Source organism: Nesoenas mayeri (genome assembly GCF_963082525.1).
Source record: "Nesoenas mayeri genome assembly, chromosome: 1".
In the NCBI taxonomy this organism is placed as follows: domain Eukaryota; kingdom Metazoa; phylum Chordata; class Aves; order Columbiformes; family Columbidae; genus Nesoenas; species Nesoenas mayeri.
The window spans coordinates 67,898,998-67,951,508 of NC_137541.1; the positions used below are offsets into that span (position 1 = coordinate 67,898,998).

The 52,511-nt window shown below is 41.1% G+C and overlaps 1 protein-coding gene across 1 annotated transcript; it reads right to left on the reverse strand.

Moving 5' to 3' along the window:
• Positions 1-3,851: 3,851 nt before the first annotated feature.
• Positions 3,852-27,390, reverse strand: FAM180A (family with sequence similarity 180 member A; the record flags this gene model as incomplete). The annotated part of the gene is made up of 3 exons (XM_080340870.1): positions 3,852-4,205; positions 5,217-5,317; positions 27,315-27,390. 3 exons carry the CDS (start codon positions 27,388-27,390, stop codon positions 3,852-3,854), a joined length of 531 nt encoding a protein of 176 aa, XP_080196996.1.
• Between the last annotated feature and the right edge of the window lie 25,121 nt (positions 27,391-52,511).

The following is a 52,511-nucleotide window of genomic DNA, read 5'->3' on the forward strand; positions in this document are numbered from 1 at the left end:
AAAAACATCTGCAGTTCCTCCAGATTTTGTCTCCTTGCTGTAACTTTGGCTTCTACTTTGTATTTACCTTTACCCTACTTTTGCACTGAGCTTGGAATTCACAGGGTGGCAATTCCAACACAGATTATGCTTGGGCTCAAGAGAAAAACTTGTTAAAAAGCTTCATGCAACTGTAATTCACCAATGAGAACTGTGAAAGGTAGTAGTTGCTCCACCCATTATGCAAAACCCAGTCAGAACGTTTGAGAAAATCATCAGCCTCCTCTTTCTGGCATGCACACAAAGGGATAAACAGACCTTTTTTACTTACTGAACAGTCTGACATTGTTTCAGGGTCCCAGTATTGGTGATAAATAATCATTGTCTTCTAAACAGTATCTTTCGTCTTTCATATTTCTTCCATCCTGACCCACAAACGTTACTTATTCATAAGGCATGGGCCAATCTCTATACTGAATTATGTGCCCTCAGTAACAAAAGGATTCAGCCTCAAACTGAGAATTCTTAGACTTACTATTCAAGTCTTCCAGGAGATAAACATTTCTACAACTCTGCCATTACTAATGCTCTTTGTGAGGCAAAAAGTACTAGAGATCTAGGACTGAATGCATTGGCTGGTTCCATGCAGAGCCTGTAGACAAACATTAATTTGCCCCATATCTTATAAGAAGATCTAGGGTCTTCCATGCTCCCAAACCTCGCTTGTCTATTGTCTCCCCACTCTCTGCTAGTCAGACCCAAACTGAGCGCCCCAGACTGAACAGGGATGCTTCTGGGACACTGAGTCCTGGAGAACTGGCAAAGACAGACCTGCAGAGGAGTTTGAGGAGTTTCTTTTAGTAATTAGTTCCAGAAGCAAAAATATAGTTAATGTGAAGATTTTGAGTTGGCCAATACAGCTGGGGAATTTATATCTGTTTTGTCCATTGTTTCAGAGACACTAACAGAATGTCTATAATATTTAAAAACAAAACAAAACAGAACAAAACAAAACAAAACAAAAAAACCCCACACAAAACAAAAAACCTAACAAACAAACAAACACTTATTTTAAATACAAAAAAATCTTTTATTTCACTTTTCTATGATCTGTAAGGCAAAGGGTGGATAAGAGGTGCAATTAGAAGCAATGGCTCCTTACCCTGTGAGAGGAGTGCTGCCTACAAACACGACTCAGTCTGAAGAGATGGGATACAAAATGAGCTAGGGAGAAGGCAACCAATGCCTGCATCTTAAGCAATACTGAAGGAGGGAAGCTACCATAAGCCCAAAGAGATGTCCTGAGGCAGAGTGCTCCTTCCCACTTGAACTCTGAAAAAAGGAGGCACTCTCATTCTTATTTATTACCTTCTCCTGCCAGTCAGAGGGAACAGGCTATTCCCTCTTCTTTCCTGTACCATTGCTCCCATGAAGAGTTTCACAGTGTAGAGATATCAAATTACTCAAGCTGCAAGTTGTAAATAGTAAATCTGCTGCTGAAATCAATGCAATGCAAAACCAATTAGTTTTATGTAGAATATTTTTATTATTACATCAACAGTCTCTGTTAAATTAACCTGGGCAGTCCAAGCGCATTCCCAAGGAAGAAATCTTTTTCCTACACTACACACAGTAATGGGAGGAGGCAAACAAACTGAGAAAAACATTATTTTTTTTCCTCTGTTGAGGAGATAAAGGTTTCAATTACCAATTTGTAAGATACGGTAAGGTATATACGGCATAAGGAATGATCAGATATTCAAAATTTTCTGTAATTCCTTTCTGTGGGATACTTACTGATGAGTAAACTCTGACTGCTGGACAGTCCTGTTGTGGGATGAGAAGAGTGGCTGGGAGGTATTTCTCTGGATGGTGGCTGTTAGCAATTAATACTTGCTGTGGTGCTGTTTCTTGTTGTCTTTGCAGACTTGGAGTCACAGACTATAAAGAACTCGTGAATTGCCTCGGTTCCAGGCTCTTCCAGCAAGTGGTGTTTCAGGGTGCCAGAAGCAGAGCTGGAAGGGCAGGAGTGTGCTTCATGACATTTCCCCTCTGTGTGTTTATTAAGCATGGTGTGGGAAGAAAACACAAACAGATGATCTGTGAAGGCTTAAAGGGCACGTGGTCTGTAGCGCAAGGATGCTTGATGGGTGCCGAGCTGTGTGTGCAAGTAGAGGAGATCGAGATACTTGTGGCTCATAGCTTTGTGGTTGAGGTTTTCAGTTTCCTTTGCCACATGCCAGCCAGGCTTTGAAGACAGCCTACAAAGACCTTCAGGTACAAAAGTCCACCTACACACATGTGCATCTAAATGCAAACATGCACACACATACATAAACTGCTGGGAGAAACAGAACTGTGTCTGTCTTTTATAAGCACTTTGTCCAGATGCTTATGCTGTTGCCAGCCTGCCCTTAAGGCTGCTGTGGTTACACATTCCTATGGGCGACTACCAAACCCAGTGTGCTCTGACTGCTTGCACTATTCCCTGTTTGCTGCAACAGGGTGGTGCTGGGTGGATTTTTTTTCAGCTCCAGTCCTTAGAGTATCCCTGTTAAGGGGCACAGAAGAGCTTATTCCTTTTGCTCAAGTTATACAAAAATAGTTAAACAGAATTCAGAACTGTAGTTGGATTTTTTTTAGAATAATTTGGATTTTTCATTGCTAGTCATCTGTCTGACATGTATCTCCTTTTTCTGTCCATATTTTTTTGCAGTTTGTAATTTATAATAATCAGTTGCACTACCTCTACAAATATATTTTGCTGTAAACAAGTACTACTTTTCTACTGGTCCCAAATGCATAATTCCCACCACTGGATTGGTGAATGGTCTTTTCTGCTAAATGTTTGGATGTAATTGTTCCCTGAACGAACAATTAGGATTCTTCCATATATTCAGCATTTATGTGCACACACATGCATGAACATACACACACATAGAGAGAAGTGAGTATATAAATATCATCAAAAATGAGCCACAATGCTAAATTCAGCACCAGGTATGTTTTAATGCACCTTCTTCCCTTGCCTCAGGAGGATTCTGAAGCACAGATTTAGACGACCTACGTTCAAGTGATAGAATCAGGAAAAATGTCTCCTCTTTATATTAAATAGGGCCTTTGTCTTGCCTTTGACTCTACTGAGGAGAAATCCTTGTTCCCTTCAGAAAACAAGGAGCAGAGGCAAAGTCATGTGCAAATGATGAAAGAATCATTGCAGACTGTTTGGGAACATGACTCTAGGAAGAGGGAAATATGTTCACAGGCATTGTTTGCTGCTGGTGTTCATAATGCCCTTTGTCTCCTGCAAATGTTATTGCAATTAAAAGCTGGCTCAGACAAATGAAGTGAATCAGACAGTGCTTATTTACAAGAATATTTGGCATGAATAATATTTGGCATAATTTCTGAAACTGACAGTTATGAAACCTCTTCCTTTTACAGGCCTTTGCATCTCTTTACAATATTCTTTTACTGTCCAGTCAAAATATGAACTTGTTTCCCCAGCTAGGAAAGCAGCATTCTCCAGCACATACACATATGTATGTGAGCATAAGTATAGTATATTATGTATCACTTATAGGAAATGCACAGGAGGAAACTAAAGCATGTCTGTCTGGGGTGTACACCAGATTGTCTCCTTTGCCTGTCACAGAATAGACCTCTAGGCCAGCACAAAAATCGAATTCCCAGGACCATAGGTAACTTTTTTTTTCCCATTTAACATGGACCTATAGCATGGATTCCACAAGAGGGAGCTAGAAAACAAATAATCTTTCATGAAGCAGGCTAGTAAACTCTATAAAATAAAGTGGAGGACATGCTATGTGTGTCCTTTACCAACCAGAGGAGGTGGCTGAGTTGCTGTTGCATCAAGTCTCCTGCTGTGATGGCTTTTTGCTGTATGGGAACATTAAGTCGTGCTTCAGGGCTTTATAAAGACTGACTAAGGATTCAGTCCAAATGTCTTTCTGGTGCCCCTGCGTCTGAGCAGCCCTGTAGGCTGTGTAGACCATGGTCAGCACTGTCCTTTCAAAGTCTTCTTTCTTGAGGACCCTTGGGTAGGAAGACAGCCTGCTACTCAGCCTGCGGATCTCTGTGATGCTCTTGGGGATAATCTCATTGCAGATGGTGTCAAACTCAGCAGCCTTCCTCAGTGAAGCGAGCTCCTCATCTTTGATGGAGATCCTCTGACCTTTGTCAATGTCAAGCTCAGCTAAAAGAAACTGGTAGAAAATCAGAACATAGAAAGCGATTTATCTTCTCCAACAGACTCTAGGTAGAGTAAATGTAAATTAACAACATGTCCTTAGGTCTTTACTTTAGGTCAAAAGGAGACAAAACTCTCATTGCACTGGCCAGAGGTGGGGTAGACCAAAGTCTCTATGTGATAGTTAGACTTCTGTTTTACCTACCTGGGAACACTAGACACAGGCTATGGGGAAAAGGGAGAGCAAAAGGAAAAATCAAATAGTTTTGTTGTCCAAAACAACCATGGGTTGCTGCTGGTGCCACATTGGGATTAGAGAGCTGGAGACAGGAGCACATCAGGGAAAGGCCATTTACTCTGCCAGGGACAGCAGGTGGCCCAGCTCTGTGTGAGAGAGCACATCAATGGCTTCCCAGCCCATCTCCCCTGTTTGGACATCTAATCCCAGTTTCTCAAGCTGTGGGATAGACAGATTTGACCCATTCACCTTCTTCAGGTGGGCCACTTTTCCTTAGCTAACCATATGACATTCTTCCAGAATGTGCATTACATCTGCAGTGTCCACTGCTGTGAAAGAGGGGACTGGATTCGTTTTGAAGTGAAATGGTCATGCCCTTATGATTACTTTGCAACGACTGATTCTCATGGCTTTAACGATTTGAATAAATAATTTTGGACTGAGACAAAAGAATTTAAATGCATTGTGTTTTTAATCCATAACTATTCTGGAAAATAGTTGCTTTCAGTGGAAAGTCATTGCCTCTGGTTTTCAATTCGCCTGTCAGTGAGCTAGAAGCCACATTTGAGGGACTGCAGGCAACTGCTGCCTGCTTAAGTGCTGAAAGAGATGAGTTTGTCATATATATCTGTTCCCTTCCCTTCTGGTGAGTTATTACGTAGCCAGAAATGGGTTTACTTCTGGAATGAGTAAAAGTGATTTGGAGACACATAATGGATAACCCCGCTATGGACAGTAACCCCAGTCTTGGTTAGGGCTTAAGGTACTATCTACTTCTGTATACTAAACCTCATAAAGCAGAACCACATCTTCCAGAGAGTTTTGTAGCACTGGGTTAAAGAAGGCAGCTGAGGACCTCTTGAATCGCTGAGCAGCTGGGAAAAGCATAGCTGGAAAATAACAATGGGAAAGAGAAGGGTCAAACACTGGAAAGAGGAAGCAATTTTCAATAGCAGATTCAACCAAAGAACTGTCTGTTGCAAAGACTCAATGTACAGTATGACTTCCCACTCAAAATAAAATGTATAGCATGGACTACTTTGACTATAATCCACTAGGGACAGAAATTAGCTGTCTATGCTCTATCTAACAGTATCTGAAACAGAGTGGTTTATAATCCAAGCCTGGGACCCTGAGGTGCAGCCACAGTGTAAGGAATAATAATGATAACTGCAACATCAACACTGCCTGAAATACATGTTCTTCTCCTGACTCTACAAGGGGAAATCAACATTGACCCTCAACACCACCTACTTTCTTCACACCATTCTCTTACTGACACACTTCTAAGACCCTACATTCTGCTGGTTTCAGCTGTCTAAAAGTTGAACTCTCCTTAGTTGATAGAGACAGCTTCTTCAGAGAGTAAATCACCTTGTTTGTCCTGGGCATATAAGAAGGAAGTCTGGAAGGAGTGACTCACCCTTTGGAGATCTATTTGGAGATCTATTCATTGAGCCTGTTACCAGCTTAGGCAAGACAGGTACATTCAATTACATGAAACCAAATTTATTACAGTTTTGGTACGTCATAGTGTTATAGCTAGAAACAACAAAGACTGCTACGGTCAGGTATCTATTCTCCACTGTGAGGGTGTGCTACAGATATTGTCTCAGATAAATGAGACAGAAAACCTGTCTATAGCCCCTGAAATCAGCACCCCAGTGAGGTAGAGCATTTGTAGAATCAATGACCTGTACAGCCTGGAGTACAGAAAACATCTGATGCTACATTACAGACCACCTAAAAGCTTTGAGTTACTAACTAGGTTACTAACCATGTAAATAGGTAGTATTAAAAGATGTCAGTTCCTTTCAGAGCAGAGGGGAAAAACACTGTTTTGTTTAATGTTATGTGTGTGTGATTTAGACATTGAAGTTCAGGTAACCATGGTTTGGATTTGTTAGATTTTTTTCTAATACTCAGGAAGTTTGTGTAATCAAAAAAAGCAACAAACAAACAAACAAATGGTTCTTATGTGACTGTTGTTGCATTTCCTCATAAACTTCACTTCTCGACTTTAACTGTTGTTTGCCAATAAATTTGGAAACTAGTTTAAAAAAGAGGGAAAAAAACCCAACCATCTTTTCAAAGGTGTAGACTCCATAGCCTAAATGCAGTCCTGTTTCCTAGGCTGTTGCCAACTGCTGAGTTCATTAACATTCAACTTGTTAATTATATTTAGGGTCAGGTAGTCCAAGGAGAAGGAAACCAGGCCCTTAGAGATTGTATCAATTAGGACCTTTACTATGTAGCATAAGGAAAATTAATTGGGGTAATACTAGTTATAAAGTAATCCATGCTTGACACAACAAAGCGTGTTTTGGCCTTGAATTATCTAAGGAACATAGTACAGGTTAAAGTTTGTTGAATTGCAATAGACATAGTGCAGATGGATACTACTAACTGTGAATGCATCCTGCAGGGATGGACTCCAGACATTTTGGTCAGACATCTGTAGAGCTAGGTGCTTCCTATTGGATCCGTGTGAGTTTATATTAAAACTTGTTTGAATAACCATGTAGTACTTGCAGGTTATGTAACTAAAAGCTTGAAGGAATGAAGGCATCACATGAAAGAACACAGGTGTTGAAAAGCACTTAGTCTCTGCAGCAGCTTTTCCCCATCATCATGTCTTTACCACCCAAGCATCTTGTCTGGCCCAGATGATGAGGTGGTGAGTTTGGGAAAGGTCACAAGCTGCTTGATGGTTCTGCTCTGCCAGAGTGTTGTCTGGCTGACCACTGGCAGCTGAGGCTATACCCATTTTCTGATGCTGCATCACTGGTGTTCACCCCTCTATCTCAGAGATTTGCTGAGACACACTGGAGATATTTTGTCTTCTGCTCTTGGCAATTCAAGAGTGCAATTGAGTGCATGTGAAGTACTTGAAACTTCAGGCACTAACTGCTGAGTAATTAAAAGTTTTATTACCAGGCAATTAAAACTCTAATTGCTAAGCAGCTGGCAGAAATCCAGTCCATAATTATGACAATTCATTTTTTATCTCTTTTAGATGTCATTTCAGTGCAAACAGCCTTAGAGTCAGTAGAAAGATTCCTATTGATTTATTGGTTTTACTTCTCTTACAAATGTGTCAAGACATCTCTGGTGTAGATGTGAGTGCTTCTATCCTAACGGCTGAACAGTCACATAACAAAAAGCTTATGATCCACATAGGCGAGGTAGGAAAAATAAGGTTTTAATTATCCTAATTGAAAAAAAATTCTCTTATGTATCTGTGTACTACCAGGCTCATCCTGTTCCAAATCCCTTCTTTAGAGGGGCCTTACAAGTGGTCCCAGATCTGACCTCCCTCACTGTCCACTGAGGCCTTGGGGCTGGAGGTGAATAGGAGCAATGTGCCTGATCGCAGCCGCCCACTCCCAGCCCACTTGCCTGACCCTGAGCAGCCTCATCTTGTGCCCTGGAGCTCACCACTGCTCGTGCCTGAAGATGGTGGGCAAGCAACAAGTCTAGACCTAAGGGTGGCTAAAAGTGCCCATCCAAATGTGGTGCAAGAGTCCCTGTTTTGTGCACTGCTTACTGCAGGGATCCATCCAGTCTCCTATTACATTGTTAACTCTATTTCTCCTTAAGGACTACCTGGGTTTTTAAACAAAAACTGCAGCTGTATTTGACAACCCATTGGCGGCCTTCTGCGTAGGTCATGACAGCTTAGAAATTTCTTAACAGATTAAATGTAACATCACACCTGAGGATGACAATAGTTTTATTATAAAAATGCTTCCATCTTTTCTAGGAACTGTGCCAGAATTTTCTGGACCTCATTAGCCATGTGATAGACATTTGTTATCCTCTTCCAGGTTTTCCATGCAGTTTCACTGGTGAGGATACAGATGTTTAGTTTTGCTTTCCAGTCCATACTCCTGCTCATGATTTCCCAATTTTTCCTGTGATATGTTTGCTCAGTAAATACAGAGAATAGCTGCAGGAGTGCTCAATTATTTGTGCATCATCAATTTTCTTCTCCTATGAAAAGATATAAAGCCAGGAGCATGAATCTGGCACTGTGCACACTATCACTCCAAAGCATATACAGCTGACTGGTGTTCTAGGACATGAGTACAGTTTAACTGGGGTTATGACTCAGTGGGAATTATTTTGATTGACTTCAGTGCCATGGAAAAGGGTTATCTCATTACTTCAGTGGGAGCCCTTTCATGAAGGACAGGAGGAGCAGAGGAACAGGAAGGACGTGTGGGCCAAAACTCCAGACTCCCTGGAAGCAAAGCAAAGGAGAGTTTCTTGTTGACGTAGAGAAAGGCAGTGGCCCAGCTGGAGTTGTCCTATAAGCCAAATTCAGTCAGCAGGTTGCCAGCAGTGCCCTCCTCTCTTAGATTACTAGAGCTTGACTCCAAAGAAACTCATTAAAACCATTTCTTTGGGCATCACCGGCTTCCTGAGATCAGCCCCTGTTTCTGGGAGTGCAAGGCAGAGACCAGCTGCACAGGCAGCAGCAGTTCCTGTTCAGTGATGAACCTAAAAAGGAAAAATGATCTCTGAAACTCCTTTATCTGTGTGCCAGCAGTTGTAACAAGGATTAATAGAGCTCTGCAAAACCATATCCTCTCAGACTACCACAACTGTCTTTTTACTGCAAGTTCTCAACCACCTCTTAGTAGGGAGAAACCACTATGAGCTCAGCAGTACATCCAGCTTCATTTCTTACAGCAAAATTTTCCTTTTCCTGCTCAAAACTTTTGAAGTCAGGACTCCCAGACCTCAACAGAAAGAAGTTAATACATCCCAAATTATAATTACAGCAATTTCTCCCTCTTTGACTTCACCTTATTGGTAAGCAGGGAATGAAAATGTTTATTACAAAATAGTTGCTCAGTATTGTGAGTGAATTAGTGCATGAAAACATATGCACACTGAAAATAAAGGTTAAAGTAAAACTTTATAGGTTATTCTTCATGAAGGCATGGTAAAGTATGTAAAACACATTTTTATAAATTTGTTGGATATTGTTGCTTCATTCTGTCCTATGACAAGCCTAGAGAATCATAACATTCCAGTGGTGTGATTTTTTTCCTAGCCTAAACATCACAAGGCTAGAAAAAGCAAATAAAAAATATCTCTGCCCTTTTTTTTTTTTAATGCCAACTTCTGCAAGACTCAAAACAGCCATCTCCTGGGTCAGATATATAATCCTTTTAAGCTTGCTGCTAGTCAGCCTGGAGCATATGCTGGTCCACTAGTGAGCTGGAAATTTTGCTTGTGTCACAACATTTTTCTCTAACCTGGCTGAAATTTGCACTAAATGGATCTCAGCATACCCACAGGCTGTCAAGAGAAGACATTTGTTGGTAACCTGATAACAGATTTTCTCAATAGCACTGACTTCTTTGAAAGATGAAGATGATTCTTCAAGATGAATTCTAGCATTTGACAAAGCAAATGAACTCAGCATTGTCTACAAGGCAGACAGAGCAGCCATTATAATGCCATGCAAAAACTATGAGTGATCTAGGCTGACTGAACCTATTTTGTTGCAGAGACTACTGGGCAGTTCCTAGAAGTCATTGTTGTTTTGGATCTTAGGGTAAAGGCCTGAAATGTACACATGAGGATTTTCTTTAACAGCATATAGGAAGAATTGTTTTGAACTCAGTATCTACATTTCTCCTTCACTGTGCACTGAAAAAGACCAGAGGATATGAATGTTAAAGTTTGTATCCCCTTGATAAAGGCTTTTTGTTTCATGTTCCTCTTTGATCATCTTGCTCATGAAGGTTTACAATCAGACCAAATGTATATTTTATACATAAAGAGTTTTATTTCTATCAGATGACTCTTTGCTCCTTAGGTTCACAATCCTAAATTTACTGCCTTAGGCTAACCATGAGACACCCATCCTTACCATCCTGCAGTCAAAGCCACTAAATATTTTACTGCCCTGAGCAACTACCTGCTTTGTGACTGCAGCAGATCTTGGTACCAGAAGCATTGCTTCTTCCAGCATGAAGTGGTGTTGACCTATGAGAGGTGTGTGTGGTGGACAGTGAAAATAGTAACATAAATCACAAAAAGTGCAGCATTAATAAGCAATGAACAAGTTTCATGCATAGTAATCCCATCCTTCTTTACTTCTTGTCCTGCACTTGCCTCATCCCCAGGAGGATGCATGTTTAACATCTGCAAGGTGTTTGTACTGCCTTGGGCCTGCAACCACTGCCAGGTCACAACCTGAGCTTTGCCTACCCAGCCATACAACGTAGCTCCTCTGTGCTTCCTGACTTTTTCTGTATTAAAACTGCTATATTAGAAATGATTGAACACTTTGCCATAGCACAGGAGAAGCTGAAAGAGCAGGAAGCTGGAAGAAGAATAAGAGGAATAAAATAAGTGAAATACACAGAGAAACCTAGAAAGACAAGGAAAAAACACTGCAGTACTATAGGCCAGCTTCTGAAACTTGTATCTGGAATTGCAGTTACATAAGTAGCTCCCATGACAACAAGCGTAATGCAGAAGCTTGTGTATTCCAACTTTAATACATTTAAATCTCCATTATTAGGGGATTAAAGCCCAATACCCCTCAGAAGAACATAGCAATGAGATGGAGAAGACATTTTAATAACAAATCAACATGAACTAACACATTTTTTTAAAGCGACTACCAAGAGAATTTGCCTCTTTTTACTTTCAGCTCCATATCCTTGCTATCTTAGCTCCTAAAACAAAAATTAATAGAAGCAGTAGTCTCTTTTTATTCCTGCCTGTTGGCTAGAAGTGAGAATAGACATTTGTTTCTTTTTTACTTATAAAAAGAATGGTTGAAAGAAAAAAGCTCCATCTTGAAAGTCTAAATTTTGTCAATAAAGATGTAGGAAGTAGATATCTCTATGAAAGTTGGCAACAGAGTTCTTAGAAAAAAAAAATCAGTTTAAAACACAATTAATAACAGATAGTATTAAATTCCTTAGTTCATCAAATAGTCATTTTTTTTCAAAGTTAAATTTTACTAATTGATCTCATTTTTAAGAAGCACACATATTCCAAAAGGGCGTCTCAGTTCCATAAAACAGAACATTGATGATCCAATCTACTTCCATTTCTCCCAGGAAGGAGCAGAAGAGGAAGGGAGTGAGAAAGATACTGTTGTTTCAGTACTGAGCCATGGGGAAAGACCCCAGGAGCAGACCAAAGCAGATGACGCAGGTTGAACAATGGAGTCAGAGCAATGGAAACCAGATCTCTGCTTTGCAGGAAGAGACAGAGCTGCCTGCAACAACTCCGAGAGCTCTATGCACCAATGCTATTGCATCTGAGTAAGGAAATCCTTTCAAACCCAAATCTTCTCCAGTTTTCTGCATTTTTAATCACAGAACCCAAAGGGGTGGGCTTGAGCGTTGCATCACCTCCCAGGTACATATCAGAGCCAATACACTGAGCACAGAGGAGAGGTGTCCAGTAGTTGAGAATGGCCTTTTTACATTTTTTTGTACTTCATTTTTTGGTCAGGCTTCCTTGGTTTCCTGGCAGGCAAAGCTGATTGAGTAGCTAGGGTTTTCCTGAGGCTGACCTAATTACAGCTGCAGCTGCAAGGGGTAGTCCAGCCTGCCTGACCCCCCAGTCAGGCTCTCCCTCCTTCCCTTTGTGCCAACACCACCTTGTGTGGCCTCACAGTAAGCCAAGACAAGGATTTGTCTGGTCATGAATGAAGGGAAAAAACAAACCCAACAAAGAGTGGTAGATTTTAGCTGCCTCACTCACCATCACAGCTGCTACACCAGCAGTGCTCCTACATCTGAAAAACTCTCAATGTAAGTGTGGTCCAACTGCTCTTAGGAAATCTGGTGATAATTCCAGTTCTCAGATGACATAAAGATGGACATCAGCCCTGCTTAGGAAAAGCAGAATCCCTTCCTCATGCCTACATACCCTTGATCTACCCACCAAGTTCATGGGCTCCTATCTATGAAGGCCACCTCAACTAGTGTACTCATGGCTCCTGCTAGAGGTGAGGATTGGCTGCAGGACAGCTAGCTGCCAAACACTTCTTTCTCTTCTGTGTTTACATCCTCTTGAACTTTTAACAGAATAAATTCAACTAGCACAAAGTATATCTAAAGTTTATTCTGAGACTGGTTGATGAGAAAGGAATCAAAGGTCCAGTTTGAATCACAGATTGAGCAGGTAGCAGAATGAATTTTATTTCATTATCACGAATGACAGCTCACATTCTTCAGTCCAAGTATTAATTGTTGTCATTGACTAGTTATATAAAATGTTTATTCAGAGAGTAGGAAAAATAACATGTGCTTTATGTAAACAACCAACACTATATAGATTCAGACTTTAAAATATATGGCCATATGATCTGCAGATTAGAAAAAATTATGACGGTTTCTTGTTATTGCTGATTGAATTGTCCTGTGCTGAATTATCCTATGGGAACTGTCCCATGGAGATCATGGATCTGTTAGCTGAGGTGAAAAAAAACAGAAGAAATAAGGAGGACCCTGTAATTATTCACTTAAGCTGTCTGTGAATAGTTTCAACTAGCATGGAAATTCAGGTGGCTGATGGTGGAACTAGGAATTGTTATTGAACTGATAACAAACTATTTATAATTTTATTTGTGTATGAACTGCTCACCCACATTTAGTAGCACACATGTGAAACAACAAGCTATTCCTCAAACTCATTAAGTATCAACATAGCAGCTCAAAACTGAGGAGGAATAAACATTATATTGACCATTTCTTCTCCTCCAGATTAGAAAGAACCAGAATTGTCTTCCTCTTTCCTTTAAATCTCCATCTTATTTGACATAAATTGTTAGAAGGATAATACATAAATCCCAGTTTTCTGCTTCCTCTGCTCTGGCATTTCAATAAACAAAAAGCAGGGGGATACTGCATCCTTTTTGTGAGGAAATGAGTTATTTCTGGAGACAATTCCTTTTCAAAACATTGTTGTTTTCTAGTAGTGATGATAAAGGCGTGAAGTCTGAGAAAGAAACTTAGATCTAAAGATGGATTCAGGTATGTTCCTGAACTTGACTGGTGAAGCTGTTTTACCCCCTGAGCAGAACACAAAGGGTGAAAAGCTGTGCTGTATCCCTGGGTAAGAGGCAGGAGAATGACCTGTCTCTCCTGGAGCAGTGAGGGAGGGTCACCATGGCAAGGCATCTATTCTGTTAAATTCACACCTGCATGAATGTCTGGGCCTCATTATATTAATTTCTGCATCTGCATGAAAGTAATATTAAAAAATTAATGGAACTCAAATATAATCATCCACAAAATCTAATTGATGGACTTTAATGTGTGCAGATGCAAAGGTGGGCCGAGACAATTTTTGTGATATTGCTGGAAACAGCAAAAAGTGTGATGGATGACTGCAAAATGGACTATTTTTATAGCTGCCTTCCACACTCCACACACATATGTGATTTCCATTTTACAAAGCTGTCAATTTTCCACTGTTTCTTGTTACTTCATGCTCTCCTAAAATCTGACTTTTCCTAGATCTTTAAGGTTTCACAGTCCGCTGAAATAAAGCTGAGACTGATGTACAACTGGATTCACCATTAAATACAGAAATCCTTGCCAGAAACTTGAGTATTGCAAATTGCTAAAGGCAGCTAGACACTGTGGACAAGGTCCTCAGATGACCTGAGCTGGCACCACCAGCCCCGTGATGCTGCTCTGTGGGCAGCCAGATCACAGAGAGCCCTGTGCTTTGAAAGGCATGCTTGGGATCAGAGGGAAGAAAAGAAGGTTAGATTCAGGCTTACAGAAATCTTACAGCCAACAAAATAACTCAAATATTTTGTTTTTTGAAGAGTGGGACTTGAAAGGAACAAAATGTTGACAGTTGCTCTTGGAATTGCAAGATCTTTTTCTGCTGCAGTTCCTGCTCCTATGGATACCATCTCTCAATGGCTCCCAGCCCAAGAGCACCCTGCCAATTTGTCCTGTATATTTGATTCGGTGCTATTCTTCCTTACCATGCGTTCTCTTCTCCTGGAGTCTTTTGAGCTGAATTTGTAAAATAGATTTTGGCTTACAGAATATATTCTAAGCAAGTGTTTAAGGAAAAAATGTTAATGATGTCATGCTCTAAACACAGGAAGAATAAATTTGGAGAAAGGGAGGAAGACTTGATTTCCAGTGAAAACCCTTAGGATGTTGCTAACTCAAACCAGATGGGAGTTTATTCTTTGATTTAACTCCCCTGTGTGTGGGGCCTGGTAAAGATTTTATTACTGTGGAGAAGCACTTTAGAAAAGCTACTGTGATATGTTGTAAATTTCAACCTGTCGTTTCCTGGATTTGGGCTTTCTTCTTACTAATTCAAACACTCTGAAGCTTGCATAATGAAATGCGCTTACTTAGAAAAGTTTTTGCTAGCATGTGTGCGCTCCATGGGTTGTCATTATAGACTACTAATGAAAAATGTTTTGGTCAGTCTGGCATCTATTCTCCTGTGCCTAGAGAAGCACTCCTTGCAAAACCTAGACTTCATTGTGTGATAATTCTGCATTATAACTCTTCCTCAGCTTGGTAGTGATTATGATCTCCCAGGTAAGCTTGTAGAGAACATTTTATATTTCCATATTTTTATATTTCCATATGATGTCTTCTTCATACGACTTCCTTTTGTTGTATGTGGCAGAATGCAAATCCCCCTCTCTCCTCCTCCCTTCCTTCAATATGGAAGGTGCCGACACATCTCCCCCTCCCTCTCCTGCTTGAGGTTAACAGCTTCTTTTGTTTGACCCCAGAGCCTGCTGGCCAGGGTTGTTAAGAGAGAGAAGAAGGGGACGCAGAGGCACCAAGGAGTCAGTGGGCGACACCCACACCCAGAGTAGGGGTGCAGAGAAACTTCTGGAATGCCTACAGTCAGATCTGATCAGGCTATATAAAACAGGATTCTTGTCAAGGCTCTGCCCCTTGCGTGGACCTCTTGGAACACGAGCCAGATGCTGCCACCAAGAGCCCTCTCGGGACAGGGACGCCATTTTGCCTCATCTCCATGTGTAGGTGAGTGCTTACTCCATGCTTCAATATAAGCACGTGTATTTTCTTTAATAACTCCTTGCCAGATTCAGGAAAGTGTATACTTTTCCCGATCTTGGGGACAGCTCTGGCATTGTTTTTGATGTGCCACATCTATGCACACTGTGGATTTCCAATGTTATTAGTTGCTACACATCAATAATTACCTCAACTGATACCTGAACCTGTATTTAAGTCACTTTGGAGAGCTAAAACCCCATTTTCCAACGGTTAACCTGCTGCACTTTCTTTACTGAATAAAAGTTAGTTTTGAACTCCATTGTCCGCCTAAACTAACTTTGGGGTGCCTCCGTGACATCGTATTAAGGGAATTTTTTTCTTGGTCTTTGGCTTATAGGTAAGAGGTAATCATTGACTGAGATACTAGAGCATACTCATACAACAAAATAATCATTTATAGAATTAAATTGACATTTAGCATGGCCACAAAAAAAGGCTGGACAACTTGTCCCCCTATTTATACTTCTAAATGTTAGCCCAGTAAACTTTAAGTTCTGTTTTGACCTCTGAGCAGTGCACAGATATTAAGGCTGAAGCAGAATGCAAAACTAACTTGTGGCTGAGCTCCTCAGACATGCTGGATTACTAGTTATTATCCGTTGCGTTGGGTTACAGAGAGAGGCTGGCCTGAGTGATCCAGTTTGTTGTGAAAAGGACACTCAGAAGGTGATTTCTGACATTATTTAAATAACGTACATTCTACTTTTTCAATAAAAGCACCCATTGCTGTGTTTTGTAAACAGAGAAGTAAACCACAATATGTTCAAGTAGCTGCTTCCAGCTGAATTGTGGTGAGGACTAACACTCTTTTCCACCTCATAGGCAGATGTTCAGGGGCTGCTGAGGTCCAACTTAATGGTCAGCAGCATTCATAAACAGAGGCATCAAGGAAGATACATTTGCTTCTTTGACAGTTTATGTCTTATTTGGCAGCATTAATTCAACCAAGAGTGAAAAGGTCCTAGGAGACATCATAAATGAGTCTGAAAAGCCAGCTGGACATAATACACTCTTCCATCTTTGATCATGTAAATGGAAAGGAGGTAGGGGTATAGAGTATTTGATGTGACAAGTTGGTTACATTTACCTCACTGACAAATTTTTCCAAGTAGAAACTGAGCTCTTTGCCTTGATGAGGGTATTTTGTTTAAGAGACCCCATATGTTCCCTTGGAGGATATATGTGCTCATGTTGCTCAGGTTTGGAGTTCACCTCAGCTGGACCACACTGGCTGTGAGCAGCATGCACAAAGATTAGGATTGACATAACCGGATGCGTGCTGGATTGATGGTCTGTGGCACATGCAGTTAGTCATTCAGGCTTTGAAGGGCATCCAGGAATTCCCAGTAAATATCCAGCAGCCTGCTCCCTAAATACAATTGCTGGCTAGAAAAGGAGTGTCTTTCTAGGGAAATACAATTTCTTATGGTATTCCTAACACTTAGCTATTTACCAGGCAGAATCTTTAAAGAAAAACTTCTTCATCAGCTGGAGCCTGCAGTATTTCCCTGCTGTGAACATGGGAAATTCAGCACTATGACAAGACAAGCCCCTAGTCTGTACAATTGCCAGCCTGTGACTGGCAGTCACATTTTGCTCAGTCCCATAGCTGAGCATCTAAACCCCCCTCTCAGCTCTCTGCATTCCTGGAGGATTCCCTCCATCCACAGCATGCAACATTGCCTGGACCTCATCCAAGTTGCTGCTGTCTTCCCTCTGTGCAGCAGGGCTGGTTTTAGGGAGAGATGGGGCATAGAGAGGGACAGGGCCCTCATACAGGAAGGCAGGTAGGTTAGACAACACAGATGAAAACCTCAAGTCTGGGCCAGAAAGCAGGTTTTGGCTGTTCTTGATTGTTAACAGAGGATACCTGTATCTGTAGTCTATTCATCAAAACAGGAAGCCCCTGAGCTGAGCTCAGACACTGTGCTGCCTGCTCATTTCACCCCGTCTTCTCTCAGGCATCCTGTGTAGAAGCAAGGCCACATCATTCTCCTGATGGAGACGGCAATCACACACTACCCTTTGCCACTTGAGCCTAACTGGGCCTGACTATTTTTATTGATTTTACCTGTTTATGGGACACCTCAGTGTGGAAAAATCTTTGGGTAGTTTTCTATCCTCATATCTTTGTGAAGACCCAACTGAGCTTTAGATTTGCTAAGTACAAGTCAAGATAAGTCAGCCCCTTTGAGCTCTGTTTATTAAAAACTCTTGTGGTAGAAATCAACAAAATAAGCACTATATACATTTTTATCTTTAGACTTATTACTTTCCAAAGCTTTCTGACAAATTGGCACGGCAATCCAGAAAACCAGAAGTTCCTTTGACTATGACAAATTAATGGTTTCACTTAACACATGCTTTACTATATTAGGATGTCTAAAAGTAATGTTTAACTGGAAATGGAGTTTGTTCAGTGCTAAGCCATGAACAGTTGCAGTAAATAAAAATTAGGCTTGTCTTAAATGTCTTTTATTTTAGGAGAGGGTTCAAGACATGAACAGTTCTCTCAGACATAAAATCTGCACTTAATAAGCAAATGTAATAAAAAATTACTTTGTGTCTTCAGAACTAGACATAATCAAAATGTAATGTAATGGCTGAGAGCATTATGAAAACCAGAGAGGAAACCTAGGGCTTGCAGAACATGATCCATTCCTCTGAGGACTGACATGGGAAAACAGGGACTTGTGCAGCTGTGGTGCTGTTACTGGTGTTAATTGGAAAGCTTGAGTGGTATTAATGGGAAAATGCTGTAGGCCCCATAGCTCTATAAAAGAGTAAGTTTCTTGCCCTTTCTAGGGAATAAAAGAGGCTGTTTTTTGAGTAGTGAGAGAGGTCTTTTTCATACCTACATAGTTTAGAAAGCTCAAAGGGAAGAAGAAGAAAAAAAAAAAAAGAGAGACCTCGACGTATTGCTGATTCAGTAGCAGTAACTTTAACTTTTATACTGTGACTGGTGGTGAATTGACCAGACTAGTGTATCCCAATATCCTGGTGTGCTGAGAGGCTGACGGGGACCAGAAGCAAACATGAGTCCTGCTTATGTGAGAAAAAGGCAGTGCCAGCTCCAGAGAAATGCAACCATCCCATGAGCCTGAGAAGCAGACAGATAAGATGAAGACCAGCTGTGACAGATGGATATCTTCTGAAAGGCAAGTTCAAATGGGGATATGGGGATACATACCATGCTGACAAGGGGATGAACACTACACTAATCTTAAACGTATGTGTGCTTTAATCTTTTCTATCCCCATTTTTCACATTTTTTCTCTCTCCACACTTTTCTCTTCCTCTTTTCCTCTCATTCATACTAGTTCCTTCCATTTGGCATTTTTCCCTCCAGATTTTTCTCTATTCTTTCTCAACGTCTCTGCCTTTTACCTTTGCCTCTCTTGTCTCCCTCTTTGTGGCTCAAATAAGCTCTGACAGACTGGGAAGTCTGTGCTCTTTCCAAGACAGAGAAGAAATTAGAAGTATCAGTTCCATTTGGGGCATGCCACCACCTGCCAAATAGATGGAGACAATTAAATCCTGATGTTATGGCTCACAGAAGATATCCACATCCAGTCAGGTGCGGTTTACTCTCTTCACAGTTAGGCAAAACCTAGCCAAATGTTCTGCTCTCCTAGTGCCTTGCCAGGTGATAGAGGATCACGCAGGCATTGCAGAAGACCTTGTGCATTTGGATCTCCAACACAATACTGCAGAGCAGCATTGCCTTTCCACTGTCCCATTTTGTCCCAAGTAACCTTTGCACTTTGAACAATTGATTTTTCCCTTTCTCAGTGATTTTTTTCAGCTGCCCACCTGGCTCCTCCTGAGCAGAGAGACATTCAGTGAGTTCAGAGCCTGGCCCCTGCCTGGTGACCTGTTTTCCTGTGGCTGAGGAGGAACTTCCAGAGGACAAGTGGTATGCATGCTGATCTCAGGGGAACTGGGCAGCTGCCAAACCTAACCAGCAAACTGGGCCAGGAAAGGCCCCACATACGCTTTCACCAGAGGAAAGGAATGTTTGCGGTAACTGGGAATAGTGGAGCTTATTTAACTCCACTCCTCTTCACATTATTCTTAGTCTCAAGCCCAGCACTGAGCTCGTCCTGCCACAAGCACTGGATAGTGAGACAGGGGGAGACTTGTTATTGCTGCAGCCTGAACCACCTCAGGAGGGATAAAAAGAGTTACTGGCTAAGGGTAGCCACTGAGTAGGCAGGGGAGCCCCTTAACTTGTGGTACAGACTCAGGCTAGTTTAATGTCTCCATATTAGCAAGCCTGCTGTGGGTGATATATCATAAAGCTGTCATAGCAATAGCCAAATAAAACAGGATTTTGTGGTAATGAGAGACATAGTGACAATATAGGTATACAGGATCCCTTCCTCTGCTTTCTTTCCTCCCAGTGGGAGAGAAAACCCCATAGATGACTGTTGCCTTGGGGACTTTTGTCTCCCAACAACTCTTATTTGCGGCTTATCCTCAAGTTGCCTTTTCTTTTTTATGACACTTTTTTACATTTCTTTCTCTGCTTTTTACCGTCAGTTATCCATGTAGTTGGCCTGCATGAGATTCACCCATGCCAGTGCCATGTTGCTGAAAAACACTCTAACCAACAAATACATCTGGGCTGGAAACTTTTAACAACTAAGGTTACTACAGGAAACCAAATTCCAGATAATGACTGAGATTGTGGTCTCACTTCTGAGAACGGCAAAACTCCCATCAATTTCGGTGGTGCTGGTTTGCACGTTTCAGCGCTTTTAAAGTTAAAGCAAGGAGTTAAAGCAAGGACTGGTTTGCTTACTTCAAACCAAGATGCTCACACAGCTCCCTGTTTTGCTACAGCCAGGTCCATATACCCAACTAGTTTCTCTGTGTCTTCCGCCCCTTGGAAGGACTCAGCTCCCTTCAGCACCAGGGTGTGTAGGGAGAGTACGTGGTTTGGCAGAGTTCCAGTTCAAGGTGAATGTAGGCTGTGCATGTGGGCAAGCACCAGTGTTTATTTCCAAGACTCAAAGCTGACCCTATGGATCCTGCCCTGCCTTGAGCCCAAGCACAGGCACTGCATGCAGAGTTAATTGCTCCACCACTCAGTTTTTTACCTCAGCAATTTACATCTTGCCTGACACTATATGAGTCATCAGAACCTCTGCAGCCTGATGATGTTCATTAAGACCTGCTGACTTTCAGTGACATTGTACTATTCAGTGCTTCTGCCAGGATTTCTTTCTGCCTGAGAAGTCTGGCATGATCTACCTCTTAAAAAAAAAAAAAAAAAAAAAAAAAAGGAAAAGCACTTTATGCATCAGAAACAGAATAAGAAAAAAAAAAAAAATCACCACTATTAAAAACATACAGGGCTAGACACATCCAGCCACCCTGAAGAGATCTAGGGCAAGTGATTTAATTACTCCGTGCCTTACAATGAAAAGGGATGCTAACGTTTCCTCCCCTTAATTTCACTAAAAGCTCTTTGGAGAAGGATTATTTTTTTTTTCCTCTGTCTGTTTTTATAATGCCAGGTACCAGTGGGGTCTCTGGGCCCAACAGTAGAGTCTAAGATAATCATGAGCAGACTTACGGAGTGCTCTACAGTCTCTGCATGTGCGCGTGAGTTATTTTATTTGCATCAGAGCTACTTTGCCTATGGTAGGGAACGTTGACTTAACAGCATGCTTCAGGAGCAGTGAGGTGGTTGTTAAAAGTAAGGTGAATGGAGCCATTTCCATGTGACAGTGTAAGGAGGGATTTGAATGGCAGGAGGTGCTTCTGAGAGCTGGACTTCATTCGGGACATTAGGACCCTTGTACAAACCAATCTGAATCTCATGACAGTTCTATCACCTGAGACTAAGGTAAATAGATGTGACACTACAGTATTCAGGAATGCTGAAAAAATTACCAAAGTGGCAGCAAATGCCTTACTGACTTTCCAGTCCTTGGTACTGGGATGGAATTGGGATCACTGAGAAGATTTTACTGGTAATACTTTCAGTTCATAGTTCTCAGTCTAACACATGTCAAGGAGAAAACAGCTTTACCTCATGTGTCTTCCTGTTGTTTCTTACTCAGATTTCCTCAAAATTGTCTTGCTCCTTTCTCTTTCCAACTTTTGATTCTATCAACCAGTTTATGATTGTATGAGCTGTAAGCTTTAGCTGTTTTTTGGCTATTTCCTGTGGTGAAAAGAACGTGGAGTCACTTAAATCCTTCATTGCTAACAATATGACTGCTTTTATAGAGTACAATATCCATCTGTGATCTAAACTGAATTGTGGAAGCTTCTATAATCTATCCTCCCTTTGATCTCATCACAGTTTAGCATCATTGTCCTAGAAGGGATTATAAACATCTATTTTTTTAAGTGTACTTTGTATGTGTTTCAGTTTCAGGTATCTACTGTGAATTCTGATTCAGCAATCATCTCTCTCCTAAACAAGCATTTGGGGAATCAGGACATGCTAGAAAGGATTTTTATTACAGTTTCAGCCCTGTCCTATTGGATATTTATCATATGCAGGTTAAATCTATTCAGAAACTGTTATATTCTTGCTGCTTTTCACAACACCAAGCAGCTTTCCCAAGTGCTAACAAGTAATCACTTTTCAGGCCCCTTTTAAGTCATCACTCTACTCTTCCTGCAATAGCACTTTGTTTAGTAGCTTCAGATTGCCACCACAGCTTATGTCCAAGGAATCTGCCACAAGGAACAGGAGGAACACATCTATGCACAACAGCAAAGCCCTGTCATAGCCAGAAACAGTATGACCATGTCAGTGTGGCACTGGGTCCAAGCAGGTGATCCCTGTTGAAAGGCAGAGCTCATGCCCTTGGGCTCATGCGATGAACATCACTGTCACCCTGCCAGGATATCAGCTAGAATCCCTGCACTGTCCTGTGATGTGCAAAGCAGGCAGCCTGCCTTGAACCTGGATCTCTGGTCTCTGTTCCACACACCATTGTGCCTGGTTGCCTCCTTAGTCCATTAGTTCTCAAATATTTTCCAGACATGCTTGAAAACATATTTTTTGTGTTTGCTTTCATCTAATCTCTTAAAGGGCAGAAAATATTCTTCTAGTGCCTCCTTCCTACTATTTACAGTGTAGTTTTTAAAATCTGTTTTTATGTCTATGATGTACATTTACACTCATCTCTTATCCAGCTCTTTGCAAAGGAATTACAGAAGTAAAAGCATAGGTATATAAATTCCCTTCTTCAGGTTATCCAGCTGAGAAGCTAATTCCTCTGAATTTCAGTCCCAGACTGTCCTTCAGGCAGTACCTCCCTCTTTTTGCAGGTACAGCTGCAATACTTGGTGCAGGAACAATTTGCATCAGTCAAATAAACCCCCAGACTAGGAGACTCCAGCCTACGGATATGCATTCCCAGTAACTGGTATAGACTTATGGAACAGACTTGGGGTAGGTGGAAAAAACATCTGCAGCAGATAGATCAAGCTTTTTGCAGCTCCAGTAAGGTCACTGGAATGGCTAAAACAAGCACAGAAATTGGGGCAGTTGAGGCAGTCTTACAAGCAATCATGTGTGAGCCAGAGCAAAGAGGAATAATGTATTTTCTCCATAAGAATAAACATTCTTTACATAGCCAGGCTTAGAGTTGGCTCTGTTTCATAACATTTCACTTCTTCCATTGTTTTAAATGCACTACATATTTTAAGAATTGGATAACAATGGCTTTATAGAAATTAAAGGAAGTTAGATAGATGTTGCATTTTAAAAAGTTCTTTTAGTGGGTCCAGCTGGTATCATTTCTTTTTACCCTTGAACCAGACCTTCAGAAACTTCAGCATGTCCTAAATAAGCCAAGACTATGACCTGATATACTCAATGCTTGCTGGGCATAAATGTGTATGTATTTGACCATTTATGTTGTAATTACATGCTGTGTTCAGGCCACAGTCCCTTTGCTTGTGCTGTCCTAGCCAAAAATGTTGAACAAGTGTTCCTGTCAGTGGTGGAATCCCAGAAGTTGTTTCAGAAGAGAGTGACTGGCTGTGAGGATGCAATAGGAGATGAGGGGCTGCCAGCCTGCTGTAGCTAAGCGCACAAGCAGAAGCACCCTGCAAAATTTGCTCATGTAGCAGCTGCTCCATCAAACTCACAAACATAGTTGCCACAATACTAAGAGCAAATACTAAAAGTTTACACTGTTGTGGGGAAATCAAGGAGAATTGGCATTCTGTTCTTCCAAGTAATTTCCTCTGCAGAAAGCCTCTAAAGAGAATAAACTGTTCCTCCAGTGTTGTAGAACAACCATTTGACTTTCGCCAAGCACTAGAGACTGACTACAAAATAATACATGTGGACCAGCTAGATCTGGATGTGACTGTAGTGCTGCTTCTGAGGTCTGGGAGGCACAGCACAACTGTGCCCCAAAAGCATGAAACCCCGGTGGTGCTGATATAGCTAATACATCCTTTTCTCAATGATGGGTGAAAAAAAAGTTTTACCTTCTTATTTTGGGTCTTTCAACATGTTTTCCTGCCTCCACTAAGGGGTGAACTTACTATTGCAGCTGCTTGGCCGCTGTCCAAGAAGCCACAACCACAAGAAATTGTACTCTTTACTCCCTGAGCAGCAAGCACGCTACTGTTTGTGTGCTGTTTATTCGAATCAGGAAGCCCTTAAAGAAAATAAACTTCAGCCAGCTGAGATGAAATGTGCAAACAAGGATTGCCTTAGGTTTCCTCCTCAGGGAACAGGCAATTCTCATCATGGAGATCTGAAGCTCATTTCGGCTCCCCAATGTACTAGTACTCATCAGAGCAGTTTGATGAAAGGAACTGGGTGGCAAGCAGTGACACTCTCTCTGGTTACCAAAGCTGCATGGGTTCTTTTGTTTACTTTTGTTGTCCAAGAATAGGATTTGTTTCTTAGTTTCTCCAGCAAAACCTTTTCTTAAGATCTGAAATTCTTATTTGGGATCTTCAGGAATTAATTATGACCTCACTTCTACCATCGCATAAGGAATATCAGTCAGTAGAGACTTAACATTGCCTTTTCTACCTAAACAGGTGCTTCACAAAATGTGAGAGGGTAATAATACCATACAACTAAGCCTGCAAGAGGCTTAGGGAAACCTGAGGTGATGACAAGAAAATTATTTCATTACCACTCAGGATATTTTCTTTATTATGCTGAACACATCCATTCTAGGGACCAAGGTTTTCCTGTGACTTCTGGACCAATGTCCACAGCTGGATCTAGACAGGCTGAAGAATGTGTGAGATTTTTAATGCAAATGGTTGAGGCAGTGGGGGGAAAAAAAAAAAAAAATGAAAATTAAAAATAATAATGATTTAAAAAAAAATAAAAGCTCTCAGTTTTCCTGCCAGAAGTGTTGGGGTTTTGGTTTTTGGTTTGGGTTTTTTTGTGTGTGTGTTTTTTGTTTGGTTTGGGGGGTTTTTGTATCATCTTGTTTTGTTTTTTGTTTTTTTGGTTGGTTGGTATTTGGTTTCAGTTTTGATTTTTGTTTTGTTTTGTTTTTTTTCCAATTAGTTGATGCTCATAAAACCAAAGGGAAGAGGGAGGTGGCAGTCTGGAGTTCCCACTCACCAGTCAGCACAAGTATGTTCATCTTTCATCGTGTCTGACTTTTTTCTTGAGCCAAAGCTTAAATACTTAGTTAGAAGGGCTGGGTATCCAATGTTGCCCTAGTTCCTCCTAGTGAAAAAACAGTAAAAGCTAGAACCTGTTTTATCCAATACTGACTGTTCATTTCTATTGCAAACAACAACTCTGGGTAATTAAAGCAGGATGCTTTGTCCTACTATTTTGTAAACAATATGGACTACTAGTCAACATGGAGATGATATGCAGATCTGTTTTTCATTTCCATCAGACCAGATGCTGATCTGTCTTTGCTTTTCCATTGCAAAACTCAAATCAGGAGCTGGATAAGACTTAAATGACTGAGGTTTAACCCAGACAAGAGTCAGTTGTCATTTGTGGAGGGAGGGAAGAGCTCTGAGTGTGCAGAAGGGTGTGTCTGCCTTGATACTCAAATTTCCTCTTAGATTTCTAAGGAATTAAAAAATTAGGACAGGACTGCAGACTAGGATGGGATTGGTTGGGCTGAGAGATAGTTTAGAGGAGTGTAGGTTCTCTGAAGCAATTATTGTAGAAGGAGTCATGCCTCTAAAACATATTTGAAGCTGAATAATCCTTCCAGCTGTGGAGAAGAAATCTGTTTTCCTCCTCAGCAGATGTCTGTATGCGATATTTTTGATAACTGAACTCCTTATCACAACAAGGAATGAACCTTCTCTTCTCTCTGAAGTCTCCAAAAACAAGCTCTAGCACTTCCATCTTGAAAACAATCTGCTTTCCCAAAAGCTACATAGAGTTCTGATGTTTTCATTTAAATATCAATGGTGATTAAAATTGGACTTTAGTAGTTGCATGGGTTCCTTTTAGGGTTGTATCATCGTTGTTTAATTAAAATAAGTGCGTTAGAAAAAGTGAAGAGTATCCTTGAGTTGCATATTGATCGTTCCATGGAAATGAACCCCCTTTGTTTGGCTTTTTTCCATTTCATATGTAAGGTGGCATCACTCTTCCAAAAAGTAGGGTAATTTTTTTCATATATGCAGATTTAGTTCTGATTTCGTCACCTTTTAATGTGCCATCCCTGGAAAGACAAGCTCCTATCTACGAAATTAAGGGATTTTATGATGACAATTGGTGTCATTAACTCTATGATACGGTAAGACAACAATTAACTCTATTTTACAGTAAGTACAGTACGTGCAGTAAAGATATCTAGTATCATCCAAAAGGCTGAAGGAAAAGCTGGGGAAAGAGGCTGTCACTCTCAGTCCAAGGTCAATACCCTGTCAGTGAACTTCCACTAACTCTAAAGAAAAGCGTAGCACTCATTCAGCCTTAGAAAAATTGCATAGCTCTTCTTTGCTTCATTCAGCCACTGCCTCCCCTACAAAATCAAAACCAAACCCAAATAGCAGACTAGAAAGGAACCGGCTATACAGAGGAAGTCATGGGAAATTGGGGAGGGGGGCATCTGAATGCTTGATTTTTTAACAGACTCTGATTCCTTTAAATATCTGTGAATTTCAATATCTGAACCAAAGAAATCTTTTGGGGGCTGTTTCCTTTCTCCACTTCCAGCAGCTACTGAACCAGTGCCAAATACCAGAGAAGAGAATAAAACAAAAAGGGGAAAGGACACCATCACTAGCCTCTAAGCAAGTATCTCCTATGCAATCCAATAGTCCCAAACCATTTCATATGTTGCTGTCACACACTTGAATACAAATAAGTCACAACTATATGTTGTCATATTGACAGCTGAAGCCTGATAACACCGCAGGCAGCTTTATCTATGGGGTCATAGGCATTTCCAGGCACCTTGCACAACCCAAGCATTGTTGCGTTTACTGTTACCAGGTATCTGCCTGGTGGAGCGGAATATTGTGCCACCTGTGACTGCAAAGGCTTTCGCTTTAAGGTTTCATGACCTATGATTTTTGCTAATGCAGTAGAAAAAGGGGAAGGAGAGAGAAAGGGAAAAGCAAGAAAATAATGTAGTTCTGATACTTGAGATATTTTATATTTATATATATATATGTATTATAACAGAATACCTACATAACTTTAGCCTTATGCACTTACTCATATGTGGTTTTATATTTGTCTGTATAATTGTTTAGCTGATCCATTTAATGGAAAAAAAAAATAATTCCAGAGTTGGGAGGGCCAAATTTTATATATATGTATAACGAAACACAATTTCAGACAAAATATACAAACTCAAAGTTTTCTCTTAAATAGTTTTTCATGTTTAAATCTTACCTCTGCTCCATCTGTGGGTCACAGTGGCATGAGCACTGTAATAGAACAGCAGCAGCAGCAAAGTCTTCCAAAGCATCCTTTTCTTTAAAATACCTATGTCTAGCTGAATAGTAGCTTTTTAATTTCCTCTCTCTTTTCTTTTCAGGAATAAATAAATGGCTTTTCCTCTTCCCCTCCCCCTTTGAAGGAGAACCTGTCTGTTCTTCTGAGTACAGCTGAATCAGTGTGCAGCTCCTCTCCCAAACCAAGTCTCCTCGGGATCAGGAAACTTACTTTCACAGACAGACTTTGTTTTTATCCACATCTGGAATGACTCATGGTGCATGTGAGTTTGCTGGCAGCTGTGTGAATAAATATCATTACATTTTTGTAGTTGAGTTTCATTTGTTATATGGGCCAGTTGGAATTTATTTTTGTTCAATAAACAGCCACAAGTAACTTCATTAAAGACATTCTTGAATCCTAGCTCTGAAGCTACACCTCTGTAACACAAGGGACTATAAGCTAACCCAGGTCTAAAACGAAAGCCTTCTCTGGAATGATACACAGCTGCCCTTGGATGCTTAAGTCAGGGAGTGGGGCATGTGCTCTGCAAGAACATTTTGCTACTGTGATTCATATAATCGCTTCTTTATTAAGAGCGTATAAGCCACAGTTAGACTTCAGTTCTGCAAGACAAGTCCTGGCCTTTTCCTCCATTTGGCTGGTGAAGAGAACAGGAATGTCCAAATCCTTAACTGGCTCTTTTCAACAATACTATGGGGAACACTAAACAGCCCTAAGGACAAACTACAATAGCCAGGCTGAATGTGGAGGGGTGATGCTGAACAAAAAGGCTACTGATAGACATCTCCTTGCTGACAGTGGCCTCAGGGAAGACAACACTGGAATCATTTATCCCAGAGCATCCCAGCATGGAGGAAGCTGCAGGTATGTACTGCCCCTGGCAAAGCTTTATCAGCAGCATCAAGGGGTGCTTCGTAGAAATACAGCCCTGGGATAATAGCAGGTTGCTGTGTGTTCGGACAGACTGATGAAAAATAGGAGGGACACAAGGAGTATTTAGAAGAATCAAGGGATAGGGGATGCTCCTTTTGGTGCCTAGAAGTGATGAGTAATTCTTTTATAGGCAAGTGTAAGCTAGGAGAAAATCCACAGACACCCATGAATTTACACTGATGTAAAGCTGGCACATAAAAAAAGGAGACTCTAGCTCACAAGGTATAAATAGAAGAAATAAGGGAAAGGATCAAGAGCTGGCATGATGGAGGTCACTGTGGCTCAGGATTACTGGGCATTGGCGGGGAGGTATGGAGAAAAGCTGTTCAGCTCCTGTCTGCCTCTTGCCAAAGTCTGGCCTTAGCCTCAGTCCCCTCATTCTTCCTCTGTCCCAGCTTCAAGTAACACCAGCTATGAAGGAAGGAGGAGGGTCAAATAAGGTTGCCCTGCTTAAAGCAACTCCACTTCTTTTCCTACATGTACAGATTTTCCTGTCCTCAGACTGGCTCAGGTTACTCCCACATGAACAGCACAGGAAGGAAATACAGTATTTTACGTGCCAAGGATATGACAAAAAGTATAATTCAAGAAGAGGATGGCTAACTAATTCTCTTGCTATATACTGCTCATATTAGGGATGGGTCTGAATGCAAGGGTAAAGTTCAGAGTGGACTCACTCAAATGTATCCATTTGGAAACTATGGAGCTGAAATAAACTGGTTTTGTGTTTCCAAGAGATGGGGAAAGAGAAAGAGACATGCCACAAAAGGATGATTGTTCCTACTCAGCTTACGTAAGTCACTTAGGATAGGATAAGTTTTTTTCTGGAGGAGGTAGATCCAGTCATCAGCATAACCAATTCTGAGATGATGTGCATTCAGATGATTTGCATCAAGAAGGTGCAAGTTGCACCATAGTAAGGGAATAATGATCTGTCAATGGCTGTGAAAAAAACCATTGTGGTGTAACTACTGCTGGAAAGACTTCAACCAGTTGGGAGGGCTTGAGGAAGTAGGCTTTAGTTAGTGAAAGCCCTCTAGCAAATGAACACAGTGGGTATAGGTGGCTTCATTAACTTAACTACATCAGCCTAGCTATCCTGGCATGGTAATCTTAATGGCAGCAGGGTCTGTTTCAAACTGAGGTAGACAAGGGAGAAGCAGCACTTAGGATGTGTACTGCAGGTTTGAAAAATGAAAGAAAGTTACAAGAAAACTTAAAATCCTGTGGAGTAACAAAGAAATACATTTTCAGTTGTCGAAGTTCTTCTGTGGTGCTGTATCATTTCATTATGTACATCTAAAGAAATAGCAGTTGCTAAGACAGGATGAAGGAGGCCACACAGGCTCCATCCACTGCTAAACTAGAATCTGAAGTATTTTGCAGGAAGATCCCTGCAGGATGGCTCTGCCTCCTGGCTGCTAGCAACAGGACACTTCCTCTGCTCCTTCACTGTCACTGCTTTATACATACATCCTAGAAAGGGAGAGGAGAAGAATCCCAGGAACTTCCTTCCCTAATCTTCCCCTCCACCTCCATCCTCTTGAGCAAGCACCTGAGGAGCAATAGAGGAGCAGCAGCTGAAAGAAACAGAAGAGATGAGTGATAAGACTGACATACAGCTCAAAGGGATATGAAGGCGTGAAATGATCTCTCCTCTTTCAGCCCCTGGAAATGTTGCTCTGAAGTTACACTATACGTGATTTTTTAATTATAATTTATTTCTCCTTAATCTGAGTTTGGCTGCAGAATCCTTTCTAGCAGTCTTCTTATTTGAGCTCTAATACAAACTTTCCTCATCTGTGTTTCAAGGCAACACAGTACAGTATTCAGATGTTCCAGCTCTGACTGCCTCTCTGTGTGTACCACAACTGTAGGGAGAATTTGACTTTAAGACTGTGAATGATGCATTCACATGTGTTTTCTTACAGGAAATGTAGCTATAAATATAACAGTTCCATGTAAAAGAAAGAATACTTTCCATGTGGCATCTCCTCAAGAAATACAAACGTCCCTTTCCCTGCTTAGAATTTGATATTTTTTTTCTCTCCCATATGGATGTATAACATAGAGAGTCATATGCTCCCTATTAAAAATCCCTGCCGATGAAGCTAGGAAATAAATATTTCAAGCATGCTCAGGGCGCTTCAACTATACGGCTTCTATTCGTCTCATGACTATATTTTATTATACATTTGCTCAGTTTCAGCTCAAAGCATTTTCTGCCTGTGCTGGAGCTTTAAATCACTACAACTCTAACGAATGCTGAAGCAGGGTGGAAATCCTCACTGTTTATAAATGTTAAACACTCCTAGATTGCTTTGAAAATATCAAGCAGAGGAGCTTTATGAAGAATTCATCCTGTAGGTGCATCTGATTGGAGAGGGTACCATGCTGCTGAAGCCAGGAGACTGAGAGCTGGTCTGCCAGGTGGTCAATATTCAGGTCTTAAATCATTGTAGTGCTGGACACTGTCACAACTGTGTCAAGGCGAATATTTATGTCTTGCCAATTCTCAAAAATTGAGATGTTGCAACCGCAAGTCCTCCAGTGCTCCCAGTATCTGTGAGACCTTTTCAGGCACAGGAAAGGTGTGACTGACTGCTGCTGCTGGCAGGCTGTTTGAGGTGAAAATGGACATTTATGTAGCTCCCAGATTAGACACCAGGACAGCAGCCTTTCCATTTGATTGCTCCATCCTGATGCTGTCAGTGAACGTCTGCACACACTGCTACTCCCACACAGTATTTTTAAGAAGCTGGAAATAGGACAGGGAAGAAAGAAGTGGGTGGAGACCGAAGAGGGAAGCTGCCAGCTGCCTTTTTGCAGCCCACGCACAGTGAAAGCAGAGAGCTGAGGTACTCCAAAGCTTTCCTTCTTCCCCATCACAGATGCTGTCATAGTGAAAGGACAACTTCAGCAGGCTGGAAGTATAGAAAACCTGCATTTCCCAGGGAATGTTCTAGAGCTATCAGTGCTTCAGGTGAGGTGCCCTTATGTGTCATCTGTAGTAGCTCATTGTGGGAAATAACTTATAATCTAAAAAGATAATAGAAAGGGAAAGAAGGCAATGAGTGATCCAAGATCAGCAGCCTGTGGGACTTTCAAGAAAAATATGAATGGAGAATATCAGCTCATGATGTCAGTTTAGCTTTGGTTTTGATGAGCTTCTGTCAAACCCAAGGTGGGGTTTCAGTCTGCCCTGACACCTCAGGCTCTGTGAGAGTCCCTTGCAAATCTTCTATCAAATAGACAGATACTTTTAAAATTTGCCATGTTTAAATTAGAAGACACAGTGTGTGCACAGAGGATGTTCCTCTGAACCAGAAACTCCACTCTGCAACCAGAGCCCTGCCCTGTTCCATCAGCCATCCAGCCTGCTAGCACATCAGCACAGTGGAACAATATTGATGCATGACACAGATATTGGTCTCCTTTCCACCACAGAGATGGGTACATGGAGACATACACACACATGTGACTCACATACTGAATGAACTGATGGCAGAGCTGGGGATAGAAACCAAGAGCTGATCCCATTCCTCTGCCCAAAACACAAGGCCTTGATCTGGCACTAAAGCAGCTCACACAGCATCAGTGTCATCTACCAAAAAGAGAAAGTGGCATCCACAGGAGGTTGAGGAATACCCTTATGACTAGGAGAAAAAAAAAGAGAGAGAGGAAAAAAATAGCTGTACAGATGCTCCCAGGAGAAGAAAATAAGTTCTTTCAAAACTGGACTACTGGTATTTGAACCTACTTGTCCATAATGACCCTTGCTGGACCCTCGGGTGAGGTTGCAGCTTCCTGCAGCAACAGTTTGGATGGTAGAATCTCACTGAACCTCAAAGCAACGGCAGCCAGAATGGACCTTACATAGCCTACAGTGCAATGGGGTTGTAAGATGGAAGGGACTCTGAGACATCTTTCAGTTGTCCTTCTGTCTCAGAGCTCCCTGCTGTCTTGATTTAGCTGCCTGAGCCCAAGCTCACATTCACAAGAGTACTTAGATACTGAGATGGTACTTTACAGATCTACATTTAAATAACAAAAATTTAAATTCTGCCCCTGCAGCTTTGGAGATATCTGAATTCCTTGTGTGACTAAGCGTCCCCTGCGAGGCTCCTTAAATGTTTGTGTCACTGAATCTACCTTGAAAACACTGACCCGCTCATATCCTATTTCATATTTCAAATAAAATATTGACAGGTGTTAATTTATAAAAAATGTATTATTTCAAATATCCCTTCTTAAGTCCAATGTTGCACTTTTTGGGTTTTCTCCACAGATGAGGCACATATTTTACTCTGTGACCTGATTGTTTGAGAAATTGCCTGCTTTACAAGGTGTCCTGGCTCAGATCCTTTCCCTGCCTGAGGAGATGTGAACACATACCATAAGAGATGACTGTAAGACTTGAATTACATGATCTTCTAGGATGGAGCTTTTCAAATTTGTTGCTGAATCTGTTACTATCTGCAGGAGGTAATTATACATTCCTTGTGGCAGAGAGAAGGAATGCAAGGGTGACTCTTTTGCCATGATCACTGCACTCACACATGAGATGCAGGATTTACTACCTGCACATCTATTTTTATTTGGAAAGAGGACATATTTCATTGACAATTCATTATTCACCAGGCTCAAATAAAATATAAGAGTTCATGTTGCCTCAGGAAGAAGGGGTATTTCAATCCCTGTTCTTGGATCCTAGTGCAGTACACTAACTAATTAACTAAGAAGATATCCCTTTCTTGTTTTAGATATAAAAAGTTGGGAGAAAATTCATGTTTACAATGAAAACCTGAGCAGAGACAAATAACTCCCACTAGCTTTAAGCTCCAAAGAGACACAAAATTTAATACATCTCTTTCTCCTTGGTATTTCCTCTTGACCAGCTTAGATAGTCTCTCTTTCAGCCTGGATTATGTGAATAATTCTCAGACATAAGGCTTTCTCGTCAGGCACTGTACAGATAGCCTAGAAACTGAAACTGGGGTTGTGAATACAACTCAGAGCAAAGCTAAGCATGTTTGCCGTTAAGCCCAGCAAAGCTAAGCCAGGGTGTCTCCTAAATCCTAGTAAGGCTGCATTGGTTAAATGTGTGTTGCACTACATAAAAGTTGCAAAAAAAATCAGAACAGTATGCAAGAGGTGTTTTTGTTCAGTTCCTCAAGCATCAGTCAAGGTGATGTTGCTCACAGCAACCCGCAGAAGAGGAAGAAGCCTGGAGGTAACAGTAGTCAGCAGAAGCTAGCATGAAAAGTCATTGATAGGAGTGTGACATCTTTCTCTTGCTGCAACTGACAAAATACTGACTGATAATTTCCTGGGGGCTTCTAGGGCAGTTGCTGATGTAAATCACTAGAGTTACACCTACCTCAGACAATACATGCGGATTTATACAGCTTATAAGTGTGTAGTCTTTGTTGGGTAATGCACCATAAGCCTTTTGGAAAATCAGACTTTTTAAAGATTCCATCAGTCCTGCGTCTTTTGCAACCTGTTGGCCACCAATGTAAACTCCAGTGGCACAAAGCCAATGCAAACACCAAGGCCATGACTTGCAGTTAAGCAACAGAAAATCCTATTAGCAGTGCTACTGTAGGACAAGGTCTGAAATGAAGCAGACAAGAATTCTCTGTCACAAATCACAGCTAATATAATAAAGGAAGGTCAGCTATGCAGAGAATTTCCTGTCTTTCAGCCTAGAAAGTCAATAAAGACAGCAGTGAACATTCACAGTGGGAGTTTTATGTTTAAGTCCTGAGAACAGCAGAAAAAAATAGTCTCTTCAGTAAATATAGCCATGAAATGTTAAATAAAATTTAAAAACCCAAGCAAATAAACAAACAAAAAAAAGCCTGAAAATAGGAAACCAAGAATAACTGAGACCGTCACTGTAGCAGAGAGAAACACCAAATGATAAACATAAGCTCACTATCACAAGTCATTACCAAGAACAGACAGACCAGAGCTTTCTACAGATTTTATGTTTTAGTTTAGATAATAATAATTCGTCAGTTTGCTGAAATTATGGATGGAAATTGTCCTTAGGTAAAGAGAAAGGTGAATACTATGGCTAATAGTTATGAAACTAAAATATTAGAGACACAATAAAGATGGATTATGTGGTGATAGTATTAGAGATGAGGTGTAATTTAGTGGCATTATGTAAAGAGTCAAATGGGAATAGGATTAAAAATGAGCTCCAGATGCAGATGAGGTTGTGGCATCAGCATACAGGTACAGGAACTGATAAGAGCTGGGCTCTTTCTTAGAAGACCTGTGATAAAACTTGAGTCAAGTACAACATGAGAGTTAGATCTCAGTTGTTCCTACTCTAGAAACTTCCACCTACTGCTTCTGCTGCTTAACACACTGATACTCCCACTTGTTTACTGCAGTGTAGCACTCGTGAGACTCTTCAGGGGAATGAGGGTGATTTAAAACAGGAGTGAGAGGACAACTCAACCCATTCCCTCCAAATGGAAGCAGAAAAATGGTCAAGCCCTTCCTTTCTCCTTGAGCAGCCATATGGGCAAAGCAATGAGATGCAACAGGTGACCTGAAAAGCGAAGTCTGAACCTTAAAATATCCTAGTCTGTAGACTGAACATTGTCCTCTGCAAAATGAGCATTCCCTACACCATCAAGCCTTTTTATGTTGAGAAATCAAAAAACAATTTCATTTCTGCTGCAAAACAAAATCTTGCTACTTTCTGGTTGCTTAATAAGCCCGTGTGCTGGTTTGACTGAAAATAAGTTAATTTTTTTCGTCAGTTAGAAACCTTTCTTCTTCATAGCTAGCACGGTCATGGTTTGGATTTAGTTTGAGAACAAGAAGATAAAACCCTGAGACAGAGTTAATGTTTTTAATTGCTGTTGTCTGGAAGTCAAGGCCTCTGAGCTCTGCCCAGAGGTGTGAGGCATCGAGGAAGAGGGGCAGAGATGGGGTAGAGCTTGACTGATCAATAAGAGTATTCCATCCCATTAACACCAGGCTTCATATTTAAGGTGAGTCAGATCTTCTGGCTAGGCTTGGAGTCTGCATGGAGTTGGGGTGGAGACCAGTTTGGGGGAGTTCTGTTTGGGACTTTCTTTAGTTTGGACTTTTGCCATCCTGCCATTTTGCAGAGGCCTCTGGACCTTTCTGCTTTTTTGTCTCTTTTCTCTCTCTGGGACCAGGTGCTGCTTCGTGGGACTGGCTGCTCAATGTGGACAGAGTTTGTGAAGAGTCGTATTGACATGTGCCTGATACCTCAAATCCACTGAGAATGTGCAGATCTTCACAGATGTGTTACTTTTCTATGCTACCAGTACGCTTGGTTGTCAGACCTCCATAGAAGCAATTAATCATTTTCTAAAGCAACAAAGTTTTCAAATATGAGAATAACTTTGTGGCAAAGGTCTTCAAGAGGAATTCAGGGACCCTTTTATTTCTTTCTCTGTGTGATGCAGGCTTCACATAAAAAGCAAACTTTGAGTAAACCATTGACTTCTCTCTGCCTTGATTCCCTGTGTAATGAAAGGGGAAGACAATGTTATCCTTGTTCCTCATCTGTAAGAGCGAGATAAGGACTCAGCAAAACAAGTCTATTCAATGTGAATCACGCTAAGCCATTTATTACAGAAATAAGTCTCCTTATATACGTAACTGTATTCTAATCACGCGTCCACATTCCAAGTATGGATTCGTTAAATGAGGATCGTGGGCTGTCCGTGCGCTGGAGTCTCACTGATGATACGTCTGATGATTCATGCCACGCCAGGACCCCGGTGATTGAGGAACACCCCTCTTTCTCACAGCAGACTCTGCCCTCAGCTCCCCGAAGCGGCCTTGAGGTTCCTTTGAGCCTGACTAATTCAGCAACAGATCTTTATCTATCAAAACCCCTCCACAGTCATCTGTTTATCTCTTTAGACTGTAAAATCTTTTGGCCAGAAACAGTGCCATACCAAGCACACATGAGCTTTCACCTCCACTGAAGTCCTGGGGTGCTTTAGGTGTCAAATCAGTCCACCATACTGTGCCTCTGGTTATAGTGAGCCACAAAGACGAAGGAAGAGAGAAAGGAATTTTCACTTTATTTTATTCAAACAGGTCACATTTTGATTCATTCCTGAATGACCAAACCAATGTAAATATTTAGCACACAGATTTGTTTAGCGGCCTTAATGGGCAAAAAATTACCAGCTCTTCCAAGTTAAAAATCAAGACACCTATTTCAGTGGTGGGAGGGTGTGAGGATACACATGAGCAGTGGCAGCTACTAGCTTCTCACTTCTCCAGGCCTTCTCTTACTCCCCTTTTGTGAAACAGCACCTTGATTGTAATGATAAAAGCTGAGACACCCAGTTTTACTGATAGCACAGAAAATAACACACTGGTTGGAGCAGAAAAAGAGGTCAGAACCAATTAAATCTCCTAGGCTGCACAGACTAAAGTAACAATACCCTGAACACATGAAGTATTGGATGATTGTTCAAGACACGCTTTTCCCACTTGTGAACTAGGACTTTTCTTGATAAACAGTTGTAAAGTGAATAGCATCTTAAACCCCCAGATTGTATCTTAGGCTTCAGGAGAAGAGACAGTTCATTGATTTAACAACTCATGCTTATAGCTAAAATCTGTCCAGGATGTCAGATGTATTTCAGGATAAAGGTGAGTGTAAACCATGGGCAATGCCCTGGATTCAAAAGAGTTCTCACAGCTGTTTTAAACCATTGCAGCTTTCAAGAGACTTCCTTCTCAGATGCCAGCACTTAATCTGCTCAGGCTTACAGGGCATCCTAACTCCTGGTGTGTACATACGTGGCAGGACAGAGGTAGATGCAAACTTCCCAGCCATCCTGCCCAGCTCAAGGAGCTGCCTCTTACTGGGGTATGTTCTCATCCCTAGCAGGCTGCACCCGCCCACTGCCACGTTGTTTAACAACCTAAAATAATACAGTATGGTGATGAAACTAGCCAAAAGCTTTTATAAAAACTGTTTTCAATAGTGCCAGTTTCCTAAAAAGCAAAAGAAAACCAAACAAACAGATTGTGTGAGTAATAGGCACACAACAGAGTTCCTTCTCCTCCAGAAAAATAACGGATGCATACAGCAGGCTGTTCCCTCACTGGAGAGGTCTACAACCTGTGAAGTTAATGTATATTCCAGCTAATGGGAATTGTAATAATTGGCACCAGGACTGCATTTAGCTCAGTACTAGCCCTAGCACAAGGGAGGCATTCAGAAGTAGCTCACATCCAAGGGCAGGAGAAATGAGCTGCCAATTCTGTCAGACATTGCCTCAGGGGAAAATCTAGCTTGCAGTGCTGCTGCACGACACGTTTCTCCAATCTCTTCCAAAACAGGCCACATCTCTTATGCCTAGAACCCACAAACCACCAAAAGACCAAACCACCAAGATATTTTGATTGTGTACAGAATAGTGCACAGGTGACAACACAAATTACCTTTCTTGTTGACGGGAAGGGTGTGAGTTGGTTTCTCTCTTAAGTGCTCTCACTTCCATCCTCAGATTGGCACAAAAGCTTGAAAGCAAATGTAATGGGAAAATAAAAGCAAAATCTTGCCTCCTATTTCTTTCCTTGAAGAGCTATACATATAAGAATATATGCATGTGTGTATATGCATATGGAAGGTGAGAATGTACTGCTTAGAGCAGTTTCCTCAGCAAGAGGGAAAGGCGCCATTCTTACCTGCCAAGCATGGTAGTACAGAATTGCTTGCACTACAGTGGCCTTACCTCTCTGATGTTTGCACTTGTATGACCAATATTAACTGAGGCATTAACCTGGCTCCTCCGCATCCCGTGAGAATGTTATAACCCTAGTTAAGGCTCTCCTCACCCTTCTTCTTAACAAGTAATTACTTACAGAAAGCAGAACTGCTTTAACCAAAGAAGAGTGAAGTCAAACCTCATTCTCCTTCTCTGAAAGGTATCGGATTTGTCTTAACACAGAACATTTTTGACAATGAAAAAGCTTTAGCGTGGCAGGAAGTCTGGTTTCCACTCAGCATTAATTGTGTCCCTGTAACAGCAGATATGATAAGCAGAACTAGGCTTAATAAACCTCATTAAGTGAGGCTTGGGTACTAAAATCCAAACCAAGAACAGCTTGGATTTAGTACTTCTTTTAGTTGAGCTCACAAAGCCTAAAAGGATTATGGAAACAGTTGAAGAAATGCTTCCAGTTTGGCTTCTCTTGAAGCCAAATCATTACGTCAGGCTCCACAGAAAGCAGTGATAGTTTTTTATCTACAGATACAGGTTTTATGAATATCCTCTTTGGAGAAACATGTAAATGTCTAATGCAAAACAGGATGCCTATCTGTCTGTCTTCTTTCATACATCTGTGTTCACACAGCTGTGACATCCTGGCTTTAAACCAGGCTTCAGATACTAGGTTTCATCAAGAAAAATCAATGTCTCTAATAATGTGGATCTGCCTGGAAAAACTCAGCATTGAGAGGGTGCAGTGGCATTGCTATCCAGACTGCAGAAAAAACAAATGCATCAGGCCTCCAGGCTTCAGAGGCTAAGTGTCATCAACAGAATCACAGGAAGGTATGACGGAAGCTGGGCAAAACCACATTAGACTCATCTCACTGTTTACACTAGGTCCCCACACATATGAGCCCACAGTAGGACACCTGTGCAACACCACTGGCATGGTGGGATTAAGTGATGAAGCAGAGGCTGGAAAGCTCTTACAGTGCTCTCATGCAGAGATAAGGTGGTCAAGAGAGCATGCAGATGTGTACTGGGAGATGAGGAATAACCTCACTGGTGCAGTGCTCCAGGGCAAACAGTAAAAGGGAGAAGAGAGCAGAGGAGAAGAGATGTGGAAGAGTCAACATTCTGACATGCACATGCAGTCGGAGCATGGAAGCAAAGGTTTGAGCCAAACTGCAGAGCATGGCTGGAGTTGAGAAAAAAATACAGAAAAAAACCATCTTAGCACACAGTACCAAGTGCAGCTCTGGACCCCCAGCTGGTCTGTCTTCCTGGCCATTCAGCTGATCAGGCTGGTACAGCTGTGAACTCCTCAGCTTCACAGGCCTGGAGCTGGTTTCCCTCCAGGACAGATCTCATTCCTTTTGCTAACAAAAGGGTAGAAGGCTGGTTGGATACTGAAAGCATGTGTGGCAAACTTTATCTGAAAACAAGCAGGTACCACTACAGTGATAACAGTGTTGTACACTGTGTGTGCTAGCAGATTGTTTAGGAACCACTCAGCACTTTAAAAAGTAGGAAAAAATATTCAGACACAGTCATCTTGAGACTACTTCTATGTACCATTAATCTCTGAAAGTAAAGTCTATATCAATATAAAGGTCGTTATTACGTATCCTCCTTTCATGACTTGTATAACTTCTTGATCATTAAACTAAACCAAAAGGACCGGGTGCATGGAGTGTTCCAAAATAATGTACATTTTCTTTCTAAAACATCCTTCTGTCTCCTCACATAGTGCTGGCCATTGCCTGTAGAGCTGAGGGAAGAGTAAAATGTGACTCTGTATCTTTAACAGATGGATATAACGGTTATGCCACCTTTTAATCAAAATGTGAGAAGGAGATAGATTATGCTGAAGCAGATGCTGTTAAGTACCAAAGTGAGATTACATGTAAATGTTAACAAACTGGGGAAGCAGGAAAAAAAAAAGGGGGGGGGGGGGGGGGGGGGGTGGAGGCGGGAGTGGAATTAAGCATAATCCTTTTGAAAGTATATAATAAAGACTGTTGATTCATTTTCTTTTCTCTCTCTCTCTTTCAGTCACTATCTTCCTTTTTAATTTTGACAGTAAGCCTAATGGAAAACACCAACAGCTGAGCTAATTTTCTCAAACATTGGACAGCAAAGGGAAAAGATGAAGGCAGCTTTGCAGATTTTGTGGGTTACTTGTGGGTTACTGCCTCTGTGATGATAAACTCCACCCCCTCCCTCAGGAGATGTGCATGTCCTGCTGTCTTTAGTTGGAAAGCTGAAAGAAACTTAGCAGATAAATGGGTTCAAGCACGTGTCCCAGGGAGATAATAGCTCTGACGTTATTCTAACTTTCTCCTAGTAAAACAAGGGCTTGAAAAACCCTTTCTGGCAAGTGGCCAGTGCATATTTCATGAGCCTCATTTTAATCACAGTATACTATTTGCAACAGAGCTCTTAGATCTTTATAGATAGCTGAATGGGGAGGAACGTCATGTTTGGTGTTCAAGTGCCAGAAAGGAGATAGGACATTGAGATGCTGAAGCAGAGACTGCTTCTCCCAGTGTGTTGACCGACTAGCAGCCACAAAGCCACAAGGATTTACGTTCTCTCCATCAGCTATGGTTGCTCTGCCTGTTTTTCTTACCTCTCTCTACTTCCTTGTCCCACAGTCTCCTCTTACAGTGACATAGTGACCTAGTGTCTTGCTTCCTTCTGATATCAGCACTTGGGGTAGGGGAATGGCAGAAGCAGAGGAGATTTGGGAGCCAAGTGCTGTATGCCAAGTTGGTGGCTTTGAGTGGTATACCTGTGGTTGTTTGCTCTGCCTCCCTCCTTGTCCAAATGCTTTCATTAGTTTATTCCTAATTATAATATCCACAAGTGCCTACTCTCTGTGGTTTTCTGTGGCTTGCTAAATAGTCTGCTGAAGCACTACTGAATTTCAGGAGAGGCAGAGAAATCATACATGCCAATGCCTTCTCAATATTCACTCTCTCTCACAGGCACATGCATCATCACAGAGGAAGGAGTTGACCCCATTGGCAGAAAAAAAAATATTTGAGACACCACCCAAGGTTATTGAATTAATAACAAAATTGAACAAAAATTTCACCATATGACTTATTGCAAGACTAAATTTCTGCCTGCCGGGTGAAAGCCCATCTAACAGTCTCTCTAAATATGTGAGGGCTACGTAAAATCAGAAGAAAGAAAATATTTGCTGAGTACAGATCTATATGCTGTTGTTGCTACCCAAGTACCACCTTCAATAGCTGCTTCTATGATTGGAGGTCTGACACTGGTCAGTAGAGACTTGAATCTTGTGACACTAGAGGACAAGAAAACTTTACACAGCAACCCACAGCCTTTGCAACCTCTTCCCCTCCTTCCTAGGGCTTGTGCTGCCTGTATCCAAGGAGTGATATGGGGCGTGGGACTAGACCTTATCCACGGATGGGCAGACCTCCCAGATGGCCCAGGAGGCTGCCCAGTGGCCATGGGGCTGTGGCTGCTCCTGTCTCCATCAACCCAGCACAGGGCTGAGGGCCATGCAGTGCTGCAAAGATGGGTCTGTTCAACAAAGTCTGTGCTCTGCCAGAAAAATATCTGAATCCAATTACCAAAAATTGAGAAAAAAGTCATGAAAATGTTGTGCTTTTTTTCTGAAATTTTCAAAGCCTGATCAAACAGAAGAAAGAGGTTGGACTTTGAATTTAAGCGCAGAGGGAGCTGAGGTTCACATTTTATTTGAATGCTGAGTTTCCCACCTTCTGGTAGTGCCAGACTGTAAAACTTCCTTAAAGTTTGTTTCAGTTTTTGTACCAAGACTCTTTCTAGCTTTTTTCTTGAAACAGGAGGAACAAGTTGTGTTTCTCCTATGTCAAAGTTTAAATGAGGTGTAAGACATCAGTTTGAAGCCATGGGGGAAAAAAAAAATTGAAAAGAAGAAAAGTTATTTGAATTATTATTTTGGATGTCTCCATAAACACAGTTTCTGAAAACAAGAAACAACTTTTTAGAAAGTATTTCTAATAAAAACCAAAATTAAAATGTGAAATTGCTTAATCGGAAATACTTTCTCAGTCATAAAATATGACCTACATTCTGGACATTTGGACCACAAAAAATCTGTTCTGCTAAATTTGCAAAATCACATGATTTCTTTTATAAACACTTAAAGGAGACAAGAAATTACCCTGTATTTCTTGTGGCTGAATAAAAACAGGAAAAAAGTGTGGATTTGGCTACAGATGAGATTTGTTAAGGCTTTTGAAGCTTTAAATCTGAAATAAAAGGAAAGAAATACCTAAAAACTAGCTAAAAGGTAAACTGTTACAAAGAAAACAAACTTTGAATAATACTCAAATGTTTCCATTCTTAATTGACAAGTGTTGTGCTTCCAGTTGACTCATGGTGCTTTACAGCTGGATGACATATCCATTGCTGCAATGCTAAGTATTCTAGGATGCCCTCCGCACTGCTGTGCAACCAAATATTGGGGTTTGTAAGTACAGCCTGCTGTACGAAATGCCAGTATGCAAGCACTTTTAACACAGTCACACAACACTGCTGCTGTATTCCCCACATCTCCACAGATGCTGCAAAACTACTGAGTGGTAAGAGAAGACATCTTTGGATGGGGACCAGAAGTAAAAGTGCTACAATGACCATCTTCATGCTTGGAATTCAATCATTCTATCAAAACATCAAAAGGAACTGTGAAAGTCATAAAAACTGAGCTATAGCAAAACAACAGTCACAAATTTGGATCAAGTCATTTCTGTGCTTGCTTCACTGAACAAAGATGTGTTTGACCTATACCTTTGGGAAGCTTTCATGTCTTGGAGAAAGTATGCAAATTTATAGTGAATTTGCCAGGGCTCTTCTAAATTTGTTCCAAAATTTATTGTCCTCATTGTTACAGATACCCTGTACATTCTCCAGGTAACCAGAAGTTCTTGCCAAAATAAAGTAGCACTAAAGATAACAGGAACATATCATCTACCAGAATCCCTGGCAGTATCAAACTTGTGCATGTCAAACAGGTTACACAATGAAAAACCTGACAGTGTTTCTGAAAATGAGGAAAATTGATGTTTAGATGGAACTTTCATAGCCCTATGAGTGTTAATTTGAAATGAACATTTAAAGAGGACACCAAGATGCAGAGCACAGTTGTATGAGTAAATGTGCACAGGTAAAGTACCCTTTACATTAATACAATGAAAGGATTAATTCAATACCACAAAAACCGCTGGGTTCACAGAAGTTCATACTCTGTGCCTTTGGCTCTGCCACTGCATATGAAGAATATCTTACACCAGCTTTGTACTGCTTTTATGCCTATGCAAAGCAAAGCAGGCCTTAACCACAACTACTGTGCTTTCAGATGGTGCCATTGAGATTAATTCACTTCATAAAACTGTTTCTCATTAACAAGACTGCAGTGCTTTGATCCAGGAAATAATAAAATGATAAACAATCACATACTTTTTTTTGAAAGAGCATTCTCACTTTTGTCCATTATTTTCAACCCAAGACTGCTAAGATGTCCTAGAAAAAGAATGTCTAAATGTTAGGGCTGTTCTGGGAAGCAAATGTTTCGGATTTATCTTAAGCACAAGCTCCTGTAGGCGAACAAAAGGCTGGATCTGGATTCATGTTGGTTTTTTTTCAATAACTTAGCTATTGAGTGTTTTAGTGTTTGCTTTGATTGTTGACCCAGACACAGGCAAGTTAAGCTTTGAAATGGTTCAGTACGGAAATGGCAGCAAGCATTGCTGCATTTTATGCTTTTCTCCCTTCCACATATATGGTTTAATCTGTAAATGCTTTATGTTTAATCTCTTAGGTCGATTAACTGCTCTTATAATTGGGTAGCATACACACAAAAAAACCTGCATTTTCTTTTAAATTATTGCATTGTAATTACTAACACCATTTAAGCAGAGAGATAATTTACCATGCATTTCTGATATACCAGGACCTCTATGGTAATTTAGTTTGTATTTTTCAATAAGTAAAAAGTGTAAATGAAAGACAAAAAAATTGCTAAGGAAACTTAGTAGCAATCTATCCTCAGTTAAGGTGTATGTTTAACACAAATAAACTACACCGAGGTTATCTACAAGTTGGGGAAATAGTTATTTTGTGGTAGTCAAGGCTCTGGACTGGGACCATAGACATGATTTCAAACATGTTGCCCTGGCTTTAATACATCATTATCTGCAGATTATTCAGCAGCACAGGATGAACACAGACATAGGGCAGAGCTACAACCACTATGGAAAACCACCTCAGCATGAAGATTCACAGATATGCTAGAGCATGGAAAAGGTTGCATACTGGTAGGTAAGAGGACAAGGATTAATCCTTTTGTGCCTCAGCTGAACAGATGTTCCAGTATTGACCCACATCGTAAGAGTCATTGTGAAACTACATTATTGCTGCCTTTGAGGCTCTGAAATACCTTTTAAGAAACAGTAAACCTGTTTATGTAAAAAAAATTAGATGGTTCATTTCTGAGCTACGAAGAAGGACTGTGTTGATGAGAAGAGCTTTTGTTATACTAGGCTGATGACCAAGCCTAGTGTTATGTCTTCCATTTGTTAGTTCGTTCTTCCTGGTGAGTAGTGGCATTTTCATGCAATTCCCAGTAAAGGAAACATCACTTATGGGCCCAAGAATGCATGAAGAGAAATTTTAGCAATTAGTGACTTATTACGTTCTTTGTTTTCACCTCATCTAGCTGAGTGTGAATACTTTCAATCCAGTCTTAAGGCAAATTTGATGAGGTAGTTATTCCTTTATAAAGTAATGAAAATAATTCAGCATTCATTCTTTTCGGCAGGAAAACCATTTTTTCTTCTGTGGATGCACTTTGCCTCCTTTAACTCAGTGGGGGAATCACATGTGATATCTTTCTTTAGTCCTAAGACAGTTCAGTTACTCCAAGCAAAAGCAAACCTTCAACAGAAAGAACCAACTGTGCAGTATGTACCTTAACACCTGCTTGTCAGGAAACTCTGTTGGAGCTTCAAACAGCAGATAATCAGGATGTAAATTTCAGATGCAGGTGTATAAATTTCACTTGAATGTGTCAACACTGTTTTGCAGGCTTTGACATTTAAAAACTTGGTTTCTTGTTCCTAACCAGTAGAGGAGCATTCAAAAATTATCTTTGGTCTTCCTCTGCATGTTTAGATGGCTAAATTACTTAGCAAGTTCAGTCCAAAGTCATGTGAGCAGTTTTGACACTCATTCTCATTTGTCACACAACTCATTACTGTCCCAAGTCTTTGATCATGCAAACCGAACACCCAGCACATTGGCATTGCAACTGAAATCAGAGAATTACACATGCATGAGCTCTAAGGAACATTTGTAAGACCGAGATACTTGCTTAGTAACATTTCAGGGTAAGAAGATAAAACGTCATTTCTGCATGACCAAAATAATTTTTGTCACTGCTTGGCTCATTCTTGCTGAAAGGAACAGTGAATAAGTCAATAAGCAACAGGGAAATTATTACTAGTATCATCTGTTTCTTACAACTAAAAAAAGTACATAGAAGAGCTGAAGCCAGGCAAGCCTCAGAGTGGCCTTTAAATGTGACCGTATTCCTTAAAATACATGCTTTATATGTGGCCATGTTAGTTAACTTTAAAATGGTTATGTGAAACTGGTATTTACTGGTATTATGAGTACTGATGCCTGGAACAGGCTCTGAAATAGTGTAGTCATCATGTTTTAATTTTGTGAAAAACATTTAAAGAATGACTAACAGTGTTCTAGAGCCTTCTTGAAACACTAGATTCATAGAATTGCAGAAAAATAAAGGTTGGAGATCCTTGGGGATAATCTAGTTCAGCCTGCTCAAAGCAGAGCCAGGTAGAAAAGCAGGTGGCTCAGGTCTTGTCTAAACAAGTTGCAAATATATCCAAGAATGGACACTGCTTCTAGTGATTGTTAGAGATTGGCTAATCAGAATCAAAATCACTGATCATTTTGATGGGAACACATCCCCGAAGTGTTTTTCACTCTCCCATTTCCCATTAACAGGCTTCTCAGCAGAGAGTGAAAGACCTTTTGATGAAGTTGGGTTAAATCTAAAGAGATTGTCTAGCTAAAAGTTGAGAAACTGACCAAGCTGTCTTGCATCATTTAAATAGCTTGGGCCAAATCCAGATCCTCTTCCTTGGCCTAGACTCCCACTAAAGTCTATTTGAGTTTAAATATATAGCTTGTTCACAGCTTTCTGTCAGATTCTTTCCTTACCCCAGCTCCTGATTTGGACTGGCTGCTGAAGTTAGCAAGAGGATTTTTACGATGCTTCTCTCCTTCCCGAATACACAGTACCAAAGACACAATGTTTTTATAACTGTCTGACCTGAACACTCAGGAAGCATTAGAACAGTATGAAAGAAAGGCTATAATTGGACTGCCCTCATTTTAAAGGACAGTTGTCCATCAGTGTCTGGTCACAGTTTCCCTGTTTGTGTCCCTGTTTCTAAGAGTTTCACTGCATGTGCTTTAGAGCAAAGCTTCAAGCAGCTTCTTCTGAGTTGTTCCTCCAGCATCTTTCTTTGCTGGCTTCCTCAAAGTGGCTCAAGGCTTACTGATACCTGAGGTGCCAGCTCCTGGTCAAACTTGAGAGCGTTCACATTCACTGAGGTGATGAGACAAAGGGAGAGAATGCTTTCCCATTAGCTTTAATCATCTCAGGGCCTTGTAGGGGAACAGTTGCAGTGTTGCTGTTCAGCCTTTTTTCTTTCCTCTACTCATCTATAGATGGATATGACTCAAAGAACCAGCACATGGAAGAAACATGGATCCAGAGGAAAAAGGTCTAGTCAGCAAGCAAGATATTTGGCAAGAGTGTATCTCTTGATAGAAGAACATAAAGGAAATACTATAACTTATGGTCTCTGAGGAAGTCTGGGGAATGGCACAGAACAGCACTAAATAGCACAAAGGTTTAAGTGTGGATATGTGGTGTCATAAAAGTGCCCATATGGCATAAAAATTCAGCATAGATTTTTCAGCACAAATCCTTCATAAGGCTCAGTCTTTAGAAATGCATGGACCCTGAGATTGCTTTCTTTATAGGGGGAAATAAATGCAGTGAAAAATTTCACTGATTGTGATAGTAGTATCTGGCAAAACCAAAATCTCAAGACAGTCTGGCAAACTCCAGCCAAAAAAAATACTGTGGGCTATTTCTTAAAAATGATGTGGTTTTAAGGACAGAGACAGACAACTGCCTGTGCAATTCATCCATAACACAGCCTAGCACCAACTAGATCCAGGTTCAGAAAACAGATGCTGTCACCAGTTCAGAGCAGGGAAAAGCTTTCTTACATGATGTGCTTTAGCTTGCAAAAACTTTTAGGAACTGAAATAAGGTCACCTACATTTTTCTTTCTGGAAAATAATAAAAATGAAGAAAAATTGCCAGCAACTTGGTATGCAAGCAGAACTTGTCACTAGAAAGAGGGGAGATTTCCTAGAGAAAAGGGGCATAAAGGAGAAATGATCTGCCTTAGAAGTGATCCTGTTGAAAACTAAGAGCCAGGGCGTTTCCAAAGCTCCTGAGGAAGTTAAGTGATAAATCCAGCTCTAAGTCAGAGGACGCAAGTACCAGTGGAGTTATATGTCAGTTCATGTTGGGAGTTTGGGCTAGACTGAAAATTCAAAGAAAAATGATTGAAATAATATCATTTGTGGACTTGTCAGCAATATTTTCTATATTCCAGATATTTGAAAGAAGGTTTTGTTATAAGAAGCAACCTTCTAACTACATACAGCATGAAAACCCTATCCCAAGCTTTTGGAAATTAAAATTGGATCCAATTTTGTGGTTTGGAGCAGTCTCAAGTTGAACAGCTTGGACTGGGAAAGTGGCCAGTAGAATGTTTACTGCCAGGAGAAAGAGAGAAGAACAAGAGGTACATGGTGCAGCCAGTGCACATCACCTACTGGTCCATGACAATCCTACTGGAAGGAAGGATAGGTTCCCATACTGTAAATACCTTTTTTCCTCTAAAGAGTTTTCTGTCTGCTCCCCAGCACAGCCAGATCTTGTCATGGGCTTCCTAAGTTCAGAGAATGATCACAATGACCTATTCTAGTCAGGGAATAGAGGAATTAAAAATGTTCCTTAGTCAAAACTCACATGTAAGTTGTATTTTTAGAAAGGTTGAAACCACCTTGGAGAAATTTAGAATAAATATGAAAGAATGTTATGACAATTTTTTTTATGTGACCAGCTTAGCTGTGCATAAAAAAGGATCCAAGCAACCAGGATACAATCAAACGTCTGTGCTGAACTGACAAAGAAGCCATTCAGCAGTGGGAATTATGAAGTTGCTGCTGGCCTGATTAGATCATTATTCAAATATGGTCCCTTTTCCTTCACTTCATGTTGTCACCATAGGAAGCCCAAATTAATGTAACTAAAAGCCTGAGCCTTCACAAGTGAAGTTTACCAATGGACAATGTGATGAAAATATGTTTACATAAGCCATCTTTAAATGCAAAAAAGCCTACAGGAACATGATGCTGATGTTAACTCCTTGCTGCTTCGCTCTTCTCAGTATCATGGACAGATCCATCTGGTATCACCAGTAGAATTACTGGTAGCACCAGCAAAATTGTGGGTGTTTTGATCTTGGGTTGGTTTACATGATACCTGGCTTGCTAGCAACAAATGGAGATGCACCTGTCTCAAAGGGGGAAAAGGATCCTTGGGAAGGAATTAGCAGGGCTCATCAAAACAGCTTTAAATTAGATTTGAAGGGGGAAGAGGAGAAAATTAGGCACAGCAGAGGCAAACCCAAGGGCAGCATGCCAGCATTTGAGGAATGGACTATTAGCGAGGCTTTTCTGCTTAGTGCAGGTGAGGGATGGAGTGTCATGCAGTAGAGGAGAAACATTGCAGATGTGTTAGATACTGTAGAAATGCCTGAGAATGGCCACAAAGGAACTAGGACTTCTCGCCAGAAAAAGGTGTCAGGATCAATAGCCCAGCTGAAGTGCATCTATATGAATGCACACAACATGGACAACAAACAGGAGGAGCTTGAAGCCACTGTGAAGCAGAAAAACTACAATGTAGTTGCAGGCAGCAACTACATAAAATGTTTTGCAGGCAGCTGGGAGAAGTCTCATAATGCCTAGCCCTTGTTCTTATGGGGGACTTCAACCTACCAGATGTCTGCTGGAAATACAACAAAGCAGAGAGGAAGCAGTCAAGGAGGTTCCTGGAGTGCATGGAAGAGAACTTCCCAACACAGCTGGTTAGTGAGCCAACAAGGGAAGATGCCTCACTGGACCTGTTGTTTGTGAATAGAGAAGGACTTGCAGGTAACGTGTTGGTTGGAGGTCACATTAGGCATAGCGATCAGTTCTTTGATCTGAAGATTTCCAGGCCTGACAATCCTAAGACATGTCCTCCCCACCCCACTCCCCCCAATTCCAAACAAAAGCATTTTGGCCACTTGAGCAATGGCAGAGTGACACCACAAACCACATCAGGCATTAATAAGGCACATTTATGATATGAAGTACTTGTCTGTTATTTACTCAGAGAGCAGAGAAAGACATCTAGAACTCTTTTGTTTGTTTGTTTTCTAAAGTAAGCAAACATCATAGTTTATATTACATCTCTTACGCATGAGGTTACCTGGCTCAGGAAATCCAACACAGTAAGAAGTACATGCACTTTTCTGCCATAGCAGAGCAAAAGCCATAAAACTAAAGTCCTACAGATCTGAAACCTTTCCTTTTACTTAAAAAAAAAAAAAAAAGACAAAACCACAGTCACCCACATCTAACAACTTACTCTTCGCTCTGTGGCAGTTGCACACGCCCCTCTCTGCCTCCTCCCCTTCCTTCTATATGGAAGGTGCAGGCACATCCCCCTCTCCTTCAACACATCCTCCTCCTGCTTTCCTGCAATGGGGGTAACAGCTTCTTTTGTTTGACCTCAGAGCCCATTGGCCAGGGTTGTTAAGAGAGAGGAGGAGGGGGCACAGAGGCACCAAGGAGCCAAGAAGTTTCTGGGTGCCCACAGCCAGAGTGGGGGTACAGAGAAGCTTCTGGAATGCCCACAGTCAGAGTGGGGGTGCAGAGAAGCTTCTGGAATGCCCACAGTCAGATCTGACACAGCTATATAAGCGGGACCCCCACCGAGGCATGTGTTTGGCATGGTCCTCTTGGAGCATGGGCCAAATGCTGTCGTTGAGAGCCCTCCCCTTAGGTAGGAGGAGATTGAGGGGTGACCTTATTAATGTTTACAAATATATAAAGGGTGAGTGTCACGAGGATGGAGCCAGGCTCTTCTCAGTGACAACCAATGGTAGGACAAGGGGTAATGGGTACAAACTGGAACACAAGAGGTTCCACTTAAATTTGAGAAGAAACTTCTTCTCAGTAAGGGCAACAGAACACTGGAACAGGCTGCCCTTGGGGGTTGTGGAGTCTCCTACTCTGAAGGCTTTCAAAACTCACCTGGACACGTTCCTGTGTAGTCTCATCTAGGTGTTCCTGCTCCAGCAGGGGGATTGGACTAGTTGATCTTTTGAGATCCCTTCCAATCCCTAACATTCTGTGATTGCTGCCTAAGGTAATCTCCTGGGACTGGGATTACCTCACCTCACCGTGTGGGTGAACGATAACCTACTTAATATTTCCTCACAGGATTTGCAGGTGTTGCTTTTCCTCACTTAGGCAAAGTGAGAATATTCCATGCCTAAATATGAGCACGTGTATTTGTTTTCTGGAGCCAGGGACGGCTCTGGCATTGTTTTTGTGAGCCATGTGTATGCACACTGTGGATCTCCATTGTTATTATTTGCTGCACCTCAATAATTTCAACTGATATTCGAACCTGTATTTATGTTATTGGAGTGCTAAACCCCTGTTTCTTACTGGTTAATTTGCTGCACCTTTTTGACCAGAATAAACATTTGGTTTTGAACCTTGTTGTCCACCTAAAACTAACTTCAGGGTGCCTCCATTACACCCTCCCACAAGGGGGGGATAGGCATCTTTTATAGACTCATTAAGGGCAGTGGGATCATCTGTCCCCAGGGCTGACGCTGATAATGAAGCCCAGCTGCATCCTCCCCAGCTCTGCAGAAAGCCATATGCTGTCATTTCCCTGTGGCTTGCACTCTTCTAACCACTCAAATCAGTGAAAGTGAGGTCAAAGCGGATGGAAAAAGACATTTTCTTTCATATGGTTTATGTAGTACCTGTATCACCATAAAATGTATAGGCAAGAGGGAAGGCCAGCAGAAAGAGAGGGGTTTTTTATAGGGTTTTCCACAGGTTTCCATGGCCTCAACAGGTGGCTTTGCTGATATGTTACAGCCTCAAATTTTGAACATGATCATTGTTAGTTGCCTCCTAGAAAGGGAAGTAAAATTGCCCTAAGGAATGCTTGCACAGTGAAAATGGAAAAGGGGAACAAGAGTGGAAATACACAGTTAAACTGTCCACTTTAATCCACCATAAGCAGTTAGTTTGCAGATAAGAAGAATATAGATTACTATTGGGGGAGCAAAAAAACCAAACAACCTCCCTTTCCCAAATAGTTAAATATATTTGTGGTCAAATAAATAATTTAAGTTAGTCTATACACATTATTTATCAAATGTTGTCAATTCAGATGGTCCTTGTAAGCTCTAGAGGGCCTCATACTTTAAAGCTCAAACCCTGAGATGAGATCTGCTTAGGGGAAGCCCTTTCACGTACTCTGACTTCCAGTCGCAGAGGGTCCCTGTGTGGACATGCAGCATCACATTATGAGACAAGGACCCAACTGACATCAATGGTACCAGGTAACCACTAATTAAGTTGATACACAAACCAGGGCAAATTGCCAGACAGACTGCTTTGAGAGTAGTCCTCTGGACTGAAACCCAGAAGCAGTGCTTTCAGCAAAGTTATCTTTCCCAGCACAATTTCTTCATTTGATGATTCTCTTTGTTATGCCAAGAGAGAGTTTGTTTGATTCGTCTGGGAAATGAGCTTGCATTTCTGAAGCAGACACTGCACTTCTCAAACATGAATTCTGTTCTGGGTACTGGCTGAGCAGGAAGATAAAATATTAATTCATGCCCAAACTGTGGGTTTCAATTATTTTATCTGAGACTTAAAAAGAAGGTCTCCCTGGAGTAACTCTTTGACCTAAAGTGCTTGTTGAAAGTAGCCGTACAACCTGAGGTGGCTTGCTGGCCAGATTAGCAAAATGACATAATAGCTGGAATTTCAAACTAAACACTGCACTCATAAGTACAAGGTTTGTTGTTGATCTTATTAGTAGCAGTATATTCTTTACAAGACAAGATAAAAATGAGTACCACTTGAGGGAAATGGAAGAATGGCTTCTCTAACTTAGCCAAACAGGGGTCAGTGAAAACTGACTTTTCTTAAGGATTTGTCAAAGACCAACATCTTACAAGTATAT